General features: G+C 42.9%; 1 protein-coding gene across 1 annotated transcript; it reads left to right on the top strand.

Moving 5' to 3' along the window:
• The first annotated feature begins 337 nt into the window (after nt 1-337).
• EGLN3 (egl-9 family hypoxia inducible factor 3) lies at nt 338-29,339 on the top strand. The gene is made up of 5 exons (XM_030318916.2): nt 338-1,008; nt 22,903-23,022; nt 24,850-24,986; nt 26,966-27,039; nt 28,493-29,339. Exons 1-5 carry the CDS (start codon nt 652-654, stop codon nt 28,522-28,524), a joined length of 720 nt encoding a protein of 239 aa, XP_030174776.1. The 5' UTR covers nt 338-651; the 3' UTR covers nt 28,525-29,339.
• Nucleotides 29,340-60,948: the final 31,609 nt, after the last annotated feature.

Genomic DNA, 60,948 nt, shown 5'->3' with positions numbered 1-60,948 from the left:
CATATTTGTTCGTGGGTTTGTTGTTCTGTTCAAGGGGTGACTAGCCCAGAACGTGGCAGTAAACTGTGCTAATTTCATTTACATTTTAAGAGTTGGGATCTAAGTTTGTTATGGGATTTTATGCAAAACATATGCAAATCGATAGCATTCTAAAAATTCCCTGTGTTCTCCAGCCCCTCCCTGAGTCACAAACAAGTGAGGCTGGCGCCGGGCAGTGGTAGACGGGGAGTGGGTGACTGGCCCGGGGAAGGGCTGTCCCAGAGGCGGTCCCGGGGCGGGGCCTGGGCGGGGCCGGTGACGCGCCTAGTCGGCCGGCTTGGGGGCTGGACCTCAGCCTCTCCCCGCCTGGGGCCGCGGCCGCACCGGGGGTGGCTCCGCATCTCCAAAAGGGGCCCTCCGACTCTTCGCTGGGCCAGTCCGGCGCTGGGTCGTGGAACCCCGCGCAACTCCCGCTGGTTTCTGAAGGGATCTCTCCTCCAGAGTTTCGAGCAACTTTCCCCTCTGCCTGGCGCGGCGGTGGCTCGGGGACCGTGGCCGCCGCAGGTAGCTGAACCCCGAGCCACGCTCCCCGAGCCTCGGCTGCGCGCGCGCGTAGGTCGCTCCGGGTCTCAGTGCACGCTGGGGATCCCCGAGCTCGGCTCTGCGGGCGAGATGCCCCTGGGACACATCATGAGGCTGGATCTGGAGAAGATCGCCCTGGAGTACATCGTGCCCTGTCTGCACGAGGTCGGCTTCTGTTACCTGGACAACTTCCTGGGCGAAGTGGTGGGCGACTGCGTCCTGGAGCGCGTCAAGCAGCTGCACTGCAACGGGGCCCTACGGGACGGCCAGTTGGCGGGGCCCCGCGCCGGCGTCTCCAAGCGGCACCTGCGGGGAGACCAAATCACGTGGATCGGGGGCAATGAGGAGGGCTGCGAGGCCATCAGCTTCCTCCTGTCCCTCATTGACAGGCTTGTCCTGTACTGCGGGAGCCGGCTGGGCAAATACTACGTCAAGGAAAGGTCCAAGGTAGGACGCGCGCGGGCTCCCCGCCACCGCTGTAGCCCGCGGGGACCCGGGACATTCGGAGCCCGTTGTCTGTTGCCTTCGCGAGGCTGCAAGTGAACTTTAGTTTTTAACCAAGAAGCGAGAAGTCGGTCTGGTTCCCCCTCCCCCACACCTCCTCGGAGCGAAAAATCTATGCTGAGGACTCAGGTGTATAATTCCGATGACCTGCTGTTCACTGAAATAATGGGTCTGGTGGGTCGTACAAACCGGATAAGCTGTGGGATTTTGGTCTGATTTTAATACATGGGGGTTCTCAAAGGTCCAGATGGGGGTCAGGATATTAGGAGCATTGTGTATGATCTGAGACAGGTGTGAGTTATTGATATTCTATGTCCACTCTAAAGTCACCTGATACTGTACTTCACCCCGTTCAGAGGGTATTCCTGCCAAAGCTCTCTTAAAGAATTCTGGAGCCGGTTGTGATTTTGCAATGTAGCCTTTCGTTTGTGGAGTTTGGCAGGTGTGATAAAAGTCTGACCTGGGAAAGAGGAAAGCTCCTCTTCACTTTTGAGTGCTGCCCTTGGCTAATTGCACCCAGGACACTATTGGATCATCTCCTTGGCTGGGAAAAGTCTCTTGGTCCTGAGCCCTACACCACCACCTTCCCTTTCCCAACTATCAATCGATGGAGAAATCCACTCAGAACTAATTAAGAGATGGGGAGAGGTAGTCAAGTACCTCTGGAAAGAAACCATGTTTTTGTTCACACCACCCAAAGTGACTCCCTGGGTGGTAATTTATCTTGGAAACATTTGCAGGTAGATTGGCAGAAATAGGGAACGTGTAGCACCATGATATTGGTCCATGTACATAACTTTGGGGTAGTCCCATCTACTCAGTCTTTTCTACAAATGATAATGCGGCCATTTTCCGGTGGCAGTTCTGAGTGACTTGCACTTGAATTTGCGGACTGGTCAAGGGGCACTCAGAACTGTGGAAAACTTCACTGTAACACAGAGAGGCAAAGCATGCTAGCACGGGAAGGAAGGTGCACCATTCTTTAACAATATATGCAGTATAATCTCAGTTTAAGGTTAACCTTTTGATGAAACATACCCTTATTGTCACATTTGTCTCATAGGTGTCGGGGACACTGCTAATATAGGGCAAGTGGTGAAGACTGGAAATGTGTAGAAACGAAGGGGTTGGAGTGGGGGAAACAGAGTAGGGGAGCAGCAGATTGCTGTATGTCTGTCAAGCCAGGAGGACATGAATAGAATGTGTGAACCCACAGTTGTTAATCGGACGTAAATAAAGTAGATGTTAGGAGAAAATGCTGCTTTCTAAATTTTATTTTGATTTGGGGAAAATCCAGAGTTACCTGGACTGTAAAGAAGATTGACGTTCAAGTGTTTCTTTACTCTTCGTCTGTCGTTTGGGTGTGTGTTAGAAAGCTGTTTGTCTTGGTTAGCTTTGTTTTTGCAGTGACTGACCTTGCTTACCGGGCTGGGAATGGGGAGGGGGGAAGGGCTAGCCTCAGTGTCACAGAAGTGCTTGTTGCTTTAATCTGGAAGAGCAGATGGCTTCTTATCAGTTTTAAAGTTTCATTTAAACTCAGGTGCTAAGAGTTTTACCTCCAGCATTCTAGGAACATACTGTGTTCTGAGGGAGGTCAGAATTAATTGGTAGAAAGACATCACTAACATATTTCAGAGTTAAGTATTTGTATTTGGCTTTGATTTGAAGGACAGTGGTTGGGTTTTAGGCTAGATTTCAGGCAAACTGAATGAAAAACACTGTGTACATCTGGATAAGGAAAAAGAAAGATCTCTAGATAAGATTCTTTAGTTATAGATTATCTTCTGGGTAGAACAAGTAACTCCTCAGTTAACCCTTTCAGAAGGTGACTGTGAATTGAAAGGAGAAATTCATCTTTTGTCCATACCTAGATTTCCAGCTTTTCTTTGGTTGTCGTGGCACAAAACTCTTCATTCCTGTCCTTTAGAAAAATCACCTCTAGACTGGGATACTCCCTGGTCAACTGGAGCCCAATGTAAACCAGGCTTGAGCAAATTTTATTAAGAGTCAAAAAATAAAAAAGTTTGATTTGCCTGTATAAGGAATTCTCCTTAGCTTTGTGGCCTCGGGTCTCTTGTTTGATGTCCATTGTTAAGGCATGGTAGAAAAACAGTCCATTAATACATGATTTATATTAGTTTCAAGTTAGTTTAACTTTCTTCTCTTCCCTCAACCGAGTGCCTTACTCTGTGCCATTTCCCAGATTAGCGATACAGACCCAGTTTCCTGCTGCATCCTCCAAGCAGGTTTTCAGTAGAAACTAAATTTTTAAAAGGCACAGTTTATACAGTTATTTTCAACATTTATTTGTAACTTTTTATTAAGGAAAATTTCAAACATGTATATAATGTGGAGAGGTTAGTATAATGAATTATGCTCCTAGGACCCATTTTCAACAATTGCCAATTTATACATTTATTTTACACCAATTTCTTTTAGATATTTCTTGGGGCTTGTCTGTTAACCCATTCATCCTAATTAAATACTTTTTTTCCCCTGGACTTTTAAAGGTCATTGAATAATGCAAGAATGCCCTTTATCTCAATGAAGCAAAAACAAAGGCATTGGGAGTAAAATAGAGGTATATATATTGGACCTAAAATTGGAATTGTGGAAGAGTATGGAAAGAAATACTAAAAGGTTCCCCCTCCCTGCCAAAAAAGTTGCCACCAGTCAGAGTTTATCTTCCTCCAGTTTGTTGGAGAAAAATCCAAGGGTGCTGGAGACCCTCTGGGGAAGCGGGTTTCCTAAAATGTGCAGCAGCATGGCGCCCCCTAACTTCAAGCATGGTCATTGCTTTCAGGCTATCGAGATTTCTTATCTATTACTCCCTTTCGGAGAATTTAGACCATATCCAAGATAAATATTGGTCATAATTTGCTCCTTTTGCTTTGGCTGCCTAGATCTTGAAAATGGCTGTTTTCCAGAGAACGTGTAACTTATGGAACCAAATGTTCTCCTGCTTGAAGCATCTCACTGCAGACTCACTAGTTAGTAACTTTAAGAATAAGAACTACTTTTTATTGAGCAGTTTGCCCTGTCTGGCACTGTGCTCAGCACTTTATAAACACTGTCTATCTGACTTAGTCTTCGGAACCACAATCTTCAGCACACTGAGTGATTAAATCATTTCCCCAAGGTCGCAAAGGGAGCCAGGAGAAACCATTTATTATAGGTGTTAGGGGTTTAGGCTTGAGCTCAGTAACTTTGTGGCCTTAGGTAAGTTGCTTAGTTTTCGCCAAGTGTGAAATGGGGGATAATAATACCTTAAAGCTTTTCGGGGGGAAGGAGCATTAAACAAGATAATGTACATAAAATTCTTAGAATTCCGTGCCCCCATAAATGTTACGAAGCTGTAACCGGAAGATTTAGAATTCTTTCCTTTTCTTTCTTTTTTTTTTTTTTTTTTAAGATTGAGAATTCTTACCTGGATCTTACAGAGTTTGTGTTCTTGACTATAATGCTTCTGCTTTTTTGGCCCGCGTACACTCTGTGTGGGGTACTTTGCAGGGGGTGGGGACACAGAGGTAAACAGGCATAGACGCTGCCTCATGGAGCTTCTATGCCCATGTGCTTGTGAACGGTAGGATTCCCTAGTTCACACCTGATTAATTTGCAAGCTGAAAACAGCAAAAAGACAAAACCCAAAGACTGAAGAAGAAAGCGTGGAGTGCTGTGCTCATGTATTTGTTAACAAGGTTGGTCATTAGGATCCCTGACTGGAGTAGTTCTGGACGGTGGGGTCATGGGAGGAAGTTGTACTGTGAACAGATAGATCAGTCCCGAGCCCGTCCAGACAAATGGTAATTCAGCAATAAGTTACGAATAAAAGAAAACATGTTGCAAGGTGGTGGGTTTGTTCGTCTGCTGCTGAGCAGTAGCAGTTGTGGCCCACCCTTCTCGTGATATCAGGAATGTCTTTTCCTCAAGGGGGCTTATTATCATGGTTGAAAGCTGTTTTTTTTTTTTTTTTTTTTTTCAACGTTTATTTATTTTTGGGACAGAGAGAGACAGAGCATGAACGGGGGAGGGGCAGAGAGAGAGGGAGACACAGAATCGGAAACAGGCTCCAGGCTCTGAGCCATCAGCCCAGAGCCCGACGCGGGGCTCGAACTCACGGACCGCGAGATCGTGACCTGGCTGAAGTCGGACGCTTAACCGACTGCGCCACCCAGGCGCCCCTGAAAGCTGTTTTAAATAAAAAGGGGATAAAATACTTCACAAATCAGGATATGTCTCAGGACCCTAGCGTAGGAAACACCATGACGGTTCACAGGAGACCAGAGTCACGAACTTGGAACCAGAAAGTCCTAAGGCCAGCTGGTGTATTAGTTTTTTTCTCTGGAGCTTTATGGCCTTTGTCTTTGCTCCGCTCTGGATTTCTTCCCCAATCTACTTACCATCTCGCTTTGGCTGCTTCTCTATGCATATGGCCCAAGATGGCGGCCCCACAGCCATCTTGGAGGCCACCTCAGCCTCAGTCTGAGATCAACAGAGGCTTGACTAACATTCTGGAATCCCTGTTTTCATTCTCTGGAGTAAAGTTTGATGGTTTCACCTTGGCCCTGGGGACCTAACAGCCTGGCTTGAGGGTGGTAGTGGGGCATGTAGAATCATGTGAAACAGTGGTTATCAGGGCCCATGAAAGGTCCCGTTCTCAGAATATGGTGTTTGAGGACCAGACACGATGCGTGGTGTCTCTGTAAGTAAGATCTTAAAAGTCTGCCTGTGAATAAGGTACTTTAGGGGGGAGGAGGCATGGAGTTTGAAGCACTGGAATATCTTCTTGTAAGGATGTGAGGAATTTCTATAAAAGGTTTTGTATTTAAAAATAGCTTAGCTCCTGGAGGCAGGGTATTAATTCAAGGAAATAATTTATAAAATACAGCCTCAGTTGACAGTGAAGCAGGTTTCCCCATTGGGTGAATTTTTATCATGTTCCTGGTCCATTGTGTTGAATGACACTTAGGAGCAAAGAAAAGACAATAGGGGTGCATGTGTGTGTGTTTACCTTATAATTTCTTTTGCTCAATTTTGGGCCACTGGCCCCTCCACCACAACCTTACCTGCTTTGCGGTGAAGTGGCAAATCAGCGGGTATCAGTTTATTTATTCACAAATCATTAAATGCCTTGTGCTGAGGTAGACCTGTGCATGGATTGACACAGGGAGGTAGAAAGTGATTACAGAACTACCTGAAGAAGTATGCTGAAAATAGAAAGTGAGGTGAGATAGTTTTGTGTTTTTTTTTTTAATGTTTTTATTTTTTGAGGGACAGAGACAGAGCGCTAGTTGGGGAGGGTCAGAGAAAGAGGGAGACACAGAATCCGAAGCAGGCTCCAGGCTCTGAGCTGTCAGCACAGAGCCCGACGTGGGGCTCGAACCCACAAACCATGAGATCATGACCTGAGCCGAAGTTGGACACTTAACCGACTGAGCCACCCAGGTGCCCCGAGAGTGGGGCGAGATAGTTGTCACTAACTTTGCTTTCTCTTTTTCTGGTTAAATAGTCCACTCATCCAGTGATTTGTCATTTTTGTTTCTCTTCTTTGGGCTTTCAGCAACTTCTCTATTTACTTAAAATGAGAAGTGACCAAAATACACTTAAAGTAAGTGGCCCCAAATACACAGAACTTTAATAATACAGGTTTTTGAGCTAACGAGGTATGAGAAATCACACCTGTGTGGTCTGTCAGTCGTTCCGCAGGTAAGGTGTTTTTATATTTGGAAAGATGAAGCCTTATACAAGCCCTGGAAGGAGGGATTGGGGCGTGTCTTGGGCCTGAGCAAAGGTGCCTTAGAGAGGGGCTCTCCTGGTTAGGCTTGCTCCATGAGTCAGGTAGACCAAGAGACAGAGTCGTTAGGTTAATTCACCTGCACCAGCACATGATTTGGGGATTTTAAATATAATTACGACTTTAAGTTAATATACATCCTTAAGTGGAATTATGTGCATCCACCCTTAGGTGGAATTATGTGCATTTGACTTTTGGGTGTCATGAATGATTTCCCTTTCTGACCTTGCTCAGCTCAAGCCAAATTTGTAAATTCCTCCCTGTATCCTGACTCTGGCTAGAAACATTTCAAATTTGTAAATAGCACGCAGTCTTGCATATTACAACTGCATTCTGAAAACACACCATGTATGGAAGATTTCTCCGCTGAAGCTTCAAAGTGGGGTGGAGTTAACCCATAATGAGCAGAGCACATCTGAGAAGCATCGTGCATTTCCAGCATCGTGCACTCCAGGATAAAACTTGGAGGACCTTGCCTGTGGGCCACGTTTGCTCAGTTTGGCAAGACCTCTGCTTCTGAATCACCTTTGTGGTCTTGGGTACAGTAAGTGACATATTGACCCAAGTCTACTGAGCACCAAGGAGCAGCTTACAGGTTAGCACTATAGAGGAGGTTATTAATTCTTTGTTAATTATTACAGCAACAGATTTGCTAATTCCTTTGTAGTATCACTTTGTAGTTGTTAACTAATATTGCTCTAAGAAATGGGTGTCATTTTTCTCTAGTGTTTGTCAAATGCTGCCGTTCTGACTGTAATGATAGCTCAGATGTTTTCTGCTGGGCAACTGCCAGGGGTGCCCAGCGGGTAGTGGAATCCAGAGGCACTGGAATTGTAAATGCGACAGACAGATCATTTTATGTTGCCAGACTAAGGAATTCGGTTTTGGCAGATTGCCAGGAGCCGTTGATTTGGCTCTGATTCAGAGCCATGTGTCTGTTTACCAAGCAAGATTAGTTAGCTTGGTTCATTATACGTACAATTTATACCCCGTTTCCAGCGATTATTTCAATCTTAAACCAACATGGGACTTGCCTTAATTTTGTGTCTTCTTTTGATAATGATTTGTGGGTTACATTCCTATTCTTGGTTTTGGTGTGCCGGTAGTGATTGAGGGTTATATTTTTCACTCCCTCCCCCAACTCAATCCCAGCCTTCCAGACATGTGGGTTTATAGTCGTATAATGCAGGCTTTCAGATCTTGTACTGGATTCCCTCATTCGGTACCTACTTACTGAGCGTCCCTCATGATCAGTGTCATGTGATTATATATACCTCCTTATTAGGCCAAGCCAGCTTTTTATTCTGTAGGGGAGATAATAGTGATCACTGTTTCTCAAGTTCTGGAATACAAGTGCCTGTTTCCTAGTAGATATTATTTTTCCTTCCAAAATGGGGCCAAAATACTATTCCCATGTAAAAACAGTTCCAAGATACAAAGACTCAAAGAATAGGATAGTCGTCCCGATTAGTTCTTCACTGGGAAGAAAACAAAATGAAAAACTCAATTCCAGCTGTCAATGACATCTCTTTTTGGTTCTACGAGGGGGGACGTGAAGTTGTTTTGAAGTATTCAGGGTACTACTCTTCTGAGCATTGTTTGGGAGTAGTAAGGACATGGCTGTTTGAAACAGACTGAGCATCTCTTGGAGTGTGCTCTGTGTTCTCGGGACGCAACACATCGAACATAGATTTTGCCTGGGCCCCTCCCTCGACGTTCCCTCCTATTTCTACCTCATCGTTCTAGTTAAACCTGAGGGACTATTACTCAGAGTTTCATGCCCCACACAGAATTGACAGTGAGTCTTTTGTGTGTCTGTGTGTGTTTGGGATGGCTTCGTTCTGCCTCATACTGTTTTGCAGGTTAATTTGAATGATGGGAGTGGATAAACAAAACCTTTTATTTTATTTATTTTATTTTTTTCTAAGATTTTGTTTTTACATCTTTACACCTATTTTGGGGGCTCACACTCAACCCCGAGACCAAGAGTCACATGCTCTGTGGACGGAGCCAGCCAGCCAGGCACCCCTAAATAGAATCTTTTTAAAACACAAAACATTGGCGGTGCTGCCTCTGTGGTGCAGTCGGTTAAGCATCCGACTTCGGCTCAGGTCATGATCTCACGGTCCGTGAGTTCGAGCCCCGCATCGGGCTTTGTGCTGACAGCTCAGAGCCTGGAGCCTGCTTCGGATTCTGTGTCTCCCTCTCTCTCTGCCCCTCCCCTCCTGCCCCTGCTCACACTTGTGTGTGTGTGTGTGTGTGTGTGTGTGTGTGTGTCTCAAAAATAAACATTAAAAAAATTTTTTTTTTTTTAATTTTAAAACAAAATATTCAACACAGGCAGGAACATGCAGTAAGTATTATTGGTCAAAATTTGGCCTATTTTGTACTGTTTTGGCTTTTTGTCTTTGTTTTGTTTTAGGTTCGCTGTGGAACCTTAAGGTTTGTCTTTTTTTTTTTCTCTCTTAAAATTTTTTTTGCTTTCATAGTAGAAATCCCTGAGGAGGGAATTATTTTCAAGAGACTGATTTTAACCATAGATCACCTGCCTTTGTTTCTCGTTCTCCGTGTGATCCATTTTAATGTGATTTTGCCAGAATGTAAGTAGTGTAAAACTCAACACTAATCGTGTAGTCTCCATGCGTTAAAAAAAAAAACAACAACCATGCTCTCACCCCATTGTCCACTGTACGTGCTGTGAACTTCTTACCCTGTCATTTAAGGCCCTCCATGTGACCTCATCTGACCCCATCTGCTTAATCTCCTGCTGACCCACTACCTTCCGTCCCAGTCCCTGAAATACTAGAAGCTGATTTGCCAGGCCCACTGAGCCTCCCTATTGTCTTGTGCTCTTCAGAATGCATCTTAGGTGCCTTTTCCATGAAGTCTTCCCTTCTGCAGCCTAGAACTCTGTGGGTAGCTCAGGCCAAGCCTCCCCACTACATGCACGCATACATGAATGTATTTATTTACCTACTTACTTGCTTACCCTGCCGTCCATTTACTTATAAATTCCTCAACGGCAGACACTGGTAAACTTGATATATATATATATATATATATATATATATATATATATATATATATATATATATATATAGTCTCTTACAGTTCATAGGTGTTTGACTTAATTTCATCTTCAAAAGGAACTTTGATTTCAAAGGCTGTCAGGGTGTCAAAAAAGCTATGAATATTTTGTTAGGTGAAAAAAAAAAAAGATTTTGCAGTGTGGCCCCTAATTTCATGTCCAAGTGTTTAAATATTTTATTACGTTAATGTGCTCCAAAGGAGCATCTCAAAGAAAGGACTTTGGCTTTATAAGGTTGTTTTTTTTTTTTTTTTTCTCAGTTCTGAAATTTTTTTCTTGGCCCCAGGGGGTAAGGTCTCCAGGTCATACCCAGATCCTGGCAGCTCATACCGTATGGGTCTGCCTCAGAGAAGCAAGAACACCCAGGACCGTGAGGTTCGAGCCCTGGCTTCTGATCCTGGCTCTGGCAAGTGGTGTCTCGGGACCTCAGTTTCCACTTCTTCATGAACGAGATGGATTTTTTATTTTTATATTTTAATTTAATTTAATTGGGAGCTACCACTAGACCCTAGGATGGGTACTTTACATTTTATTTCAGTGACCTGAGCCGAAATCAAGAGTCAGACACTCAACTGCCTGAGCCACCCAGGCGCCCCTAATTTTTTTTCTTAATTGGTCATTTATCTTCTGACTTTGAAACAAGTCTGAAAACCTTGGCTGGTTTTGTGATCTTGGGCCAATCAGTTTTCGGAACCTTACTTTCCTCCTCTAGAACATGGATACAATATTTAACTACCTCCAAGATGATAGGGAGTTAAATGAAAATTGAGACTAAATTTCCATCTGAGAGGGCAAATAGGTGCTCTCAGTGCCTCTTATTTGATTCCCGAAGAGACTCCTACCAGCAGTCACACTCCAGCGCTGACATGACAGTAATCCTCAACAATGCTACAGAGTTACAATTGGAATGTTTCCTGCCAGCTTTAGGAATCACACTGCAAAGCCTGTGCCAGAAACTGCCTGAGGAATTCTCTCACTTCCTGCTCTATGCACCGCCCCTTCCACCAAAGACCACCCTCCCCAGATTCACTAGTGACAGTCGCCTCCTCACGCTTTACCTTTTATCATCCAGGGCGAGGTGTTGCACAAAATCTCTTGGTTTTGCCACAGAACAGCCATGGTTCTCGAAGTGTGCTTGTTGGACCGGCCGCATCAGGATTACCTGGAAATCTGCTACATAAATATGAGTTTTGGGGCCTTCCCCCCGAACCTAGTGAGTCAGAAACTCACGAGTCTTCCAGGTGCTTCTCACACGTGCTAAAGTTGGAGAAGCACTGAGTAAAATAAGAGGAGGCCAAATAGGGGTGGTGCTATATCTTCTTATACTTTCTTAGTAAGAAAATCAAAGTTCAGTCATTTGATCAGATGTGAGCTAATTCATTGCTAGAACTAAAACATACAAGCATGTGTAGTTTATTCGGGAAATTTTTGAGAAAAAGCCACCACATGTTATTAACATGTTCACACAGTGTTTTTGTATTATTTGTATCAGTTACCTTAAATTTTCTAGAGCCAGAATTGGAGCGAAATTGGGAACTGATTCCCTCCTGTTCGCGGTGAACGGAGGCGGAAAGAAGAGTCTTTGGGAATGAACTGCAGGGTGTTGCTTTCCCTCCTGTGTCCAGCAGTCTTGCGAGAAGTGGGAGCTGAAGGCACCAGGAGGAAGGGGGAAGAATACTAGTGATCTGGGATGAGCACAGACTGGAAGCACAGATTGCCTTGATTTCGTGCTCCCCGTGGACACCACACAGAAGTCTGAGGTGGTCCCTGGCCCTTGTCCCGTGGGAGACCTGGGAAGGCTGCAGTGAGGAGCCCTTTGGGGGTGCGGAAGGGGGCGGGGGAGGGGAACACGGACAACTGAATCCAGCTTGATGGGAATCAAAGGTGCCACCGGGAGGAGGTTGGGGACTAGCAGCTCTTTGCCTCTTCTGATTGCTTGCCTTGGAGGCCTTCGATTTCCCCGTTCAAAGTTCGAGCCTGCGTTTGGTAAGTCACGGGAGTCATCCGAGGCTCACCCTTGCTGCTTTATCGTGGAGTGGAAGCGGGCGCTCTGGAAATAAGAGCACCTGTTTTCAGTTAACAAATGTTTCCTGATATTTTAGAAGCAGTGTTTAGTGGTGGAAAGGTCACGCTTAGTTCTATAATGTTCCATGAGTTACTTTTGGTTTCTGATTCGGTTTCTATGTTTGTAAAATGGGGCTTGTATATATATCAGGAGAACATGGGGAGAATTAAATTAATGACCCCTGTCCCCCGAATTCAGAGCCAGGCACTCCTTTATTTCTAGTCCCCTTGCCGCTCCTAAAATAGTTTATACTTTATTCTCAGAGGAGCCTTTTACTTTCTACTCCTCTAAGTTCCTCCTTCTAGATCTTACCCCTCCTCTAAGCCTCAGGTCTGTGTCCAGTGTATTCTAATTAACATGATTTTAAGAAGTTCTGTATTCAGTGAGTTCCAGTTCACATGGGAGCAGTGGGTTTGTCTCCTAAACAGGCTTTGGCCATGAGGAAGGAAAATTCATCTCATCCCTGGGATTCCTCTGAGTTTACCAGGTGCTGCTCCTTTTACAAATACATTTTTATATTTACGTTAAAATTTATATAAAGATATTTTTAATTTTTTATTTGCATTTTTGAGAAAGAGAGCTCATGCAAGTGAGGGTGGGGGGGGAGAGAGAGAGAGACAGAGAGAGAGAGAGAGAGTGAGAGAGAGAGTCTTAAGTAGGCTCCATGCCTAGCACAGAGCCTGATGTGGGGCTCAGCACAGAGCCTGTCTGTCACGGCCCTGGGATCATGACCTGAGCTAAAATCGAGTTGATGTTCAACCAACTGAGCCACCCGGGAACCCCTAACATTTTTTCTTAAAAAAAATTTTTTTTTAATGTTTACTTATTTTTGAGAGAGAGAGCGCGAGCGTGGGGGAAGGGGGCGCAGAGTGAGAGGGAGACACAGAATCTGAAGCAGGCTCCGGGGTCTGAGCTGTCAGCACAGAGCCCGACACGGGGCTTGAACTCACGAACCATGAGATCATGACTTGAGCCCAAGTTGGACGTTTAACTGACTGAGCCACCCAGGCTCCCCCTAAAATTTTTGCTTAATTGGTCATTTATCTTCTGACTTTGGAACAAGTCTGAAAACCTTGACTGGTGCTGACCTGAGCTAACAAGGAAAGGTCCTGAGAGGCTGATTTCCTCCCGTAGAACCTGGGCCTGGAAAGAGCAGCCTGGGATGACTTGGGCTAGTTGTTGAGCAGTTGCATCCTAAGTAGATGTGGGCCCTGCCAGGGCTGCTAAGTGTTTAGAATGGGAGTGAATTTGTCCTCCAGTGGGAGTAACTGAAGCAGAGACCATGTGGACCGCTGGTACTTTGAGGCAAGATTCAGAGTCCGTTTCCTCGGCTCTGTGCTTTTTGTTAACCGCGGCCCACCCTCCACCACCTTGGAGCCTTGGTTCCCAGACTCCGTGCCAAGCATGCTGCTTTTTCATAGTTGGTGATTTTTTTCTTTTTTTGCATTTTACAATTTTCTATGATTGTGGAAAGAGTTATAGGCAAGGGTGAGAAGGCCTTCAAATGCCTCAGGTAGAACTGAAGATCTCTGTTCCCTCAAAAATGGATGAACTGGTTAATGTTGGACATTAAGTAAGCTGTGCAGATAAAGCATGACTTGGTGATGATGGCCTCATGCTCTGCGGCCAGACTAACTGGGTTCAAAAAGGAAAGTTACCTAACCTCCTCGTGCCTCAGTTTCCTCATCTGTAAAACGGAGGTAATGATGGTTCCTGCCTTATGGGTTATTATGAATATTGAACGAGAGATTATTCGTGGAGCTCATACAACAGTGCCAGGCACGTTGTAAGCACTATACAAATGTTTGCTCGGTAAACAGATGTGTCTACTGAATTTTGTGCGTTCTAATTCTAACTGATTTGCCGTGTGTCATTTCTTTCATTGAGCAGATATATCTTCCTAGGTGCTGAAATGCACACGCAAATATAAGATCTGGTTTCCTAGAAAGTTCTTTGACTTTATTTTTTCCAGCATATTTGCAGTGTTCCTAGTCAATACTCTGAAAATCCAGTGGGAATTGCAGGTGAAGTGTTTTCCCGGTTTTTCTTGGCTTAACAATATTGTTCCAAGGCATTTTTCATGATGTGTTTTGACTGGTAACTTTTTTTTTTTTTTTTTGTATATTACCCATTTATAAAATCTTGTCTTACCAGCTACATTTGAGTTATCATAGATTCCCTGAAATATGTTAGGATTCATTACAGATAAGACTTTAAGGACAGCCGCATTTAATTTTCTGACAATCCTGCAACCACAGATGTTTTCAGAGACTTTAGAGAGCTGCAGGTAAAGTTTTGTTTTTCTGATAAGGCTATTTCTCACATCAAAAGAAGTTAAATATTGTGAGTCTCTACCCCCAGATCGCCTCAGGGATCACTCATGAATTTGTTTTTCTAGACAACAAAGATAACTGGTAGGTTCACCTGATAACTTTCAGGGTTAATGACTTCTACTGAGAACTTGTGAGCAGCGTGACTCAGGACAGACAGCTGCTGCTTACCTTCCCCGTAATCAGGAAACTAAATGGGATGGTATGTGTAAAGCACCACCCCAAAGTGCCACCTGGCTACATAGGTCCTCGGGGAAATGGCAGCTGTTACAATATGGGGAAAGGTATAGGAAAGGATATGGTTAAACGCCCTTCTTAATGTCCTTCACCCTGGGTCTGGCTGACTTTTGCCAATTTCATAAGTGCAAGGAAGCCCTTATTCAAAACATTTCTCTGGTGACTGGAGTAGTGCTGGGGGAGGGCTGTCCTGTGCCGGTTCCCTCCGCAGTCTGCCCTGCGGTGTGCTCGGGTGTGGGCTGGCTGCCACCCTCACGCAGCGCACGTAGCCCTGTCACTCAGCCGTCACCCTGCTGGCCCAGAGCCAGGCCTCCGGGGGGGGAAGGGCCGCCTTTCCAAACCCAAACAGCCTGTATTGATATGTCGATGTTCCCCGGCCTGTTTACTGTGCTTAATTGCAGAGCTCTGGCTGAATCCTCTCCAAGGAGAGGAATTAACCACAATTCAGAAAGGAATGACAATAGTTTCTTAAATTCTTGGCCTTGCAGAGTTTCAATAGCTTCTCTGGGGAAGATGATTCACTCAAGTTCATGCACGAAGTGCAGGATTCCCTGTAATAGAATCTTGATCTAGTGCAGTTAGACTTTACAAGGCTGTGAATCCCCTGTGATTTTATATAGACTTGTGTGTGTGTATACGTGTGCATATTTCTGGGGTCGGGGTGGGAGCCTAACTCTTTAACGTAAGAATCTCAAGGGGTTTTGCCATCCGGTAAAACTGTCATCGCTGAGCCAGGAGAACTAAATCGAAGGTTCTAAAGTCTGGGTAGTTGTTGATAGTTTGAATGATCCCCAAACTAGAACCGAATTCCTCGTAGAGCAGAACAAGGACACTGATGGAAAGGTCTGCCTGGGTTTTCAAGTGAAGATGGTAAATTTCAGACTTTACAGGCATGATGCTCTCACCTGACCTGAAGGGCTGGGTAGATCCACATCACCAGAGCAACCAAGAGTTAGCTATACCTTCTTACTTTTCATTTTCAGAATTACTGAAGCTGTCACATTTCAAAAAAATTAATGCACGAGGGGCGTGATGATTATTGCTCTAAACTGAAGGGGGGGTTTTGTGTAGCAGTGTTCTGGGTACATAGGTTCAGGTAGAGGCATTTTTAGTGTGGGTTTAGAACAAATGAGGAAGGCAGAAGTGGTTCTCCGTGTACAAGTCAAATAACGAGAAACATTTTAATGAATAACTTGAGGTTTGTTGAAAGGCTTACTTGCCTTACAGATGTATTTGTCTGGACTGTCTGGTGTTTTGCTTCTTCTGATTTGTCTGCTCGGACAACTTTGGGAAGGGGAACATGGTAGCTTGGCCACAGCTCACGTTATTGCCCACCAAAAACATATTTCCTATTTTCCCCTCGTTTTGTTACATCGCTCTTTAACTAGAGGCACTAGGAGGAAGGAGGTAGCTAGGTTTGCTCTTAACCAATGGGATAGATAACAGGCAAGATACCGAGATAACTAGTGACAGTTTGCACAGAGTTTCCTACTTTTTTCTCTAAAGTATCTCCATTATCTACAACTCATTTCTTTAGGTCAATCTGGATGAAGTTGGAATGAATGTATAAAGATTCTAAAGCACTTTTTAAGTTTATGAGCTACTCATCATCACCTGGAGAGTTTTTGTTCAGTTTCAGATACAGGATGGGACTGGCCAATAGTGTGAACTTTTCAGAGTGTCATTTGTTGGAAACTCTTGGAGAAAGCTTTGCATGGTTGCCTTTATCTTGTCAAGATGTTTTATGAATAGTGCACAGTGGGAAATTAAGTGACGAGAGTGGGTCCTACAAGGTACCCTTAAAGATTACTTACCCCTGAACCAGGAAGACTGAGAAAGTCTAAAGCAGTAATCCCAGTTTGCTTTCTTCCTCCGGATTTAAGTGACTTGCCCTTGAAAAGGATTTTTGTGGTTCTCTCCTCTAGTCCTTGTCAGAGCCAAATGGAAAATGACATTTTGGCTTAATTTATCCTTAGTTTTTCTTTATTTCCTTCTTTCTTTCTTTCTTTTGGAACAAAACTTGCAAAGATCATGCCTCTTCCAGTTTTTCTCTCTAGCCTTCCTTATGGTATACCTAGAGCAGTTTGAAGACTTTTTTTTTAAATTTTTGCTTTTCTTTTTAAAGTTTATTTATTTCTGAGAGAGAGAGAGGGGGTACATGAGTCTGCTTGAGCTGGGGGACAGGCAGAGAGAGAAGGAGAGAGAATCCCAAGCAGGCTCCACACTGTCAGTGCAGAACCTGATGCCGGACTCAGTCTCAGGACCGTGAGATCATGACCTGAACTGAAATCAAGAGTCAGACGCTTAACCGACGGAGCCACCCAGGTGGCCTTGCTTTAAAGGAGGAGTTCAGTTTAAATAGGAGTCCAGTTTTAGGGCTAGTGCCTTTGTTGCAGTGGTTAACAATCCCCTCGCCACCCCCCAAATTACCAGATGGGTCCCCTTTCTCAGAGGGTGTGTTAGTCAATACAGGACATAAAATGAACAGACACGGGGCTCCTCTGCTCTGTGTCCTCATCACATGTGTATGTTAAAATATGTGCTGACCACAAACCACCCAGAAAAATAACCCTGGGAGTAGGTATAGCCTTCAACTCCTCTACCCATAGCTGACTAGAAAAATGGGCAAGTTTATTGCCTCGGTTGTTGTCACCCAACTATAAACTGGGCCCATTTCTAGCCAGAAGGTTTGAGCTATTGTGTTCTCTACTGTGGTGAGCTGCTTGGCTGTTTTTCCAAGCTGAAGAAGGTGCATGGTCTCGTGTATTTCTTCTCAAGTCTTTACACATTGAGTTCTCCATGTTGTACCGTGAGATCATAACCTGAGCCAAGGTCAAAAGTTGGATGCTCAACCAGCTGAGCCACCCAGGTGCCCCGAGCAGCTTGACCTCTTAGGAGACCGCAGACAGTGACCTCATAGTACAGCCTGATGTAGTTTTTTGTGGCCCCGATTTTACAATTGGGATAAAAGCTATTCAGGAGAGTTTATGTGCAAATCTGGTTCAGTTGCTTGCATCCCTCTGAAAATCTGAAGATTTGGAAGAGGGAGCCTTCATTGCAAAGGACAGCAGATTCCCTGGCTGTAGGCAGCATAGCACACGCTCCGGAGTTCTGACACATATATGCCTGATTGGCTTCAATCATTTATGTTACTTGGAAGCGCCAGAAGCTATTTGAGTTAGCCAGTCCTGGATTTGAAGCTACAAAACGCTTAAGTAGAATTGGATCCCTGAAGAAGAGGTAGATACTCAGAAGCCCCAGTTGAGGGGAAGACAACTGTGCACGCCATCAACTTTAAAAATAGCTAAAGGGGAGCCTGGGTGACTCAGTCGTTTAAGCATCTGACTTCTGCTCAGGTCATGATCTCATGGTTCGTGGGTTCGAGCCCTGCATCAGGCTCTGTGCTGACAGCTCAGAGCCTGGAACCTGCTTCAGATTCTGTGTCTCCGCCTCTCTCTGCCCCTCTCCTGCTCATGCTCTGTCTCTGTCTCTCTCTCTCTCTCTCTCTCTCAAAAATAAATAAACATTAAAAGAATTAAAAATAGCTAAAGAAGCAGCGTTTAGTGTATGCCAGGCCTTGTGCTAGCATTTTACATGGATTAACTCCTTTAATCCTCATAAGCCAATTTGACAGATGAGAAAACTGAGGCATGAAGAGGTTAAGCACAGGTTATCCTGTACTTAGGTGGCATTTTATTCAAAGTATGCTGTGCTTAAGACCATTCATAATTCAAAACAAATCCTTACAAAGACTGACTGGTATTTCTGCCTGCTAGTTAGGGGGGGTCTAGCAGTGGACCAAAATACCAATATAAAGGTCACTCAGCCAGGTAGCTTTGAATTCATGCTATTCTTGCCAATTTTTTTAAAAAACGGATTCACATCTATTGCAAATTTTACAAATAAAATGAGCTGATTAATATTTTAATTTGTGAAGTTAAAATTACATAAAAGGCCCCTTTATTACTTAAGATCAAGTCAGACTGGTGAATCGGACTTCAAAGTCATGAGCAATGTGAAATATGTTTCCATGAAAATCTAGGCCGTTGGTTGTTATTAGAAAAGTGATGAGTCTTACTGGAGGCTAGATGGGGCAGACGTACCCCCTTCCCACCTGTGGGTCTAAAATGATCATCATTGCTGAGTGGACAGTGGGTGTTGATGATGGCACTTTTTGAAAATGGTTTATACGTACAATCAAGCTGTGGCTGATTTCAGTCAAGAGTGTTCTGTGTAGGCATCAGAATGGAAATCTTTGACTTTCAGTTTTCAACCTTGCCTTTTGGATTGATGAGATATGGCTTTTTATGAAGCCAGCTCAACGATAACTCCCAAGAGAACCACTGTTCTCTTTTCTGCCCGTGGCATTCGGGGAACAGATTTTGTTACTTGGATTTGGCTATTAAAGTTCTGTGTATCTGTGTGCATCTTCAAAGAATGCATACACAGTTCCTGCCTGAACATGGCCGCCTAGATGGCCTAGAGCACTTATCTCTGGTCTAGAGCCAGCTTGGGTGGGGTTCACCCCTCTGCTCATTTCCTTTTGCTACAGAGCTCTGGAAAGGCCTCCTGGAGTGGTTGGGGGCTGGGGGGGGGCACAGTGGGGTCAGAGGAAGGAATGGTAAGTGCATAAGGGGACATGTGGGTTTATTTACACATCCAAGAATACAACTCTAGGGCTATATTGTACATGCTATTGTGGACCGCACTAATATGTTATTAAACTTCTATAAATTTCAAATATTAATCCAGTCAGGAAGTGTTGGCAAATAAAAGGTCCACAATAAATGAGTCATCCTCCTGATCAGTGTCCGTGTTATTGCTTGGCATGTTGGTCACACAATAATTCAAGTACTCTGGCCCTGTTCTTCACTGTTCGGAAGCATTCTCCTCCTTTATACATTATAAATCCCTTCCCAGGCTTGATGAGGTTTAGATAGCAATGCAGTTGAACCGGTCAGTTTCCGGGGTTTGTTTCTGCCCCGTGCACAAATTGGCACAGAAATGCACGACTAGTTGTTGAAGTGAGCCTTGCTTCTCAGCATATCCTTAGCCTCCTGGTTCTAGACTGTATCAGAGACCAGCAAATAGTTGGGAATGTGCCCAAGCCAAGACCTATCTCCAATGGCTCTTGTCCAGAAAACACTGATAAAATTGGCCTATGTAGTTTCGACAGGCCCACTGAGGCCCACAATAATTTCCTTCCATTGTTTCAAACTTGATGCTGTGACTTCAGAAACCAGGAGAGAGGGTGAAGATTCACCCTGGCCAGAAAAATGTCCTCCATTCCCCTTCCTTAAGCAATCAGATACTTTTCTGCCACTGAGGGGTTTTGTGTAGGGATTATGCCTGGTGTCCCAAGTCCCTGGGATGTGCTAGCTCTTTTTGGGTGTATATGTTTTATAGATGCAGCAATTCGTAAAGGATGTACTTCTGTGCGTTTGTGTCTATTTTTTTCCAGTATTTAATACAAACTGAATTCTGAGGCAGATGAGTGCTTCATTATGCCCTGAAGAACCCTGTGGCTCCTTCTGGGGTTGCTGCTTAGATAGAGTCTTAGACCTTCAGAGGCCCTCCAACCCAAGCCCCTCTTTATAGAAAAGACACTGAGCCTGGGATCACACAATTAGTTGCTGAGTGAACCAGATGGCAGGCATCCAGACCACTGACCTTTTCCTTAGAGTAGAGCTGTTTAAGAATATAAGATTATATAGCATTGATGGAGCGCTTCTTCCTTTCAAGACTTCACAGTGGGGAGAGGCTGAGATGGTGGGGAATCTGGCCTATAATTGTTTGTGGCTTAAGTGACTTTCATTATTGGCTCAGTGGTGGCTCTTATAATCCTAATAGCTGCTTCCAGGGATGAGTAATTCCCTAGTCATTATAGGGGACTTCATTTATCTCTTCTTCCCAGCCAGGCCCATCATTTCTGCCTGCTGCCAGTTAGCTTTCTCCAAGCCATCCTTTGCCTGATGGTACCACATTTGTTAAATCTTGATTGCAGGAACCTCAGAATTCCACTTTCTGAACGAGGTTAGGGCTAACAGCCTAACTTCAGCTCCAAGATGACATTGCGTTGACATGTTAGATGTTCAGAGGCAGGATGTGGGGATTGATAGCTGCACGCGGGGGACGGTGATTTAAGCGTTAAGATCATTGCAAAGCTGAGTTACTCTTCAGCCTTATCGTTGTTCTAGTATGTAGTGTGCGTGAAGCCTTTGAAGCTACACGCTTCGTTCATGTTTTTGTGCTACAGCTGGGAGTGACTTGGCCCCACAGCGCTGAAGCTGATCCTTCGAGCCACTAGTGCATTAGTTTGGGCCTCTCTACGTGACTGATCATTTTACCAGTGAAACAACCCTGCCCTTTATGAGGAAAAATACCAACTGGATCACTACATGTATGTTTGGAGATAGGTTTTTAAAATGACAAAAATCTCAGGACGCCTGGGTGGCTGTCAGTTAAGCATCCAACTCTTGATTTAGGCTCAGGTCATGATTTCACGGTTCATGGGACCGAGTCCTACATCGGGCTCTGTGCTCTGAGCATGGAGCCTGCTTGGATTCTCTCTCTCTCTCTCTCTCTCTCTCTCTCTCTCTCTGTCTCTGAAAATAAATAAACTTTAAAAAAAATAAAATGACAGAAATCTCTATTGATCTAGGTAGAATGTAAACTTACTCTTCAGAGGAGAGAGCCACTTGCTAATTCACTTATCAAATTTTATTATTTTTTAATTTTTAAATTTTTTTTTACTTTTTTTTTTAACGTTTTTTTTTTAATTTATTTTTGAGACAGAGCATGAACGGGGGGAGGGGCAGAGAGAGAGGGAGACACAGAATCCGAAGCAGGCTCCAGGCTCTGAGCCATCAGCCCAGAGCCCGATGCGGGGCTCGAACTCACGGACCGCGAGATCGTGACCTGAGCTGAAGTCGGACGCTTAACCGACTGAGCCACCCAGGCACCCCTTTAATTTTTAAATTTTTAAAATATTCACTTTTGAGAGAGAGAGAGAGAGAGAGAGAGAACGAGTAGGGGAGGGGCAGAGAAAGAGAGGGAGACACAGAATCTGAAGCAGGCTCCAGGCTCTGAGCTCTGAGCACAGAGCCTGATGTAGGGCTCGAACCCACAAACTGTGAGATCATGACCTGAGCTGAAGTAGGATGCTTAACTGACTGAGCCGCCCATGCACTGTGCGCACACACACACACACACACACCCCTTATCAAATTTTAAACAGACACCTTCCATGTGTCAGGCACTGTTCTGGGCACTAAGATGCATTGGCCAACAAAACAGGAAAAATATCCCTTTCTTCATTTTATGTTGTCAGTTCCCATATCTTCCCTGCATATATCTCATCCCTATGAAACTGTTTTACTTATTTATCTGTTTCCATCCCTATGAAAGTATTTTAGAAATAAGGCAGTGTCCTGTGGAAAGAACTAGCTTTTGCACTTTGCACATTTTTTTTCTACTTCTTGCTATTATTTTCCCATGGACAATTAGAGGTTTGGTACCCTAGTAATAGTAATTCTTTAATAGTAATTTTCAGTAGGATTTGTCTGCATGGCTTTCTACTTTATCCCTCCACCTGGCTGATACAGGTAGTGCTTGGACAAAGGAAGAAAACTTCAGGATATCATCTGATGTGATAATTATCAGTAGGAGAGAAGACCGTAGGAGAGTATTGAGAAACACACTAAGACGTGTCTGTGGCTTTTTTGTGAATTGCACCTGATCACACTGCCTGTCCTAACAAATTGGGGCATAGCTTCCTTCTGATTGACCCTTCCTTTCCTGTTCTTTCTGTCCTAAGCATTTTATTGAGCAAGCCTGATCTTTTCACCCTTTGTGGTTGGTTCCTGTCTCTTTGTCAATGCAACCATCACCATTGTTCTAAGACAGCGGGTGATTTGGTGATTCAGGAGCACTTATTACACCAGGCATAATCCCTAAACTCCATTACCTAGCGATTCTGACTTTGTGGGTCTAGGGTGGGAGCCCAGAACCTGTTTTGCCAAAAGAAAGATTGGAGAAAAGCAGGGCATCCTGATGATGTAGCTGGATTACTGTCTGAAACGTTCTAGAACTGTGGGAATATGGCTGAACCACTTTCCACTTGGGCTGAGCCTAAGGTATGACTTGGCTGTTAATCTTATATGATGAAGAGTCTAAATGTACGTACTGTGCATGCAGTTAAGGAGCCAGCAGCCGCCTGTAAATGTCACATAGCACCCAAGGAGACTTCTGTTACTCAGCTGTTCCCCAATAGGAGTGGATTGTCTCAGCTTTGTTAACCAGCTTTCTTGGGATTTCTCCATAGGCAATGGTGGCTTGCTACCCAGGAAATGGAACGGGTTATGTTCGACACGTAGACAACCCCAACGGTGACGGTCGCTGCATCACCTGTATCTACTATCTGAACAAGAATTGGGACGCCAAGGTACTTTGGACTAAAGGGAGTAGAGTGTGGGGTTAGAAACTATAGGAAGCTAATTCAGATGACTTAGAGAAGGGTTTGGAATTCATAATTCCCATGAATGAATCTTTTCTACATCACCATTTCCCTTTTTTCTCCTACTGTGGTATTCGTACTTAAGTTGATGAGATGAAAATAACAGATATCAAATTAATTTGATGGGAAAGGGCGTAGGGGAGGGTCATTACTAGGTTATGGGAAGGGTGGTTGATAAAGAGAAGGTAATTTAGTATTTTAAGAATGGGGATCAGTTCTTTTTTTTCGTCTACTCCAGAGCTGATAGGATTTTCAGTGCACACAGTAAGATATATACTTTTCCCTTCCAGCAGCAACATTGAGAGAATTCCACAAAAATAGAACTAACTGTAGGATATAAAACCGGCCCCAAGCGAGGTTTCCCACACAGTCCTCTTGGGGTGATATGTTTCGTTGGTGGCCGCTTGCCATGGCTGTCCTTGGTTTGTGAATGCCAAAGGCTTTCTGGCTTATTTTTTTTTTTTTTTTTGAACATATAGATAGATAGAGATATGAAAGCTGGTTCCACGCTTACAAACATTTGTCTGGAATTTGTATGCTTTCTGAAAGCTAAGGATGATTTAGGAGTCTGAGAAGTCAGAGAACTTTTCAAGCTCATTTGGCTTTTGAACCTTCTGCATCTCCGTTTCCTGTTCATTAGGGCAGATATTGGTTGTCCTAAAGCAAAGATATTTTATCTGGCTTCAGGAAAACAAAACCTGGGAAACCAGTGAATCAGAAGAGACAAGGCTCATCTCTTCTCCCTATTTGGTAACATGACTGGAATATGTCCCTTAGTTGTCTTTTAAAATCGTGAAAGGTAGTGTTACAGGCAAGAGAGTGATCATGTCAGTGATAATAAATCACAAAGTATGAAATCATTCAACAAATATTTGAGTGCCTGTTAATGCCAGGCATTGTGCTGTGCGGAGACATTGATGTGTGAGACCTGAATTCTACTTTGATATGGTTATCCTAACAGGAGATTTGGGTGTACATATTTTTAAAAAGTAGTCCGAGGAAGAGAGCGATACATTTAATACAAGGTGCAGATGAGGCAGTCTGCGTTCAGAAAAAAGAGCATGGAAGTTCCAACTGATGAGATCACCTAGGAGTTGGAGGATTTCAAAAGAAAACTATAAATTCTTTTTTTTTTTAATTTTTTTTAATGTTTATTTATTTTTGACAGAGAGAGACAGAGCTTGAGTGGGGGAGGGGCAGAGAGAGAGGGAGACACAGAATCCGAAGCAGGCTCCAGGCTCCGAGCTGTCAACACAGCCCGATGAGGGGCTCGAACTCACAGACTGTGAGATCATGACCTGAGCCGAAGTCGGACGCTCAACCGACTGAGCCACCCAGGCGCCCCGAAAACTATAAATTCTAACTGAATGAGATGTTCTGTGTGATGACTCTCCTAGGAAGTTCGTAATATTAACTTGAACCGTATGAAATTGCTGGTGGGTTTTTGTAGGTCAAAACCTGTCAAATGTTGGCAATTTTGTGTGATTGGACCTAACCGCACTCCCACTTTGTATCTGTGGATTTTGTGATGGGGGTAGGAAGGCTTCATTTGGTATGAGGTGGTGCAAGAGGCATGACCAGATAAGTCTGAAGTAAAATTTAGTACATGGTGTAAGGTTGAAGAGAATCTGGGGAGTAATATACACCAGGAGTGGAGGTTGGAAGATGGCATTGTTTCTAGATGAGGCTGAAATACCATTGTTAGTTAATTATGTGTGAGGCTAGGAAATAATCCATCTCCTTTGTGGCCTTCAGCTACACGGTGGGGTCCTGCGGATATTTCCAGAAGGGAAATCATTCATAGCGGATGTGGAGCCCATTTTTGACAGACTCTTGTTCTTCTGGTCAGACCGCAGGAACCCACACGAAGTCCAGCCTTCCTATGCGACCAGGTAACAGCCAAGGCCATGATTCCTCCTTAGAAGCTTTTTGTACAGCTCGGTTCCCACAGAATTCCCTAAACTTGTGTCCTGTGCATTTGAGGGACCAAGCACACCCCAAAGCTGACAGCATACTTCTTTGGAGGCAATAACAGTTAAAGGGGAAACTAGATTCCTTAGGTTCTTTACAAAACCTAATGTCAATTTGAACTGTTAACAAATTGTTTTCCATTAGGTGAGCATTGTGGATTCCAGATTTCCCACAGTGCTTTTCTCTTCTTTCTTTGCCACTTCTACCTTAAACAAATTTAACATTGAACTGTCCCTGGAGAATGCTGGCTATCCCATATCAGAAATTCTCATGGTTAACTCGGGGTGAATTTACACGTTGCCAATCGCAAACAGAGAAGGAACCTTGAAGAAGAAAGAGGAATTTGTTCCTACTTCTTTTCCTTTTTACCCTTTCCTTTGCTGAAAATTGGTGTGGGCCCACTATACCCATCCTGTCCCAATAATTGGATTTTTAAAAGCCCCATCTTTAGATCAAGTGTGAGATTTTCAGAGTAACTGAATAACTGAACTTGTATCATTTAGGGGGCGCCTGGGTGGCTCAGTCGGTTAAGCGTCTGACTTAGGCTCAGGTCTCACGGTTTGCAGGTTCGCACCCCACCTTGGGCTCTCTGCTGTCAGCACAGAGCCTGCTTCAGATCCTCTGTTCTCCTCTGTCTCTGCCCCTCCCCGGCTTGTGCTCTCTTTTCTCTTTCAAAACAAACATGGAAAAAAAAATTCAAAAATAAATAAATAAGTAAATAAACTTGTATTGTTTAGTATTAATCTAGAAACTCTTGACATAACCCTAACTTCGGATTCTGCCTCTTATTACCTTTGTCTTGTGGCCAGAGCTGTTAACCAGGTGCAGCTGGAGTGCTGTGGGGGTGCAGTTTGCACGGGGAGTCGCAGTTGGGGGCAGGGGGAGAGAACTTGGGTAGGGTAATGACTGAACCCTAACAAGCCTAATTAAATTAGAATCACATGTGTAAAGTATTTAAGATTTATAGCTGTTCCCCTCCAGAAATCACCGATCTGAGCCTCACACAGAGTTGCATATTAAATGTCAAATTGGAATGTGCCCTAGGTGAGCAGGTAACTAATTCTACCACCAGAGCCTGCTTGTGGCTTGTTTAATGGGGTATGATAATTGGACCCTGTCATTTCTGCCAGAATTCCCTCGTCATTCCCCAATCCCTAGATGACCAAAGTCACAGGAGAAACATTAGACGTTGATGGGAAGCACCTGAAAAAATTTCGAATGCTATTCTAGAAATTCCAGTAGCTAATAGTAATTATAAAGTGAAACTTTTTGAAAACTCGTGAATGAAATGACTCCTGTTACAGTCTAACCCATAGATGGGATAAAGCAAATTAATGGGAACACAGTAGAAAGCTTGAGGGCATCATTATTCCCTTGTATCTTTGCCTTAGTATCCAAAACTAGAGAAAGCCAGCCAAGAGCTTTAAGTGTTCTGTCATTTAAATAAATTGCTCTCCAAAGGTTTACTCAACTGTCACCTCCTCTTTGCGCTGTCTCCAACATCTTGGGTCTCCCAGTCTTTAGCAGAATGACACCCTTCTAGTCCTTTTCTGTGTAGATCATCTTGACCCGATACATTATTTGTGAAGTGGCCTGCCTCCCCTGTGAAAGCCTGCGCTCCTTGAGAAAGGGGCAGATGTATTCTCATGATCATTTGAATTCCCATTGCTCAGGATAATGCCTGGTGCATACTTGGAATTCCTCACGTGCTTTATTACATTTAAATAGAATTGAAACCAGAGAAGTTTATTTTAAATTAAAATTGGGATGGACTTCTAATAATAGGGACAACTTTAAATGCTGGCTTTATAAAGGACTCTGATGTGAGATTCATAGCATTTTAATTTTTTGGTAGTGTTCTTAAGCTTCTTTTCTTATTATATCTGCTTATCTTTCACAGATACGCTATGACTGTATGGTACTTTGATGCTGAAGAAAGGGCAGAAGCCAAAAAGAAATTCAGGAATTTAACCAGTACGTGTGCGAAAATTTTCTGTGACTTTTCATCAAGTCAGTCTTTGACTTTTATTTACGATTTTTTGTATATATTCTAATATACAGTTGACCCTTGAACAACGGGGCGGGGATGGGGGTGGGGGCGGGTGTTAGGGGTGCTGACCCCCCTGCAGTTGAAAATCTGCATATAACTTCTGACTCTCCAGAACTTAGCTACTAATTGCCTACTGTTGACAGGAAGCATTAAACATGAAGTCAACACATATTTTGTATGCTCTATGTATTTATGTGCTGTATTCTTACAACAAAGGAAAAGCTAGGGGAAAGAAAATGCCAATAAGAAAAATCCAAGGGGGGCGCCCGGTGGGTGGCTCAGTCGGTTGAGCCTCTGACTTCAGTTCAGGTCATGAGCTCGCCCTTCGTGAGTTTGAGCCCCGTGTCGGGCTCTGTGCTGACAGCTCCGAGCCTAGAGGCTGCTTCTGATTCTGTGTCTCCCTCTCTCTCTGCCCCTCCCCTGCTTGTGCTCTGTCTCTCTCTCTCTCAAAAATAAATTAAAAAATTAAATTAAAAAAAAAAAAGAAAAGAAAAATCCTAAGGAAGAGAAAATGCATTTACAGTACGGTGCTGTATTTGTTGAAACAAATCTGTGTATGGGTTCAACAAACCTTGAACCCATATTGTTCAAGGGTCAGCTGTACTCTGTTCTGTCTCAGCCTTGGCTTAGCTTCAGATGTAATGACATCTTGATGGGCTTAATCCTGAACCCCTGGCCTGGGCTCTGCTGGAAAAAATCAGAAAAAAAGCAAAGGGCATTCATCTCCCATGAATGTCCACTGATTGTGTGACAGGTTATAATACATGGGAAATAGTTAACTTTTTTCGTTAATGTTCACCCATCAAACATAACATTCAATTTGGCCCCTGATTTTGGCACATTTCATAGGGGATCCCGTGGAGGCCAGTTAGAATGGTTGATTTATTCTATTGGTGTGGGACTGTGACTCTGTCTACAGACACTGGGCTCATGTAATACAAACCGAATATGACTTAGCACCATTCCTGTCCTGCCTCCAGTTGTAGGCCAGCATTTCGCAAAATCTGTCGTACATCCTGCTAGTCTGGCCAAGTTGGTTTTCGAAAGGTAAATTTCTGGCCCCTTAAATGTATTACATACTATATTCCTCTCTTGAAGAGTCACAGTGGTCATTGGCATATTAATCAAGACAAGCTAATCTAAGATTAAAATAAAGATATATGTAACATTGCCTAACCCATGACCCATTTGGACTGTAGTTCTATCAAAAACCAAAGAAAACACATTTTGCTAAGTGCTGTCATGGGGCACTGTGTTCAACTTTGTATTATAAGATGGGAAGTTTTCACTGGAAGCTATTTTGATGACACTTGGGACATTAAACTCATCAGATTTGGCTCCTTCCCCTCTTTATTTTCTTTCCTGTCCCCAACGCAGGGAAAACTGAATCTGCCCTCACCGAAGACTGACTGTGCTCTGAAATCCACTGGCCTCATTCATTTTAGTAATGGTTCCCGAATTCTCTTTAAGAGTTGAGATCCAAAGAAGGCCTCTTCGGTGACTCAGTGACAAGAAATCCCCCTCCTGCTTGCATCATTCACATCCCTGTCTGACGTATGGTACTTTGTGTTTTCTTGCCGAGATGGCATCCACCTTCAGACACTCTCCTTGCAAGATGAACTCATTTGCTAACGCCAGAAATGCCTGCAGACGACCTAGCTGGCCAGCGGTTTAACTGATAGATTTGGTAATACTAGCTATCAAAACAAGATCATGGAAGCATGGGCAAGGGAGTGAATCTTACTTGCACTTTATGTACACTTCCTGATTTGAAAGGAGGAGGTTTGCCAAGAAAAAGCAACGGTGACAGATGCCACAGAGAGGCGTCATTGAAGCCTTAACAGCAGGAAGCAGAAATTTGTGTCATCGGAACAATTTCCAGATGTTCTTAATCCAGGGCTTTTGGGGTTTCTGGAGAATTATCACAATCTAATGACATTATTACCTCTAGAAAGGGCTGCTGTCATAGTCATCAATTTGTAAGTATCCTGTGGGTGGACATTCTTTTTTTCCTGGTCCTGCAACCTGGACTTTTCTGCCTCTGCCCCATTTTTCTGACATTAGGACTTTCTGATCAAAGATGATACACCATTTATTTTTTATTTTCACTTCTTACTTGGAGGACCTAATTCCCCAGAGGCAAAAACCAGGCATAAATTGTTCGGGTTACTTTGTTGAAGTGGATTTTGAATTTAAATCAAAGGGGAAAAGAACCTACCTGGAAGGTAGTTCGGAGACCACAACCTCTAAAAACGGTATCAAAAGACGTGCGTCTGCCGATACACAATAATCCTCAAGTATGCATCGTGAACAATTTGAGAATGGCAATGGTGTTAGAAATGTAGGCCTTCCCATGTTTCAGTTTTCCTTTTTAATGAGCTCACCCTTCTTCTTTAACAGAATGAGAAAATAACAAAAAACGGGGCATTGTATTTTAAAATTGAAATGGAAATAAAACAAAAAAATCCTGAAAAGCTATTTGAGTTTGTCCACATTTTCTGTTCCTAGTAGCCTTTCTTCAACAGAATTGACTCTTCAGATCCACTGTGGTTGGCAGTATGTCCAGAATCATGGAATTTGCTAGAAATGTGGAAGATTCCACTACAGTAGAGCCACAGATTCCACCGTCTCAAGAACCCTGTATTGTGCACCTATTTTACGAAAGTTACTCTTCCTGGTTTTCAATTCCATTTTCATATTTTAAAATCCCTTTCATTTCTTGCTTGCAAATCTCTTCAACATTAAAGAGCCAGAAATATCTTCTTTTGTCATTTACAGATATATACACTTTCCAAGAAAGAAGCTTATTTTTTTTTTTCCGTTTCTGGTTTTGGAAAATTTCCAGATAAGGCTTGTCTTCATTCTCACAACTGCTCTATTTTTTTTTCATAGTACTTATCATCTTCTAACTTACTATGTAATTTACTTATTTATTATGTTTACTGTCTTATATCTTTTCTCTAGAGTGTAAGCACAATGAAGACAGGGATTTTTGTATGTTTTTAATCAATGGAATGTATTCTCAGAACCTAAAATAGTGCCTGGCACATTAAGGGCTCAGTAAATACTTGTTGAATAAACTTGGTCTCCTACTTTAGTGTCTTAATGGTTTGATTCATTTCCTCCACTTTTGGCAGAAAGGGCTTGCTAGAGTTTTTTTGTGCATATCTTTCTCTCGTTGACCTACAAATCGAGGCTAAGAGTTTTAGAAAGCTTTGGTCATAGTGTCATTCTATATTTGTTTACCTGTTGGAATAGGTCGTTGAACACTCTGAATCTGAAAATTGAACAAAGAAGAATTCTGCCCTTTAATAGCCTGGGACTATGGGAGTAACATAAGAATAACTTCAGGGGCGCCTGGGTGGCTCAGTCGGTTAAGCGTCCGAGTTTGACTCAGGTCACGATCTCGCGGTCCGTGAGTTCGAGCCCCGCGTTGGGCTCTGGGCTGATGGCTCAGAGCCTGGAGCCTGTTTCCGATTCTGTGTCTCCCTCTCTCTCTGCCCCTCCCCCATTCATGCTCTGTCTCTCTCTGTCTCAAAAATAAATAAACGTTAAAAAAAAATTAAAAAAAAAGAATAACTTCAGATAGGACAGGATGCATCCTTCAACACTTTTGGTGAAATACATCAGTAGGAGAAAAGAAAGAACGTCATCTACTAGGAATTTTATATTCTATAAAATTGTAACTGTTTTCCATGGTTGCTAATGTCATGAGGATGCTAGTGACAAGATTCTGAAGGAATATCCTGTCATTCCAATAGTATGTCTTGTATCTTTCATTTTAGTCAATATTTTGACTTGCCAGGAGATCTGACCCCTTAGGCCTTGCTTATTTCCTTCAGACAAAGGTCCTATAAACTAATAAACTATAAATGAAATCAATTTTTAATGCACTGATTTTTTTCATGGTTGAATTTGAGCCCTGGAAGATTTAACCTGGAAAATAAAACTTTAATAGGGTCTGCTTTTTGCTCCTGTCTTTGACAGCCCACTTAGGGGAAGACTTAACCCTGCTGAAGAAACATTATTTGGCAAATAATTTGATCAATTTCCTTTATATTCCTGGCAATGAAATGTTAAGAGCCTACCTCAGTGTTACGTCACCTATATAGTACAGAGCCCTTGGCAGGAGATTAAATTTTGAACCAAAGATCCGACTTCATGGAAATAAAAAGTCTTACCTAAGTGCATTAAATAGATCTTTAGTAGAGTAGTTAATACCAATTAAATGCTAGGCTGTCCGAATCATGAATTATCCACTCAGACATGATTTTGTTTTTCTTCTTCAAATAACTCCGGTTTTTTAGAGGTTGGGTCATCCTACTTTCTTTCTGTCATTCAGTCCTGAAATTTCCTGTGTTTTAGAAAGCCATGATGGGAAATGCCATGCTGGGTCAGCAGTTTGTATGAAATAGGAGTTTGGACATGTCAGGTGCTTTTCTATTTGATTAACTATGAGGACTGGCCCAAAGGATGTTCTTGGTCAAGTTATTTTAAATAAAAATCATCCCAGATCGACTTAGCTTCAGTCTTAAATCCTTTGAATGACATGAAGAGAATACTACTGGTTAACAAAGTGGTTAGAGACTTGCCAAAACAGAGTAAATAGTTCTCAAAATGAAGCCGGGTATCGTGGAGCTCTGTTGGATCGTATGTGCTGCCTTATATTAAAGAACCAATCAACTTTCAGACCCACTCCACTCCTCTCCGAAAGTGATTTTTTACTATATTGCTGATCCTTCATGTTGATAGGTTAGGTCCTTTGAGAGGCTGCATTTACCATGGCCTCTCTCCTTTACATTTATTTACAAGGCCACGGTCAGAGGTTAACGAGTCTTGACACAGAACAATCGGTAAAATGACTACATACTCAGAGAATACCTATATGCCAGGCCTGTGCTACACGCTCTCACGTGTTTCTTCTTTGCAGCCAGTGGGATACAGCTCTTCTCTACACGTGAGAAAATGTTCTCATTACAGTTAGGTGGCTTGTCCAAGGTCACAGGGTAATGGAGTAGCACAATGTGGTTGGGTTTGACTTGGGACTTCCAGCTCCTCAGTATTTGTTGTCTTTGGTGTCTCCTTCCCGCAGAGGAGATGGTAAAACAAGAGAGGAATGAGTGGAGTAGGGAGAAGGGGAGCTTCCAATGCTAGCTGCTTGCATATTTACGTATTTGGTTATCCACAGGGGTCTAGTGCCCAGCCTCCCAAAGGAATGTCAGTTACTCAGTGTAAACCACATGAACAGAAATCGCCAACTTCATAGTTGAATTCTCCCTTGACTTTGTAATGGGTTCTTTCCTGTCTGCCTCTCAGGATCATGGAGGAACTTTGGGTATATGTCCAATGTTGGCCCCTCGGGCTCATGCTGGGCGTGGGCAGGATGGGCGTGCCATCACCCACATAGCAGAGTTATGCAGGGTGGGCCACTGGGAGGGAAAACAGAATGGATTTCCTGGGTTGCCATGTGGAGGCTTCCCAGCGGGCCACAGTGCATCATCGTGACATTTGGGCAGCGTGTAAACTGCTACCCTCCTGTCCCTGTTTTGATGCACTCTGGGGGAGGAAAGCCGAGTTTTCTTTTTCACACACCTAGCTTCCCACTCTGGGGTTGAGGTAGAGCTGAGATGTCAGTGTAGTTCTGTTCCTGACAATTCTCCATCTGAGAAATAGAGACTAAGGGAAGAGACTGAGCAAGGCTCTGTCATCTTAGGAATGCTTTCATCACCTCTGAGTGACATTGAGTGGAAATTTATAAACATTTTTAATTCTCAAAGGCCCTTGGACAGTCTCTGCCGAATCTTTTTAAGGTGGCCTCTAAAAGGATGTCATTTTAATTTCCTTAACCCAGCTCTTTTGCTTACTTAAATGCTGTGCGCGCTGAAAAAGCACCAGATTTCTTTCTTGAATCCTGTTTGTTTGACCTTTGATAAACTTAGCCCTTAGAAAAGTCAGCTTTTTTGGAAGTGGTTGCTGCTCGTGCTCCTGAGTGCTGAGATTTTTTTTCAGAAAATGTATGAAGATGATTTTGTGGGTCTTTTTTTAAAACTAGAGCAACATCTCAGAACGGCTGTTGTGTTTTATTGCCACAGTTTTGCCTTGCAGATTTAAGAGCAGTTGCGGAATGAAATTCATCATTTTAGGAGCAGATCAACACTGGGTCATTAAACATTAATTTAACAAGTAGACATTGTTTTGTGCCTGTTCTTTGAGGGAGAACAGCATATCCCTCATGACAGATGCCTGGCGGATGTACAGGAGGAAGGTGACTTGGGATTGAGAAGTGGAAGAAGCATTTTATCTATCATTCGTGAACTTCCAGGGAAATGGAAGTTAAAAGAGAACAGGGTCTGGGTGTGGTAGGCCTGTTGGGAAGGCAGCTTTGGGAATAGCCCAAATTCCTGCCAGATCTCAGATGAGCCGTAGGTGGGTGGGGGTAGGGAGGCGGGCAGCTGTTCCCAGCGGGGCGAGGGCTTAAGTACTTGCCCACAGTCTGGATTTTGAAAAATTCACTGGGGACAAGGTTACCTGCCGTAAAAATGCCGGGAAGTAGGAATTCCCCAAGAACCTCTTCCACAGACCTTTATTTTTTTCTGAAAGTATAATAAATGCACCTGGGAGGCGACAAAGAATAACCGATTTGGAAAAGGTACAGAGGGGAAAAAAAAAAAGATCCCTGCAGGAGAAACAGTGCATTGGCTGGTTTCTCATGCAGCCCTTGAGGGCTATCGCCTCGCCTGTCCTAGAAAGGCCCTCCCCCAGCAGGGTTGGCTCCTTTGCTTGGTCATTTCCTCCTATTTTTATGCTTATTCATCCTGTGGCCTGCGTTCTCCTTGACGTGCCTATTTCCCACCTTCCCCCCCACCCCAGCCCTCCTGCGAAGAGAGATAACATTCTGCGGACTTAAATCTCATCTGATAAGTTTTATTTTTAACCAACCCCTACATCCTTTCTTCTTCGCTTCTTATTTTCAGGAGCCCCCACGCTTCTTGGCCTTCCCTGGTGTTCTCAGAAGGTGTGAGCCGAACGTCTGGTTACAATATACGGCACCGGGGGTTTTCCGTCCTGGAGCAGCCGCTCAGGGTGCTGGGGACCTGGCTCAGCCTGCAAGGGGAGGGAAACTGTCTCCTCTGCACATGTTCCTGTTTTTAACTGGGCCATCCACTCTTACCTTCTGCTTCCTCTCTGGGCTGTCTGTACGTTTCCCTTTGTCAGTACATTTATGTTATCTTGATGAAGGAAACACGCTTTAAACAAACAAACAAAAAAAAGACAGCTGTGACTTGCCGTGATTAGCGTGGACCGTCTTCCGTCCGCAGTGGCCTTGCAGCCACTTTTGGGTCCCACGGTGTAACGAAGCCATGACTTGACATGATGGTCCTTGGATTGAGATGAATGAAAGCAGGCAGGGTCCACCCGGTTGAAAGGAAAGGTTTTCGTCCTGGTTTATTGGTCACGCGGCCTCTGATGGAGGCTTTCCCAAGCAAGTATGCTAGGAGTAAACCGATCTCAGCTATGGAAGCATATACACAGACTTTATTTTTCTTTTTAGCTTTTGGCCCGCCACTCCCCACCCCTCCCCAAATAGGACTAAATATGGTTATGGCTGAAGTCTTCCACATAACAACACGAGGGTGAAGAGGAAGTTTTTAACCTGGAGAGGGGAATGGACTTTGCAGTTACTGTGGCTGCATTCCCCAGAGAGGGTTGTGCATGGGAATGCCGCTCAAGACTTGAACTTCATGGCCTCCAACTGTATTTTGTTCTCAATGGACCAGTTGTCTCTCAAGTGTCGCGTAGCCCTGTCATGCATCACGTATAGAGTCACTGCATTTCCTGTAACGCCATAGAAGCACTGGAAATGAAAGCCAGAATAAAAAAGATCTGTGATACGACTTTATAATTTCACAGGATGGAAGACGATTACCAAAGGATTTAAGAATACTGCTAATAAAATGTAAGCACTTTATCATGGTGTGCCAAGCGGGGTCCCGGGAGGAAATAGATGACCCACACAAGTTAGGATAATTGGAGAAGAGTTGAATGGAGGCACTTTTTACCAAGGTGGAGAGGGTGTTAGGGAAACCAGAAGAGTTTCCCTTGCTATAACAGCAAGTGGGATCACCCCAGGCATGAAGGGGTGTGGGGAGGCGGGGAAAGAAAGTGGTGACCGGAACCAGAGGCAGGGTAGAGAGGCTCCCTGACAGGGGCTGGGATCTTCACTGGAGGAACCCAGCTGGCTCGTGAGACTCTGCAAGAAGGGGGCCAGGGGAATAAGCCCCCCAAACCTGCTTTTTCCTCTTCAGACCTGCTGGAGCACACCCTTGGCTAAGCGCATCTGGAAGTCAGCAGTCAACAAAGCCTACTGACGGAGGCACGGGTCAGGCTCCTGTGGCCCAGGCAGGGACATAGGGGTGGAGAGTGTGGAGGGGCAAAAAGAAGTAAACACAAATGGCCTCCAGAGTTCTGCACGATCCAGCCCCTGCCTACCCCTCTCTCTTACGGCCTGTGTCTTACTACTCTTTGTTTTCTGTGTTTCTGCAACACTAACGTTCTCCTGTTCTTCAAATAAGTCAGGTCTGTTCCCGCCTCAGGGCCTTTGCACTTGTTTCCTCTGCTTAGAGCATTCTGGCCCTACAGCTTTGCCTGGATACTGATGGTATACTGGATACAGCTGCTTAAAGAGGATTTCTCACCCTCCTGTCTCACCCTCAAGTCATATTCTATCTCACTAGCCATTTCTATTTTTACATTTAAGAGAATAATGGAACAGGTTTTTTTTTTTTTTAATGTCAATATTTGCATTGTGACACTGTTTGTTTAAACTCAAAATGAAAAATTTAGATATTAGCTTAAAAATATGCACGGGGTACCTATGTTTTACAAATTCCATCTGAGTCTGTGTAAAAGTGGGCAGGACTGGTAGTGCCCACGGGCTCAACGGGAGTTGTGTGAAGGAGTGAGTGGTCCTCTGCCTGTATACAGAGGCAGCATGCCTGTGGTTTTTACCATGGCCGCCAATGCTGTGTGTCTTTCTCCACAGGGACCTATAAAATCTCCCCCAAGAGCTTCAGAGAGATTTTCTCCCAGCTCTGATGGCCACACCCTGACTCATTCTAACTCGTGTGGATACAGACCAACCAAGGATTGGTTCCACCTAAGGATTTGGAACGTGTGCCAGACCAGGGTGACTTTCCCTTTCAGAAGGGCCCACCCCACCCCTTTCAGGCACCATGGGAATCGCAGGGAGGCCGGAGGCACCAAGTCTGGGTGGGAAACATGTGATGATAACTTATGGTAAGCTCTTGCAGCGTCATCTCAGCGAGGGAGGGGTGTGAAGGCATTTCTGATGGCTTTCTTCCAACTGCCACGACCATCCTGACTGAAGCTAGAGGCCGGGACACATGCGCTGGTATCTGACAGGGCAGACCATTCTGATGAGTGGGGCCTCTGCCGTACAACTGTTGGGTGTTTTCAGGAGCACCCCTACTTTTGGGGACAGATACATCAGTTCGGGTTTGGAGGCCAGGATTTTGCTCTATATTCTGCTGTTAACTGGTGGACAATTGTTCACCCTCTAGGTAGCAGTCTCATTGGTGTTGAAATTCAAGCGCAAGTGTCATGGACATCCAAGGACAGGCTAAGAGGAGTGGAAGTCTCATTGGACTAGCTCTGGAAGCCTAGAAAGTAGCCAGGGACTAAGGAAACTCTCAAGGCAGCCACAGCCCTCACCGTATCTCTCCTGCTCCCCCTTCTCTTGGCTGGAAAGTCTCTTCTGGACCATGATACCCTGGCTATGTGCCATTCCAGCTGCTTTCAGTTTTCCAATTCCGAAGAAAAAAACGCGAGTTGCAAAGTTCATCTTTTGGGGCCAGACCAGAAGTCTAGACTGACCACCCTTTGGTCAGGCATTTGCCAGTGCTGTGGATGGAGGGCATGGGGTAGAATCACATAGTTCCCTATAAGGCTGTTTCTTCAGAAAGGGGATGTGGGCAGTGCAGGCCCTTTCAAATCACACAGGGTCACACTCACTCTTTTCGTCTTTTTAAAAAGCAGAAGCACAGTGATTGCTGTTACTTGTCCCTTAAGAGGTGAAAGCTAGATTTTACTAAAAATCTACTTAAATGATGGTACACTGCCTGTTTGTCTCTTCACACGAGCACTGATTTGTGAATCAGATTCACTGCTTGACATCTGAGGTCTGAGAGCATGAGACACAGGAAATAGGTTTCGGTTAGTGGAGAGCAGAGCAGAGGGAGGCCAGGCTCCAGGAACTTGGAGGAAGGAGGGTAGGGGGGTGGAGGGTGGTGCCCTGCTGGTCCAGAGCTGAAGATACTTTTCCTCATTTCACACCATTTCCCAAGGTGGGCTCTACCTCATCCCTCACCTGACTCAGTAGTAAAATGGGATACGTGGATGAATAATGCCTGACCCTGACTGAGCACTTAGAGCTACACAAATTAGATCATGTTTCTAAAACCCACAGTGGAGCCTGGTCTTGGGGGTGACCTATATGCACGAAAGTTATATTATTATGAGGTTTCATCTGCAAGGAGAACAGCTACATCATGATCATTTCTTTCCCTATTAGGTTATGGCCAGCTGCTTCTTTAAGAAAAGAAGAAAAAAAGGACTCTATTAGACTCTGTATTAATGTAGGTTTTAGTTAATATTTTCCCCAAATCTGAGGCACGTGTTCCCATTAGGGTGCCATGAAGGGAGAGATCATCATAAAACACATATCTGGAGGCTGGGGCAGCCACGCCCACCATCTCGAAGGAGAGGCATTCGTGGTGGTTAATCACCTGTAAGGGCGCCTTCGTTCCTTTGCAGCTGCTGCTCCTTTTCCTAACAGCCACGCTCATGCTTGGAGGCGTTCTTAAAGGTCAGCTGTTCCTCCCTCAGCAGCTTAAAATTTCCACCACTCATGGTCAGTTGTGTTTCCCCCCCACCCCGCCCCGCCGCAAAACTACTATGGCCGCCCTTGAGCCAGACTACCTGTCCCCCGCCCGCAGGGTAAAAAGTGTGGTAGGACAACTGCCGAAGGTCTGGACCCATGAGCTAGTGCTGCTGTAATGTTTTCGAGCTTGGAAAAAGTGCAGCAGCTCTGACATAAGGGAAGAAAACTCTAGCCACAAAGGTAGGACCCTTGGTTTCAACATTCTTGGGTGAACGATGCTGGGTTTTGGGTGATGCACAGCACAGACAGGCAGGGAGAGCTGGAAGCAGGTAAGCACAGCTCAAGGCGTTGTGTGTCTGTGAGATGGAGGCGATTCTCTTAGAGGCTGAGCCAGCACTGGAGGTTTGGGGCCCGATGTTGTGTTTATCATTAATACTTCACAGCTGCCTGGCAGATAGTCGGGAGGCCACACGGTAGATTGGAAACAACGTGGACTTTGGAGTCAGGCATGATTTTGAATTCCAGATGAGCTGTTTATAACCGTGCAACCTCTGTGAGGTATCTAACCTCTATGTGCTTCAGCTTTCTCCTCTGGAACCTTGTCTCCATTCCCTCTAATGATTATAGCATAACTCACTTACGAAGTGTTTCCTGTCGCTGTGAATCTGGGCTTGGCTAGCTTAGAGGTTTTAGTGCCCAAAGGACAAATGCTTCCTCCAGGAGGCACGGTGATATGTCTATTGAGTGTGGATATTGACAGAGCCACCTGGACACTCAGAGCTGCAGGAGTCACTACCAGGCAAATGGACAAAAATGAAAACCAACACAACCCACGTGTAAGACCGGAGTGACTGGTGAAACTATCAAGGGAACGTTTCCTTGCCCAAGGAGGATGTAGAGAAATATGGATGGCAGATGTCTAGGGCTTCCCTTGGGTTCCGTCCTGTCCTGGGACTACTGTGTCCATAATCAAGGTTAGCAAAGTGCTCAAGTGGCACTCCCTAGGCAGTATTACCCAGGGCTAACCCCATTGGGAATAAGGGTTTAGGGTACTGAGCCAGGTAAAGAGCCCCAGACAGCTAATGGGCTGGGTGAAGGAAAAGGGGGTGCAATAGCGAGTGAATACGTTAGTTACCAATTTACTGCCCCTCAGCTCCAAATGGGCCCTTCACTGTCTTGATAGCGGAGCCACACTGTAAACCTTTTTCCTTTGCCGTCCGGCGCAATGCCAGCCTTTGCCAGTAGAGGGTGCTGGAGGGACATGGCAGGAAGCAGGGGCACCTTCCTGTTTGAAGTGAACTCCCGTTTGGTTGTCAGTGGAATATGTAGGACACAGAGTGGCGCTTACCCTCCAGCAAGTTGTGTTGCCAGTGCCCAGCCTGGCTGATTTGCTTGCGGGCACCCAGCAGGAGGCCTCAAGGTGGACCCGCCTCAGCTCACCCACTTTGGACCAGGTCTGGCCCTAGGCATCTGGAGTACTTCTCCACTATCTAGTAGGCTGGAGACTTGTCCTCTAGGAGATCTGAATCCCACTATGGGGAAGGAGCTGCCCTTCCAAGCTTGTTCCTTCGTTGGCTGCTCTCCCTCTATTAGTATATATTCTTGTAGATAACTCCTTGTATTAATCTTCCCTGATCAAATTCCTATGTAGTTTCTGTCTCTTGCCTGGACCCTGAGTGATAGAATTGGCACTGGAAGTGGTCCCAGAAGATAAATACCACATGCAAACACACACACACACACACACACACACACACACACCCCAATGGCATTTGGGGATTTGTCTAGGCTTAAGTGCAGTGCTCTGCTCCTTGCTAATGGAAAATGGGATGCTGGTAATATCTGGCATGCCATGGAATCCCAATTAATCAAGCTATCACTTGTGGTTAATTGTGATGCAATGTCACTGGATGCAAATGCCTTGAGATCTCAAGCAAGTGCTGGACTTGACTGTTAGAGCAGTAATGAGGACTAAAGAACAGAACTGTGGAGGTGGATTGCCCTGAATATACTAGAATATTTACAGAGAGGAAAGGACAAGTTCAGGCTCGTTAGCTCTCAGCCCAAATCACCATGTGACTATAGGAAGTCAGAGACCTTCTGTTATAGCCCTGCAAGAATGATTACTTCTTGTAGTCACGGGGCTGATACTGCTAAAAATCAGGTACAAAATTTAATTGTGTGGACTGTAGAGTTGTGAGTGCTAACTTCACAGTGTGGCAAGTTTCTTTCATTAAAGTTTAGGGCATTAATAGGAAAGAATGGGATCCCAAAACTTGGAATAGAAATGTCTGGCTAGACTGAGAAAACTAACGATCTTGAAGCCCAAGTCACCCCAAGCTTCCCTCATCAGTGGAAGTATCTTGTCTGCCAAAATCTGAAGAGAGGTGCCTTCCTTTGCTTGAAACCTACGTGCTCACCTCAACCAGGGCAGATGTCTTGAAATGGGATGTACTTCTCCTTAAGACCCACCACAGCCATCCTTGTTACCATTCGCTGTATCACTAGGGTCAATTCTTAGCATGCTCTAGGGATGGAGATATACTGAGACCTGAGAAAAAGTAACCTAGACACTAAACAAATAGTAAGATTTTGCTAATCAGGAGAAACTTGGAGAAGTTGCATAGGAATGGATTCTAAGGGTGTTAGACCTACCGTGGTTATAAATTTTCCTTTTTTATATTTTTATGAGGCTTTTTTGCATTCTGTATTTTGAAATTCTGGGGATAATGCACATCTGTGTGTGACTATTACGATCTTTGTGGATTATAATGTTTTAAAAATAAAAATACACCTCTTTGTCTTCTGTTAGTGATGTCTGCCTCAAACTGTATTGTCTGACATTATTATTGTGCTCCTCTTGGTATTTTTCTGGTATGTATTTTTTTCATCTCCTTATTTTCAACTTTGTGGTGCCATTTTATTTTAGGGGTATCTCTTGTAAATAGCTCCTAGCTTTGTTTCTCCTCCTACAAGCCATCTGTTGGAGTCACAGACATGTTTGGATTGACATACCATATTTTACCATGCTTCTTATTTTCTTGATTTGTTACTTTTCCTGTCTTTGATTAACTTCTTATTTGTTTGCTTTTGTTCCTGTTCCTGTTTTTTTTTTTTTTTTTTTTTTTTTTACTCAGGTCATTTAGGAAAAATACACTGTATTTTTCTAGTAGTTAATCTTACATTTTTGATATGCATCTAAATATTTTTCTATCTTCCAGACTTAATCAGAATCTATAGCTTCCTATTGTACAAAATAACCATGTCTCCATGCTTTTAGTTCCTTCTCAATTTCATCCACTTCTCCTATTAAGATAATCTCGGGGGCACCTGGGTGGCTCAGTTGGTTAAGCTTTCTACTTTGGCCCAGGTCATAATCTCACCAATCATGACTTTGAGCCCCGTGTTAGGTTCTGTGCTGATAGCTCAGAGCCTGAGGCTTGCTTCAGATTCTGTCTCCCTCTCTCTCTGCCCCTCCCCCCCTCAAATATATATATATATGTGTGTGTGTGTGTGTGTGTGTGTATACACACACACACACACATATATATGTATATATATACATACATACATACACACACATATATACATATATATATAAAATTATATATATATAAAGACAATAGTTCTAGGGTTATTTTTTTTCTGTAAAGAAGAAGTTTTAGAGCTTTTTTGTTTTTTTAATTGCTTTGATTACCCTTGCTTTCTATATTCGAGGTCTTCTTTCTGGATTTATTTTTTTCTTTAGCGAGAGAATATCTCCTAGTATTACAGAAGGTGTTTATGGATGCTAAACTTTAGATTCTTGCGTATGGGGGTATTTCCACTCATTTGAGCTCTGCTTTGGCTGCTTGGTCCATCAACAACTGAGATTTAGGTTAAGACCTCTCGTTAAGAATGTAGATTTTTCTATTTCTCCTTGTACTGTGTTGCTGTGGCTTTATATATTGAGGCCATTTTATTGGACATACAGTTTTGGAATTTTTAAATATATTTGTGAATTGAACTTTTTGAAAAATCATTGAGATTAATTTTTCTGGTAATGCTTTTTGCTTACAATTTATCTTGTCTGGTGTTTATAGAGCCACCAGAACTACCTTTTTAAAAAATCTTCAATTTCAGGGGTGCCTGTGTGCTTGGTCGGTTGAGCGTCTGACTTCAGCTCAAGTCATGGTCTCGCAGTCCGTGAGTTCGAGCCCCACGTAGGGCTCGGGGCTGACAGCTCAGAGCCTGAAGCCTGCTTTGGATTCTGTGTCTCCCTCTCTCTCTGCCCCCTCCACCACTCACGCTCTGAATCTTTCTCTCAAAAAAAATAAATAAACATTAAAAATAATCTTCATGTTGAATATGGCTCTCTTATATACTGCATATAGTTGGATATTTTCCTTGTTTACATCTAATATAATCATATGTGCTTTAAATGTATATTTCAGTTAACTTTTCCCCAACGTTTGATTTTGAAAAATTTCAAATCTACAGAAAATTTGCAAGGAAAACTACCAATTAGATTCACCAATCATTGGTACTCTGCTAAATTCTGAGTATGAATTTGTGTGTATGCAAATGAATTTGTGTGTATGAATTTGTGTGTATGCAAATTCATAAATACATACACTTAAGTATTTTTTAAACTTGATGAGAGCTGAGCCTTTATTTCTGAAGAACCATGGACCTTCTCCTACCACAATATAATGATCCACTTTGGACTTTTAACACTGATACAACATTATCATCTAATAGTTCATATTTAGATATCCTCAATTGTCCCAACGAGGTCTTTTAAAAATTTTCCTCCACTCAGGATCCAACGAAGGGTCTTGAACTCCATTTAGTTTTCACTAATATAGAAGAGAGACCCAGACTTTTTTGTTTTGTTTTTCCATCTCGGTGTCTGTGTGTCTGTCTGTTGTTGATCTCTTTTTTCGAGAATCCAGCGTGGTGGTTTTGCAGGATATTGTTCTCTTTGTATTTGTCTGACTCCTTCCCTCTTTAGGTCTGGGTAAATAGTTCTGGCAGGAATACTACACAGATGATGCTGTGTTCTCATCAGTGAGTGTGTTAGGGGCGAATAGTATAGTTTATCCCGTTATAATATGTCTGATCCCTTGGTTAAGGTAGGTGTCTGTCGGGTTTCTCTACATTGTGGTCCCCAGCAGTCTCTTACCCCATATTTCATCTTCCGTTGGTGATTTTGACTGTTGCAAAACAATGGTTTTCAATTTCTATATTTTCTTCTCCACCTGGTTGTTGGCATTCTAAAGAAAAGCTTTCCCTTTCTCTCTTCTCTTGTCCCATCCCTTTTAAAATAAAGTTTTAGGAGGTGCCTGGGTGGCCCAGTTGGTAAAGCACCCGATTCTTGATTTTAGCTGAGGTCATGAGCTGGAGCCCCATGTGGGGATCCACCCTGGGTGAGTCTGCTTGAGATTCTCTCCCTCTTCCCCTGCCCCACCCCCATGTGCATATGCATCCTGTCTCTCTGTCCTCCCCCCCCCCCCCAAAAAAAAAGGGTTCAGGATCAGGGTGGATTTGTGGATGAGTTGTTGATTCAGTATTGTGATCAATTCCTGTCATTACTCATTTTGAAGTTAAATTACCCATGGTCTGGCCATCTTGAGCTCTTTCAAGCTCCCAGTATCAGGGGGGCCCATTCTGTGACATTACCCACCAGGTGTGAGAACACTTCTTTACTCTCTGGTCAAGATCTTCAGAGCTTCTCTTTTAACTTACCCTGTCTCAGCCCTGAAATCCTTCTTTTCTCCAAGATGTCATAATGTTCAACCGAGGTCTGGATGCTAGAGGCACTTTGGGTACAGAGATGAGGTTGCTTCCAGCTCCTTCTGTGGAAAGCTAAGAAATCTCAAGTTATACTAAAGCAGTTTCTTTTTTTTTTTTTTAACGTTTTATTTATTTATTTGAGAGAGAGAGAGAGAGAGAGAGAATGAATGAAGTTGGGAGGGGCACAGAGAGAGGGAGAGAAGGAATCCCAAGCAGGCTCCATGCTGTCAACATGGAGCCCGATGGGGGATCCATCTCACAAACCTCGAGATCCTGACCTGAGCCGAAATCAAGAGTTGGACGTTTAACTTACTAAGCCACCCAGGTGACCCTATACTAATGAGGTTTCTAATTCTATCCTAATACTACAGGACTTTTTTTTTCTTCTGTCCACCTTTGATACTTGTACCTGTCTTCTCCCACAATGAGAACCTGGGTTCCCAACAATATATTTGTTCAGTCCTGTGATTCATTCAGAATATTTCATAATGGCTTCATCAACAACAAACTAAGTCACTTAAAAAATTTCTTTGCAGCTTTCTTTTTGCCCTTAGACTAAACTGTATTCCATTGAGGGTGTATCGTCAGAGTACTGTGCTCAGAAATTGCTTGGATTATTATTTTTCCTTCTGTGTAATTAGGTGTATAATTATGAATATGGCCAATGTGATAGATGGTTGGGTTCTTTTGTTTCTATTTGCATTCAACTTTCATGTTTTCCCCATTCATGTTTAAATTTATTTTTTGAATGCATAAAATATTAACATGGTTCAAAAGTCAAAACTATATGAAAAGGTATACTTACAAGTCTCGTTCCTTTCTCTATCCCTTCTACTTCATAGATACCAACCCCCTGTACCCCATAGGACACTGATTTTATTTCTCATTTATGCTTTATTTTTCAAAAATAAGCATGCTCATTTCTATTCTTTCTTTCTTCCACAAAAGGTGATAGGTAATTTTTTTGCCTCTTGCTTTTTTTCATGTATAAGGTGATTATATATATGTGTGTGTGTGTGTGTGTGTACACATATATGTATATATGTATATGTGTATATATACATATATATATATAATTTTTTTAATGTTTATTTTTGAGGGACAGAGAGAGACATGGCACAAGTGGGGGAGGGGCAGAGAGAGAGGGAGACACAGAATCCAAAGCAGGCTCCAGGCTCTGAGCTCTCAGCACAGAGCCTGAGGTGGGGCTTGAATTCACAAGCTGTGAGAGCATGACCTAAGCCAAAGTTGGATGCTCAGCCAACTGAGCCACTCAGGCACCCCGATTTTCAGGATATATATTTTTAAGCTTATAGAGATTTTCCTCGTTCTTCTGTACGTTTCAATTAAATAAAGTGTGATCACTTTTTCATCTGGCTTAAATCTAACTTTACTTTGTGCATTGTTCTCCTGTGTTGTGGAACTGTTTCCTGCGTCTGTTAATTTTTTTTAAATTCCATTTTTCCTCTACTAGTTTAGGCATTATACACTTTTTCTATTCCTTTTACATCTTATCCTAAAAATCACAACCTATCAAGTTGTGGTATCAACATAACAAGTCTAAAGTTAATTGGTAACTGTACCCTCCTTTCAGAAAAGTAATGACCTTTCTATAGTTAGAACCCACGAGACCTAGTTTATGTGTTCAAGGTTTTTTTACATGACTTCACAAATCCTTTTCACTTCTCTAATCATCAATTTTGGATCGTATTTGCTGCTACCCAATGGGCATTTGTTAGATTTTCCTTTGTTTGGGTGATAAGCTTTTTGTTTTCTGAAAATGTCTTTATTTCACCTTGGTTCTAGAAATATTTTCAGTCTGAATTTTAGGTTGATCATGATCTTCAACATACTGATTCTGCTTTTCTCCCTGAAGATAACTTGTTTTTAGCATACATCCTCATCATCAATTCCAGACTATTGTACTCGGAACTATCTCTAGGAACCGGTGGAGAACTAGACCAAAGCTACAGTCTTCCAGAGAGCATTTGAGTTGGCTTTTGCTTGGCACCTGAGGGTGATTGTAGTCCAGGCCCACTCTAATCCTACTTCAAGCCTTGAGTTCTGGGTCTATCTCGGTTATAAGATCTCACAGAAGGCTTGGATTCCTCTGGTTCTTCCTTCTGTTTGGGTCCTAGCTTATTGAGGTGACAGTCTCCCATTAGACATTCCATTTTGTGTGAGTCTTAGCTTTGACATAGGGCCCTTTGGTGACCCAAATTCTTTAACAATGCAAGTTCAAGTCTAATGAGAGCAAAGCTTTCCTCAGGACAAAAGTGGCTTCTGTGTTCATTTATCTCTGGAGTTCCCTTTGTTCTGGTTATTTCTAACTGTGTTGTTAGCACCTCTTTTAAGAAAAGTGTGGGGTTTATTTTGTTTTTTTTTTTTGTTTGTTTGTTTGTTTGTTTTTAACATTTTGCCAAGAGATTTTAGGTTTGTGTTTGTTTGTTTTGTTATCAAGAGGGCTTGTCCAAATACCCTAGCCTGTTATTACAGAGGCTCTGAAGTCTTACGGTTTCCTTTGACAATTTATTTGTCTACTCTGACTTTTGGAGGGTGGATATTCTTGAATTTTTGGTCTGCTGGTAGCACTTTATTTTCCAGTGCTGCGTGTGTCTAGAACGTATATAAAGTGAGAGAATGAAGCTATTCTGTGCCAGGTACCTTACTGAGTGCTTTATAATTAGTTCTTACAACAACTTCAGGAGATGGGGTGGTGGTAGCTATTGTTTTTCCCACTTTATATAAGAGGAAAATGAGGTTCAGTAACTTTACCAAGGTCCTCAAACTAGCAGGTGGCCAAGCCATAGCCTCAAGCCAAGGTCTGATGCCACAGCCTGGGCTCCCAACCACTTCATCCTGAAAGGTCCCCATTTATAGCAATTTAGCAAGTTACTGTAATCACAGTCATTACAATTGTCATCACAGAACTCAATTTTGACTTTGTATACACAGAAACAATTCTGACTCCGTATGTATAGATCCTGTAATGTTGATGGCATTGTTAGTCCAAGTCACAATTCTTCTCAGTCCTTAGCTTGAGTCTATGTAATGTTCACAGGTCTGTGGGTCTCACCTCAACACAGTAACTCAGACCAGGTCAATCTTCAGGGCAACACCATTTCTACTTTGGTTTTGGTTCTTTCTTTCCCTATGCATTTAGTGCAGAAGGAGGAAATAGGCTCATTTGCTAAGAGTGCCATCATACTGGAATCTTGTGTTATGCAATCTGTTTTTTAAAAAATAAAAAGCTATTGAGGCCATGAATTTTCCTCTTTGACTTGGGCCGTTCCTGTGGGGTTTTATGAAATTTTACAGTCTAGTGGTTAGAGATGTGGGCCTTAGAACTAGGATGTCTGGGTTCAAATTCTGAGTCTGCCACTAAATACCTCTGTGACCTGGGGCAAGCTATTTGAGCTCTGTGTGTCTGTTTCCTCACCTGAAACATGGAGATAAAGGCATCTACCTCATAGAGTGATGAGGATTAAGTATAAAGTAGTGTTAAGAAAAAGTGACACACAAGTAACAATTAAATGGTAATAGTTAATAGTTTTATTATTTCTGAACAGTCTGTAACTTTAGGGCTTATTTTTTTGTTCTTAACCAAGAATTTTGTTAAAATTTTCTCGTGGTTGTTAAGTGCATATTTTGTTTTTGCTTATTTCCGGTTTTATTGCATATTAGACGTCTTAAAAGGCTTTCAGTAATCTACTATCCAAACAAATTTTGTTCCAGAAGTATTTGAGGATGTCTGTTTTCAGAATACAAAGTAGTATACATACATATCTCTATTAAATCCTCTTTGTTCATGTTAAGTTTTTAAACTTTTTAGTCTACTAGATCTGAAAATCAAATTCTCCACAAAATCTCTAGATATATGTAGTTTGGGTTTCGGTCTGTCTCTGTTTCTCTCTCTTTTATTTCTTTTTTAAAATTTTTATGTATTTATTTTTAATGCTTATTTGTTTTTGAGAGAGAGAGACAGAGCATGCGCAGGGGAGGGGCAGAGAGAGAGGGAGACGCAGGATCTGAAACAGCTCCAGGCTCTGCACTGTCAGCACAGAACTCGATGTGGGGCTCGAACCCACAAACTGTGATATCATGACCTGAGCCAAAGTTGGCGCTTAACCAACTGAGCCACCCACCCAGGCACCCCGTCTGTGTCTCTTTTAAATACTGCTCTGTAGTTAGTGGATTTTTCTCCCCTCTGCTCAGGGAAATATTTTCCTATTCAGGTATCCCTTTTCTTCCCTTTCCTTACTGTTCTCTCAGAATACCTGAAAGTCAAATTCAGGCTTAAGATTTGAAAGCTGTTTTCAGGAGCCAGAGGAGCCCATGATGGACTGAGCAAGCACTCACTGACTTGTCATCAGCAGAAACGGGCATTACCACGTTGAGATACTGAAGTGAGAAGGTGGTGGAAACGGACGCTATTAAGCTTCTCGCCCTTGCTTATTTTTAAACCATACTATATCTTTGGCTTGAAATAATACAGCAATCTTTCTCTTCCTCTTGGAGCCTGAGGAGGAAGCCCGAAGAACCAATGGAAAAAAAGATTCTACGTGAAGAGACAAGAAGAGGTAAGAACATTTTCCCAAACCTTATTGGTCAAGGGCAGCCCGCTGTCTCATGGGGTGCCTCTGCGCAGGTTGTGTTCCTGAAGCTCAGGAGAGAGAGGCGCCTGCTTATTCTCGGGCTTCTGTAAGAATTTCCCTCTCCACACTCTAACCTGTGAAAGTAGCTAGGCAGCAAGGAGATAAAAGTGCTGAGGATATGACTGTTTTCTTGCAACTCTTTGTCTCTTTCTACCTACACAGAGCAAAGCAGCTCTCCTGCGGGGATTTAGCTTCAAAAGCAAAGCATTCTTGTCTGCTTCTCGGCCTCCATTATTAGCAGTAATGGAAGGGCCCTGTTTTCTAAGGCTACAAAATCAAGGAAGCACAACCTCTGCATTTAACTACCCGTGCCGAACCTCCTGCCTTGAATGCCTTCCCCTTGAATCGAAGGACTTTCAAGGTTGCTCAGTGCAGGGTTTGGTATTGAACCAGGAAAAGGAGTTGATTTTACTGGCAGACTTTTTCTTTCATAGCTCTGAACTTTTATTCCTACGTGGGCATTGTGTTTTGTTTTGTTTTGTTTTGGTTTGGGGTTTTTTTGCACAAGGATGACCTCCTTGGTCCACTGTCAGCTGGATTTGTGTTTTGTTTTTGAACTGTTGATCCAATCGTGGCGATGGGTTTGTCTTTTTACCTCGGAACTAGAGTATATCTGAAAAACAATTATAGTACAGGGGGAAAAATCTTGACTCGCCTGTCTTTTTACCTGCCAAAATCTTAGCTATTCAAGACAAAATTAAATACTACTCCATTTTTATCCTTGGTCTTAATTTCCCATTACACTATGCTATGAATTTCAAGGAACTCCTCACAAACTGCGTTTGTAGCTCCTAATGAGCATGTTTGATTTCATTTGGTTCTGTATATACCTTTGGGGAAGCGAAGTACCCGGCCGAATTAGCTTTCAGAAAGCAGTTGCGTAATAGCAGTTGCATAACTGAGTCATTACGATTCTCATTCTGGTTCAATCTCTGATTGCCAGCTATGATTCTGACACCAATTCTAATGTGTTTGTGTTTTCTTAACACACCACCGAGCTATTCTCTGACACCAGTTGGGTGTCTTAGAATTGCACTCAATTCTGACACTACCTGGAGATAGTGTCAGATCCCACAGATTGAGGGCTCAGTCCTACAAGACTGTCCCCACTAAGCCCCAACTTCAGTCACCAATGAATCCATGTTGTCACTTGGGCTTCTGAACAGTTGAGTTAGGAGTTGCAACAATCGCTTCCTTGGGTTTGATTGATTGGCTGGAACAGCTCCTAGAATTCAGAGAATCATTTTACTTATTAAATCGCCAGTTTATTATAAGAGGGTATAACTCAGGAACAGCCTGATGGGAGAGATGTATAGGGCAAATCCTCTCCAAATCCTCTCCTTTTGGGTTCTCATGGAGGCTTCATTACTCAGGCATAGTTGATTAAATCTTCTGCCATTGGTCAATCTTCAGCCTCTCCCCTTCTAGGAGATGGAGGGGGTGGTGATGCAGTGGGAGTGAAAATTCTAACTCTTAACTGCTTGTTGGCTCCACTGGCCACCAGCCCCCTTCCATAGGTGCTTTTCCTGAGTTGCTTCATTAATGTAACACAAGCTACCTTTATTGCTCTCATCACAGGAAATTCCAAGGGTTTGGGGAGCTCAGTGCCAGGAACAGGAAGAAGGGCGAACACACACATTTCTTACTATAGATCACAGTGTTACAGTGATCAGATCTAAAGTATTGTTGCCGTTTAGTAAAGTGGTGTCCCCACCTGAGCCAAGCAGCCATTGAGCAAAATAGTGTATTTCCATTAGCTTCCCTCGTAGGGCTCGTGTGTGCATGTAGCAAACTGCGTTTTGTTTTGTTTTAAACATGATTGGGGGTACCTTTCCCTGGTGTCAGAGGGCTTGGGAGGAGGTACTGCCAATATTGGCCTCTGCCACTCTTCCTTTTCTCTTTGCTGTGGCTGCCCTTCTCTTGATGGACTAGTGGCATGTTGAGTTGTAAGTACCTACTGACTGTGTGTAATCCCTTCCTACAGGCCCAAGAGCCATTCTATTTCTTTGACCACCTGTCTCAGCCATTTTTAATTTCTAGTTTAAATCTCTCAAAGGTCTTAGGTGCTAGTGTACTACAGCCCCGATTAATAACATAATCATATCACATTAATAGATGGTCCTTTCACTTACAGTCATTTCTACTATCATATATAGAATGAAAGTTTTTCTTCTCTTTAGGCAGTGGCTTGGAAACCTTGTCCAGGTTACTCACTTGTACTGTAGCCGTGAGTCGCACACACATAGTATAGGGACACCAAGGCTTTTCTTTCCAGAAATCAGCTTTATTTGTGCCGGCATGGGCTCAGGGGGCTAAGACCGAAAAGGCTGAGCCCCGAGCACCGTGTGGGGTGGGGTGGGGGGTGGTGGCCTTTTGTACAATTTTTGCTACTTTGTCTCCCACATATGGTAACATCCAGTCTGAATGGGTAGTCTATGTTACAGAGTCATGAGGAAGGTCACATGCACATACATACAGGTTGCCTTCCCTTGTGAGGTTTTCACCTATTCTTTAGGGAAGGGCTCCACCACAGTATCGTCTAGTTTGTGTGTGAACAGTGTGCCTTATACCATCATACACACAACACACCATTGATTATACAGAAAAAGTATTTTCCCCGAAGAAATGTACCATCTAATTGATTAGGCAATGTATATCCATATGAAATACTCAATGATACATGATGGTGGGATATGAATCAATATTATCTAAAGAAACTCTTGGTCAGTGCTCATTATGCTGTAAGTCTTCATGAAAAGAACAAATTGGGGTTGGGAGACAGATAGTCTTCACTGTCTTCCAGCCAGCATCCAGGGGGAGGCTGAGGCAGAAGGACATGAGCAGTACAAGGCTCCCTTTGGGTAGACCACGAATGAATGGGGAAGATGAGGTTGACACCAGCAGGTGGGGGTAATGATCCAGGGAATCTGGGGTATTAATGTTGCCTCAATGTTGAGTCCACAGGGTGGTTGGGGCTGAGGACACTTGGGTTAAAATAAATCTAATTTCTACTCCTTCCTTTCCATTTCTGTGGCCACTATGAAAACATAGGCCTCTGCCATTTTACATCTACACTCTTCTCTCTGTAACAGGTTCTCTATGGGTTGCCTAGCCAGCTCCAATCCATTCTGGTCCACTGCCAAATTAGTCTCTCTAAAATGATGCTTTTGTCATAGTGTTAGAAACACTGGAAAAAAGGAGATAAACACACTCACTGGAGCTTCCAGGCAGGAGTGACGGAGAGCACAGCCGATGATCTAGGGGAGCAGGAGACCTTTCCCCTCCTGTTCTCCAATCCCTTCTTCACCATTACCTCACAAACATATAACACCGAATATGACTTTCATAAACATCCTGGTATGCTGTTTGAGCTCAACCCTACCTTTGTTCTTTTTTTTAAGCTCATTAAAAATATGCATTAGCACTGGGAGAGATCCTGAAGGAACATTATTTTAACAGCTAGCTTCTTAAGTAACGTATAGCTTAGTAAAAATTGGTAGCAAAATTTCCGTCAGTCCACAGATTTTCAAATAAGAGTCATATCAGTATCACAGATGTGTGAGGTTGGCTATCCTAGAAACAGATCATGAAACAAGGATTTAGGTGCACATATTTCATAAAAAGGAAAGAGCAAAGGAGGCCCATGGGATAAGGAAGGGAAAGAGGCAGAGGAAGAAATATACTTTCAGATAAAGTGTAACCCCTCACTGGGGTGGGAGAGGGAAGGTCTGGAGGGTAAATGGCATTGTCTTTTGTACCCAACACCCTGTTATTCCTTGCCAATTTGATAGGATACAATTCCCAACTCCTCACTCCTTCTGAGATGGGCTGAGGACAAGTTTGCATAAATGGCATGCCTATGAGCTATTATCAGGCCATACTCACAGCAGCTGAGAGAATGGGTATACAACCCCGTAAAAATGATTTGTGTGGGACACTGACAGCATCAACTACAGCCCACCCTATTCAGATTCACTGCTTCTCACATTAATTCATTTCACTAAAATGAAGATTCTCCAGCATTCTGGTTGGTCACAGTTTCTAGGACCACTAAATAGTATAGCTCCGTTGGTCAGCTAGTCCTGAAGTCACAACTAATACTCATCATCTCTCTTTTTTAATCATTTGTTCTAGATTGTTCATACCCTCAGCTATCACTTTTGCTGGTTTAGATGTCTTGTTTGATGGGATGACCCAGACTCTCATCCCTGAAGGGTCTGAGCCCAAGAACCAAAGTCATGTTTTCCTTGTTTTGTTTGTTAGCTGATCATAGGGAACTGCCACCATAAGGTCCTTAGGTATAAGCCAAGGGAAAACATCTGTTCATGACTGGTAGGTGTCACGGAAATCTGGGCTATTTTTGCAGATTCTTTGTGACCTTTGGGCCTGCTTTGAGACTGATCCCAGATGTCCCACTTTAATTGTATGGTGGATTGCTTCTGAGACTATGTGGGCCATGATGGGCATTCATGGTACATGGTCACTCGATGTCCTCTGATGAGATGCTCCATCTCGAGCATGCCAGGAGCTATTTTTCAAATAGTACGTGATTCCCTCTGCTCCTTGTACATATAGAATGCTAATGATCTGTGCTGTGTTCTCTACTTGGAGATTGCCTAGACTCCACAAGATCATTTTGTCTACCTCTAATACATTAAATTTGCCCAAAAGTGTGACCCAAGTGTCAGAGTTCTTGTATTGTAGTCTGGATCTACTCTGGGCCCCAGTCAAAACTGTAAGCCTTCAGAATCATTTGATAAAAGAGTCAGAGCAGTGTTCTCAAGTATGGATCATACTGCCCACAAAAATCCAATGGGCTATCAGGCATTGTATGTAGGAGACACAAGATATAATATATTGTCCTTTACTTTGGGGGTGGAATCCTAGAATGCTCTGGAGCATTAGACCTCAGAACTTTGGAGGTAACAAGACTCTGAATGTTGGTAGGATTTACATCTCACCCCATAAACCTCATATATCTTACAAAGACATCAAGAATCCTTGATACTTGTAGCTCATCAAGAATGGTTAACATGATGTCATCAATATGGCAGATCAATGTGATGTCCTACAGAATGTCCAGATATTTTAGGTTGCTTTGGGGATATGATGTGAAAGCAGGAGAATTAATAATCTAGGACAAGACTATGAATATACATTGTTGTCCATCATATGGGAATACAATGAGATTCTGACCTTTCCTCTTGATAGGTATGAGAAAGAACGCATTAGCCAGATCAATACCTGCATGCCACGTTCTGTAGGCTGTGTTAATCTTACTTGGAAAAGCTGACCACATCTGGCATAATGACTGCAATTGGGGCTACTGCTTGGTTAGATTTGTGGTAGTGTGCTGCTATCCACCATAATTCATCAGGGTTTTTTAGAGGGCATACTGGTACACTAGAATAAAAATGGGAATGTGGATCATCACCACTGCGTCATTTAAGTCTAAGAGTGGCCCTAATCTAATTTTCTCTGGGAAGCAATCTTGGTTTTTAATTTATTAGTTTTTCTAAAGCTAGGGATACCTTCAGGGGCTCTCATTTGACCTTTCTGATTACAATTCTTTTACTCTACTGTTTAAGGAACGAATCAATGTCTATTGTGAGAGCTTCATGGATTAGTATGTCTATTCCATTTACATATTTAAGAATGGCAGTAATCACCACTAGGTAGGTCTATGGATTCAGTAGACCCATTGTGACATAAGTAGGATTGGGTCTGAAATCCATTTATTACCTAATGCCAAATATCTCTGCTGTAACAGGAGATCAGAAAGGTGCTTTAGTTTTCTGGGTATTAGGGACCCTGTGCACAGCAGCCCTTTAAAGATCTGGGTCCTTGACTTCTTCCCAATAATGGTTATCTGACTAAATGATTACATGCCTCTTTTAGGAAGGACCTTGGGAATCACTACTATATACGTTTGTTGTGATATTGAAGGATTGTTTCCTCTTAATATAATTTTTACATCATTTAAAACTTACGGAAAAGTTGGAAGAAAACAAAAAAATTCTGGATATCTTTTTCCCAGATCCCCCATATGTTAACATTCTACTACATTTGCTATATCCTTTTCTGTATACACAGATAGATGTGTGTGTGTGTGTGTGTGTGTGTGTGTGTGCGTGCGTGTGTGTGTAGAAATGTGTATATATATATATACACAAACATGCACATATTTTTTTCTGAATTGATTAAGGCTAGCACCATGTTTCCCTTTTATTTCTAAACACTTCAGTGTGTATTTTCTAAAAACCAGGAATTCTCATATATAGCCATAGTACAATGATCAAAACCAGAAAATTGACATTAATATGATACAATTATCTAAACTTGCTAGGGCTCTAGAATTCATCCTGCTGGATGGTCTTACCGTCTTTTGGTGGTCTTAGACTTAATCCCAGATTTGGGGGGCAGAGAGACCACAGAAAAAAGTAAGGGTGTTGGAAGTTCAGATGGGGTGTCTGTAATAGTCAGAGGCTTCATGATTAAGTTTCTGGTTAGTGCATGGCTCCAAGATAGCAACATCCACAGGAGCCACAGATTGGATGTTGGCTGAAAGGCCTGGAGCTGGCAAACTCCTCAAAGCAGAATCTGGCTCCCCCTGTGTAATGTTAGCCCCCAACTCCATAGTCCTCCAGCCAGGCTGAAATCCTCAGGGTCTGGCTAATTGCCATGTGCATTGCTAAGCCATTTCTTTTCTCATGCTGTTCTTTCTTTCAGAGTTGCTTGATTTCCGCACCCCCCTCCCCCCTTCCCCTTATCAGCCTTCTGAAATACAACTATGTTGTTAAGGCTATAAACAATGGATCTCTCTGTGGTTTTTCAAAAGCATCATTCCTAGCTGGGCTACATCTCTCCCACTGGGTTGTAAGCTCTGTGGTCCATCATGTTACTTGAAACATAGCAGGGTTGAGCAGAACTGTCTTCCTTCCCCCTCTTCAGATCCTAGCTTGCTCAGCTTCCCTTAGGTTTTTTGTTTTTTGTTTTAAAACAGAACTATATTTAATTGATTATATAGATGTGGCTTTTGGTCAAAGAATCCTCCTTCCCCATTCACAATTACAACAGGTAATCATTTTTTCTTTTGACTTTTAAAGCTGTTCCTTTGGATATTGACTTTCATATTTCCAGATGGCATGTTTATACTGCCATTTCCTATTTGGTTTAAGTTTGGAATATTGTTGCCTTCGTACTTTAAAAACTGAAGATTTAGGGGCTTAGTTGGTTGAGCATACGACTGGGGCTCAGGCCATGATCTCAGGGTTCATGAGTTCAAACCCCACATTGGGTTCTGTGCTGACAGTACAGAGCCTGGAGTCTGCTTTGGATTCTGTGTCTCCCTTTCTCTCTGCTCCTCCCCTGCACTCTCTTACTGTCTCTCTCAAAAATAAATAAACATTAAAAAATTTAAAAAAAACCCTGAAGATTTATATCCTGCTCCTTCCCCACTACCAACTGTCACCATTATACCCCTTCTCCCATCCTCTGAATAAATTTATACCATGCCTTTTGATTAGCCTAATGTTCAATGTTTTAATTATTAAGCCTATGGAAATGTTTTTTGAGACAAGCTGTGCAGTATTCTGTGATTGCATTTTCACGCTTGTATAACTGCTTTCCCTTAAGGTTAATATGCTACTTTTATTTTTCTATGAACCTCTAAACAATCCTCCAGAAGGATAACTCTGCTCTCAAAGTGTCTGAACATACTGAAGTGATCATTATTGTCTTAGAGACAGACTTTCTGAAAGGTGTGGTGCTTTGACTCTGACCTGGACTGGTTGCTCTTGGGGACCGCGGCACAGAGAACAGCCTTGGATGCTCAATCTCCTTCTACCTCTGACCTGAGGATTCCCTGTGCTTCTCCCCTGAGCGGGATCCTTTGCTTCCTGGATTCTACACTTCTTTTTTGGCTTGCTCCCTTGTTTTGCAGAAGCACAGACTCTAGAAACTTCCTGAGAAAAATTACAAGGGAGGTTAGGTTGACTTTTGAAGAACTCACTTGTCTGAAAAAAGTTGTATTCAGCCCTCCGAATTTGTTTGTTTGTTTGTTTGTTAATTAATTTATTTTTGATCTGGGTATTTGAGGCTGGAAGTCCTCCTTCCGCAGAATTTTAAAGGCATCACTCCCTGTTATTTTCACTTGCATGTTAAATAGCTGCCATTTTAATTTCTAATTGTCTGTTTTGATCTTTCCCTTCCATCCCTAGAAGCTTTTCAAGGTGATTTTGTCCAAAGTTTTTCTAAAATCTCACATTGTATCTTTTTTCATCCATTCTGTTGGAACTTGGTGTACATTTACTGTTTGAAAACTCCTTCTTTATTGAACATTTTAGTATTCCTTTCATCATTGCCTCCCCTTTTCCATACCTTTTATGTGGATGACTGACTTCTGACACTAATTTCAAGTTCTACTTTTCTCACTTTTCATCTCATTTAATTTTGTTCTGTTTGCTGGGACATTGTGTCCACTTTGGCTTCCAAAGCTCCTGTTGGACTTATAAATTTCTCCTATCACGTAATTTTCATTTTCTTTGAGGGTTCTGGATTTTTTTAATAGCATCTTTTAATAGTTCAATGAATGTGAAATGTTTTCTGAGGTTGTCTGAGGATTGTAACTATACAACTATAGATTCCCCACCCCCCCAACCCCATAGCTCCTTGCATGGTCTCTTGTTCTTCCCAGTCTCTTCTTGCTTGATTGAGTCACTATCTTTCTTTTAGATAGAAGCCATTCTGAAGTATCTGCTGTTTCTTGGGCTTTCTCTTCCTATCTAAGAGTAAAGTCCTTCAGATCTGTCAGAAGCTTTATTTGCAGGTTGTACTCTTTTTCTTAGGTCTTTTCTATTGAGTGGCCATTTTTTCCTGGAGGATACGGTTAATCTCTTGCCTTTAAAATACGCATTTAGCTGCTAGTGATCTTAGAGATGTGGAAAAAGGGAACTTGAGGTATCTGATTTGACAGAAGATTTTCATGTAATATACTTGTTGTCATAATGCCACCTCTTACCTCAGCTGTGCTTAGTGTACCTGAGTTCAGTGCTTCAGACCTTACAGGATTAGGGAGGGACAGTCGCATGTGGTCAGTACTGAGGGTGGGGTCAGGCTGCTGCAGTTAACATTCAGCTTGCGAAGCATTCCTGCCTTCACCTCTGTATGCTACACTGCACTTTGAGAGATACTTCGTGCCTCCACTTTGCTGAGTATATTTTTGAGGGCAGTGGTCCTACAAAGAGAATTGGCTTGCTTCTGAGTTCCTTTCATTTCCAGGTCACATTTTAACTATCTAGTCTGCTAAGTCAGATACTATTTGTTCAAAACTTTTGTTGCTGTTACCTTTTCTTTGTCCTTATTATTTTGTGCCATTTGAGGCAATATCAGAAAGGAATGAATGTGTTCAGTTTGCCGTATTTAACTGGGAGCTTCTTTTCTCTAAGACTTTTCTATGAGATTCCATTCCAGATGAATGTTTTCTTTTTCTAAACTCTGAGTACTTACTGACTGTGTGCATTAATTTTGCATTTATTCATACTCTCTTAAGGGTTTCTTACAGTTTTGTGCATGGAGGCCTTGCTTCCCTAACTAAAATGTAGATCTTCTGTTTTATGCTAAAATATTAAGTTGACTTAAATGAGTTTTAGATTTTCATGAAGTAAGGATTTTTGTCTCTTAGAAGTAACCAAATTTTAAAAGTAATTAGGATTTGACAAATTTCATATATTGGTGTATCAATTCACATAGGCTCTAAACTCAGGTCATGGCTACCTCATCCAGTAATAATAAGAACTAGTCTACAAATCGAATGCTTTACACTTAGAATCACATTTTTAATCTTAACAGAGGAAAATCTTTACATAAAGTAGATTATCAACCCATTTTATATTAAAATAGAGATTTTCATAAACAATATTTTTGTTGACAAATGCTTAAACTAACCTATGCTATGCCAGGGTTATCGGGGTACAGAGAAGCCCCTGAGTGTGGGAACGTATCTTTACCTAATTTGGGGATTGTGTCCGATTTCTGTTGATGCATAACAACACCCCCCCAAACCCAGTGGCCTTAAACGTTTAAACAACAATGTTTAACACTCATGCAGCTGCATTCAGCTGGTGGGTGAGCTGGGAGGTAGGCACTTGAGACAATCTATGTCTTTTTTCCCAAAAATCTGGGCTACTTCACAGCATGGTGGCCTTGGGGTTGCAAGACAACAAACTGAAGAGTGCACGAACTTTACCTACCCCCTGCTTGTGTCACATTTGCTTATGTTACGTTGACCAAATCAAGTCACACGGCCAAGGCCAGAGTCGAGGTGGGAAGGGACTGGCAAGAGTATGAACACTAGGAGGTGTGATTCATTGGAGGTCATTACTATAAGAATCTTCCACAGGATACAGAATAGATGTGCATTATAAATATAATTTATGTATCACTAAAGATGACTATAAATCTTCTAGCTAATATATGTAATATAAATACAATTTCCTGGAATTGCTGCACCTTTATTTTAGTACGATGGGGAAGACTGATATATGGCCTTCAAGACCCAGCCCACTGAGAATAGTTTGGCTTAGTGTAAAAAGACACAGCCCACTTACAATTCTGCGGCCATGCCGATCAGTCACCAGGGCAATGGTCTGTACCAGGCTGTAATCTAGCTTGGTCACCTCCGTTTTCTGGCCCCTACATTACATCACTGCTCCCATCAGCTTACAGTGGCACTACCCACCAGGCTGCAGGGCTCTGGCCCGTATGGCTGCCTTGTGTATGTGTGTGTGGGTGCGGGGTCTTTGGAAGAGTCCAGACGAGGACCCTGCAAAGAGCTGGGCCCAGGGCCAGAATCTCCAGTCTAATGGCAGTGTTCTGGAACAGGAGAGATTTAGTTATTCCTCTGCAAGTTGACCAACAGGTTAAAATGAAAGCAAGTTTTCTGATCAAATTGTGTCAGATGGTCGCTTCTTAGTAAATTGAAACAAAAGCGCCTCATCTATCATCTGTGTCAAAAGTTGATATTTTGATTATTTTGCTCTGTTCTATCTGCCTCAGTACCTATAATGGCGCTTGATACCTAAATTAAATGAATCCCTAGTCCAGCATCAGGATTGAGCCAATTATGTCAGTTTTACTGGGGGGCCTAGAATCTACTAAACCTCTGGCAGCACCCAGTATCAATTAAGGATCAAACTGCGCACACCATCTTTGAAATAAATGACCCTGAAGACCAGTGGCATCCAATGGAAATATAATGCGAACCATACTTAAAAAAATATGATGTGAATAATAAATTTTATATAACTAAGTGTATCCAAAATATTATGTTAACATTGGAACTACCTACATTTCAGTTGCTCAATAGCCACATGTGCCTACCATATTGGACAGCACGGTTCCAGATTCTTAAACACTGTTCATTTTAAGGGTTGGAAATGTCTCTAAAATAGTTTAGCCACTGCACATACTATTATGTTCGCTAACGAGAACCCAGTTTGAACATCCGTTGTGTTAGCAAAATGTCTGATATTGACGAGAAAGGAATAACTGAAAAGCTTGTAGTAGCTACTTTGGGGATAGACATTTTTGATGAAACGTTCAGCCGACAGCAACTGGGATGCATATTCCTGACGAGCGCAACTAACTGCCCCTGAGTGAGACTTAAAGTTACAGTGCAGAGTTTATTCTAATAGACAGTATTTTCAACGTAATTTTATACTGCCATTATTTTGGAAACTGTTCTAAAGAGCCATGAGACAGATCTTCCAAGGTTTTGTACATATACAAATATTCTAAAATCGTGTGTGTGCGCACACGGTCAAAGCATGCATACTTTAAGCCGAGCCGTCTTGGGTGTCTAAAGCTAAAGCTCTTTCCCATAACTTAAAAAAAAAAACAAAAACATTTTTTTAATACGCTAACACCAGGGAGCCAGCATCAGCATGGCCTATGATGGTGAAGCAGAGTAATGTTTTGAGATGCTCACTTAGATTTTGTTTGCTGAATATTTTTTTCCTCTCCTGAATTTTAATTAGGTAGATACACCCCCTAGTATTTTCTGCCTGAGGGATTTTTGCAAGACCAAAAAGCAGAAGCCGCTTGAAGTCCATGCCTCTGCCTCTCGTTTTCTTAACATGCTACGCCTCTTGAAAAGATGATGCCGGGGACCCCAGAGGTGAGGGGAGAAGAGGGACTGCTGGGGAGGTGAGGTGTCCCAGAGGCCAGGAGACAGTAGACAGTTGGCAGGTAGATGGGTGAAGAGCAAGGCCAGGAGCAGTGCTTTGTGGCAATTGCCCCAGGGAGATGCACAGCTTAGGGAGCCTGGGTCCCAGGCATGAGGGTTTTTAGTCTTGGCAGACAAGCTCCTGCTTTGGTGATAACCAGTGTGGAGTAATTAGTAGAGGGGCATTGGGAAAGCTTTGGTGGTGTATAAAACTCCCAAGAACTTGGTGCAACCATGTGGTGGGAATAAGGGGGAGGAAACCCCGATACTTATTGAGCCT

Source organism: Lynx canadensis, chromosome B3 (genome assembly GCF_007474595.2).
Source record: "Lynx canadensis isolate LIC74 chromosome B3, mLynCan4.pri.v2, whole genome shotgun sequence".
Taxonomy (NCBI): domain Eukaryota; kingdom Metazoa; phylum Chordata; class Mammalia; order Carnivora; family Felidae; genus Lynx; species Lynx canadensis.
The sequence above is the reverse complement of the archived record's forward strand: the minus strand, read 5'-3'. Positions and strand labels throughout refer to the sequence as shown.

Coding starts and splice junctions, on each gene's coding strand:
- EGLN3 (XM_030318916.2), top strand. CDS start 652: ATGCCCCTGGGACACATCATGAGGCTGGATCTGGAGAAGATCGCCCTG. Junction 23,023..24,849: donor ACAAGAATTGGGACGCCAAG/GTACTTTGGACT, acceptor TGTGGCCTTCAG/CTACACGGTGGGGTCCTGCG. Junction 27,040..28,492: donor GAAATTCAGGAATTTAACCA/GTACGTGTGCGA, acceptor TCCCCAACGCAG/GGAAAACTGAATCTGCCCTC.